At 38.6% G+C, this 72,089-nt stretch overlaps 4 protein-coding genes across 4 annotated transcripts; 2 read left to right on the top strand and 2 right to left on the bottom strand.

Moving 5' to 3' along the window:
* The first annotated feature begins 23,301 nt into the window (after window positions 1-23,301).
* LOC104220478 (uncharacterized) lies at window positions 23,302-23,679 on the top strand. The gene has a single exon (XM_009771358.2). The coding sequence runs from the start codon at window positions 23,302-23,304 to the stop codon at window positions 23,677-23,679; it is 378 nt and encodes a 125-aa protein (XP_009769660.1).
* An 11,397-nt stretch (window positions 23,680-35,076) lies between these two features.
* LOC138871608 (uncharacterized) lies at window positions 35,077-38,908 on the bottom strand. The gene is made up of 3 exons (XM_070149496.1): window positions 38,834-38,908; window positions 38,420-38,740; window positions 35,077-35,175 (listed from the first exon to the last, which is right to left on the bottom strand). Exons 1-3 carry the CDS (start codon window positions 38,906-38,908, stop codon window positions 35,077-35,079), a joined length of 495 nt encoding a protein of 164 aa, XP_070005597.1.
* Window positions 38,909-51,249: 12,341 nt separating this feature from the next.
* On the top strand, window positions 51,250-52,815 carry LOC104220480 (uncharacterized). The gene is made up of 3 exons (XM_009771360.1): window positions 51,250-51,960; window positions 52,138-52,287; window positions 52,398-52,815. The coding sequence occupies exons 1-3, from the start codon at window positions 51,334-51,336 to the stop codon at window positions 52,680-52,682; spliced, it is 1,062 nt and encodes a 353-aa protein (XP_009769662.1). The 5' UTR covers window positions 51,250-51,333; the 3' UTR covers window positions 52,683-52,815.
* Window positions 52,816-52,903: 88 nt separating this feature from the next.
* On the bottom strand, window positions 52,904-62,249 carry LOC104220482 (pentatricopeptide repeat-containing protein At4g14820). The gene is made up of 3 exons (XM_009771361.2): window positions 62,130-62,249; window positions 54,937-55,352; window positions 52,904-54,541 (listed from the first exon to the last, which is right to left on the bottom strand). The coding sequence occupies exons 1-3, from the start codon at window positions 62,247-62,249 to the stop codon at window positions 52,948-52,950; spliced, it is 2,130 nt and encodes a 709-aa protein (XP_009769663.2). The 3' UTR covers window positions 52,904-52,947.
* Window positions 62,250-72,089: the final 9,840 nt, after the last annotated feature.

Here is a 72,089-nt window from a genome sequence, read left to right as displayed (position 1 = left end):
TACCGAAGAGTTTTGCATTGTTTAACCATTTTTTGCTCAATTTCACTTCAATTAAATTCAACTCTCTTCATGGAATCACTTTCCTGAAAATCTAACAATACACACCGTAAACGCCCTCATATTATAATTAAAGGACATAAAAACTAAAGAAAAGAGACAAGAATAAGTGGTAAAATTGTCACTCATCAACACCCCCAATTTAAAGCTTTTGCTTGTCCTCCACCAAATCAAAACCAACAATTCAATGAGGATTCTACCATTTAAAGCACAAGTAGTATTGATATCATTTACAAATCGCATTCTCCAATTAAGCACCATACTTATGGATTCAGTTGGTACTAATAATTAGGCTCAATCATGTGAGTCTTAACCAAATAACTCCCTCATTGAGAAACAACTTCAAGAAATACAAAGAGTTTCAAAATAATCAAGTGACAACAATAATCCTCAGGAAGTGACTCAAAAGCACTAGTCTACTACTATATATGCTCAATTTACTCATTTTCGGATACATCAATGTCACCAATCCATCCTAATTCATGTGCCCTCACAAGAAAGAAAGTCCCAAAATCACCATAGTTACAATAATAACACAAGGGACAAATGCACAAAGACGCTCACTCTCAACAAAGAATTTCAAGTGTTACAAAATATCATGCCATAAGCTTGCCCTTATTTTAATTCGCCGCCTATTCAAGAACATTTGGTTGGAGATCCCATAAGGACTTTTTAAGCTTGTAATGTAGGTTTAGTGAAGGGTCGGATAAGCATTTGGGATACAAGTGACTACTCCCTCCTTGAACACGACTCACATTTATCTTTCTTTTTGCACTTTGCTTCTTTGTAAACCACATATCCCTTATTGGCATCTAGTTACCAACATAAAACCACCTTAAAGTACCTCTCTAATTTTCTCAAGACTCCATATTTATATATACATATTTTTTTCTTTTACTCTTTTTTTTATATAACTATTTTCTTTTAGAGCTTGAGTAATTTCATATGAACATCTTTGAGGTATATGTTTTTACCCTCAATGTACAACCTTACCAATTTTCAACTTGACACCAACACCCACAACTTAGGTTTTTAGCCTCATTCTCAATATTCAAAGAGGGACGGGTTCAGAAAGAATTATTTCACAAAAGGGTAAAGGTTTGTAATGAGGTGGCCAAAGAAAAGGTTAAAGGCTCAAATGGGGTAAAGTAGTGATAATATTTATGCATTAGTAGGCTTGAAAGGCTAAAGAGGCTTTTTCAAAGATCATAAAGAATGCCTAAGGTCATCCCTCCAACCAAACATAACTAACATTAGCATTGAAAGACCAATCAGGCAAGTTCTAGATGATAGAAGTAAACACAAGAATTATTTATAACAAAAACTAAAACTAGTGGCACATGAACTAATCAAGACGGATCAATTTTACTACTTAATAAGAGCATCTAGAGCAATATCATGCTAACTAGTGGGCAAAGTGTCACCAAAAGAGCCAAAAAGTAATCAAAAAATTTTTTCTTCCCCATACAACTTGCTTTTTCGATTTAAAATCAAAATTCGGAGGGGTCTTCTTAATTCACATTTCACATAAAAGAGATTAATTCTATTAGTACCAAATAATCCAAAAGTTTCCACATAACAAGACTAATTCCCTAAAGAAAATTATCACGACATCGATCAAGGGAAAAGTCACCCGGTTCAACACAAAAATGTTCCTCGGAAAAGAACCGTAGCACAAAGAAAATCTAAGGAAACACTACTAAAGAAAAAAAATGAAATAAAGAAGACTACTAAAGGGAATAAATAACAAAAGCAACTAACACTAAAGGAGCAAAAATAACAAAAACTAAAAACTACTGAAGAATAAATAAAGGAAGAAAGAAATAAATAAAATAGAACAATAAAAGTGACCAATCTGCACATATATAACTACTCACAACTACGCTCGGCAAGAGCACATGATAAGCAATAACAAAACAAGCCCGGCAAGGGCACACAATATCTATACAATAGAATAAGCCTGCATGGGCACAAGTCAAGTATCAATGTATCAACAAAGTGTACTCCCTAAAGTCACCCTCAACTAACAACATTGCAGTATCCTCACTGCACAATATCAAAATAAAAATATAAGTAGTTTGAGGGTCTCCCTAAGGTCTGCATCAGACTAGAAGACTACGGGAGGAAGGTTAACCACTACCGTGAAGAACTCGCAGCCTCATCATCATCAGTATCATCCGCATCATCACCAACAGCATTTGACATGAAAGAATACTCTTCGTTATCATCGTCATCCTCAACTGGTATTTTCCTGTTCGGCTGCCCCCATTTGAAGATGGCATTGATGCCTCTCCACATCTTGATCATAAACTTGCCCTTCTTCTTATTCTTCACTTTCTCCTTTTGGAAGTCTGACTGAAGAGATGAGTGTGCCTTGGCCAAGTTGCCAAAGGCTGTCTCGAGTATGCCAATAGATGCTACTATTTTCTCCTAAGACTCTGCCTGCTTTTTTAGTGCATATAAGTAGGTTTTCATGTCTTCCCTAGGGAAGTACTCGGTCCTAGGCTGGGAGGATGAGGGCCCACTGGGGAGCTGTGACACTAAGTCACAGATGGCACCAAGCTGGGAGTTTAGCATCCCAAATGGTCTCTCAGGCATAACTTCCTGTGAGGATGACTCTGGTTCGGTAACAGTAGTGGTGACTTTCCTCTTCTTGCTCTTTACTACACTACCCTCGCTCATTACTCTCAATGGACGGAAGGGTTTGTCGTCCGACAACCAATGATCGGTGCTACGCACCTCAACTTCTGCCGGCCTACACAACTCTGTGATCAGTGAAGGAAAGATCAACCATGTGTTGTCGTCTAGCAAATACTCTCTCAGCTCCCGCAGGATGTAATGGACAACATTTACAGGAATGCCGTCAAGAAGGCATGCAATGATCAAGGCTCTAGTGTATGATACATCCGAGACATTTCCATAGGGTGATACCCTATTGCAGAGGATGTAGAGCCATATTTTAGTTTCAGCTGTGAAGTCGATTGACTTCAAACTCCTTCTCTCGTTGGCCTATTTTGCTCTCATGCTTGCGGGATAGAGTTTAGACATAAGCCATTCTGCATTGTTGCAATGATTTTTTTCTAGCACTAGCTCAAGTGGATGGCTAGGAATCACGAGTATGTCATTAATCTGCTCAGTCCCAAACCTCACTGTCTTACCCCTTATGGTGAATTGTGGGTCGGTGAAGTTTGTAAGCTTAAGATTCGCGTAAAATTTGCAAACCCACTCTTCATTGGCTTTGCATAGAGTAGGAATGAAGCATGACCATCCAGAGGTTTGTAGACGGCCATAGAATTCTGGGAGCAGCTCGGTCAATTTATCCTCGGCGATCCCTTTTTTAAGCACTATCTTTTTGGTGATGAGGTTGTCATAATACCGGCGGTAACAATCAGCCGACATGAAACTTTACCGGTCAAATTGTTCAACCACAGCTTCCTCCTCAATTTCATGATCAAACGAGGCATTTTCATTCATGTTTGGATCCATTTTAGCGCAAAGTACCTTCAAAAAATCAAAAAGACGTTAGTCGGGCAGTAGAATCATGTTAGGCAATTTAAAACAAAGCAATTAGGACAAAGAATCGAGTCGAACGGGCCGGGAAGCCCCAGATGCAAAGTTACTGGAATTGGGAATTTTGCCCAGTTTTCGCGTTGTCACGACCCAAACCTATGGGCTGCAATGAGCACTTGGTACTCAACTGAGTACCAATATAACATATCTTTCTTATTGTACTTTCATTGGCAAATGGGCCGTCATGGGCTAACCAAAATAAACATAGGGGAATACTTAATATAGGACGACCTAGCCTGATATAAAAACTTATACATATGATATACAGGCCTATAAGGCCAACAAGATCATTTGTAAACTCAAAACATAGGCCGGCAAGGCCATAAGAGCATTCGTATACATAACATCTGTCTACAAGCCTCTAAGAGTACACACTTAACATAAAGGTCAGGACAGGGCCCCGCCATACCAAACAATATGCGTCTAAATCATACTGACCAAACAAGCAACTCCGGAGCAAATGGAGCACACCAACATCTTCCGCTGAGCTGATAGCCTACTTGGAGGACTCTCGACCTGTCTATCGGGACTTGCGGTCATGAAACGCAACGTCCCAGTCAAAAGGGACATCAGTACGAATAATGTACCGAGCATGTAAGGCACATAAATAAGTACATAACAGACATGGAAGAAATATTGAGTAAATGACTCAACATGTAAGTCTGCATAACTCTGTAAATCATGAAATAATTATAGTGTCATGCATATGCGTATGAATCTCATGTCGTGCATAGGTACATGTTTCATAACATCATCAGACCTCTGAGGGCATCCCATCATATCATCTCGGCCACATGGGCAAGATCATCAATATATACCAGCTGATCAGGTGGTGGTGCGTATAAAACGCCATAACCTTTCCCATATACATATATTACATATATATACATATATATATATATACGCGAATGTAATGCCACCTAGTCATGGGTCAATGTGCATGTATAAATGCATAAAATGCATCTGAAATATGTTAATAAAATCTCTCGGTATGTCATAAGATCATTATGCCTCTAATTAATATAATGAAATAAACTTTACCAACTTACGTATTTTCAAGACTCATGAATAGATGATAGAATAATATGATACATGCGGAATCAAGAACATAATCATCTCTAGTATTTCTATGAATAGAGTCATTTATGGAAGTTGTGCATTTGCTGGTTTCGTTCCTATCATATATATCATGCCAAAAAGAATGAAGGGATAGCCTTAACATACATGAACCGATTCTCTTGACAATCCCTTTAACACACGTTGATTGCAACAATATGTAACGGCGGATCGAAGTAGGGGAAAATCTGTATGATATTCTTGAGAAAGATTGCACTGTACTCCCTTAGAATCGCAAAATCTCGTTGTTATTACATAGTATAATTTTGTATGAATTTCTTCACAATTTTAAGAACTGTCGTTGCTATTTTAACATAAAGTCTCATATGAACTCCAAAATCTCCTCCAAAAATGGATTTTTGATATCAATTGAACACAATTGTAAAGATGACTAACATAGTCATTCTTTCCGCGTTTTTGAGGGCTAAGTGCATAGTCCATGTGTCTTTCTAATCTAGTAGCCTAAATCAAGAGTCATTAGACCCTTCTTTACTTGCTGCCACGTGGGGGGCTTTGTCCCCACCTACAATTATCCACAAATCCTTAATTATATGGTTAATCCCCATTAAACCAATAATTTATCAATTACCCACATAATTAAGAATTGTCTCAAATTACTTAAAATACTACTCCTTTTTAATATACTTTATACATTGTTTTATCATGGTCATATGGTACCTTGTATTGAACTAGTCCATAAATACCGGGTATTATAGCTCAGACCATATTTTATCCCAAATTTTCAAACTTCGACGAAATTCATTTTCTTTGATTTACTTACCCTCTCACCTTCACTAATTTACTTATCACTTGTTTGAAATAACATAATACTTATAATCCCAGAATAATCTCATTCCCAAACTTATGTTTCTTAACTTACGATGAAACTTTAACATACGAAAAATGCGGGATGTAACATCTCATTTCTGAGCTTATATCAATTTACTTATGGCATACTTCCATACAAAAACATGGGGTGTAACATTATTCCCCCCTTTGGAACATTCGTCCTCGAATGTTGACTGATGCATTTATCATTCTCATAACACATAGCTCTTGCGAATACATTAATACTCTTCTTGCAATTTAGGCAACTGCTCTTTGAATAAATTCAAAGGTCAGGGCATTCCCCCCTTTAGGCCTCTTTCTCACACTGTTTACCTTGAAAATGGTAACTACAATTATATTTAATTTGTGGTTCTAAAAATATGTAATTTATTTTAATACTAGTTGTAGGACAATAGATGCTAAGTGTAAGTAAAGAGAATAAGAAATGCAAACCAATAGAGTCACACGGCTAGGCCGCGAGGTGGCTGGAGCAGGTCCTCGAGGTCTAGATGGGGCTAATAACAATGAACAATTGATGAATAATCAATGATAATGAGGTCCTCAGAGATGACCTTTTGAGGTTAATAATGAGCAATAAATGAAGAACAATAAATGAATAAAGAATGAGCAATGAAAGAATAAGCAATAAATGTATAGAGCAATTGTTTAAGCAAAGAGCAGAGAATGTTGTATTGTATTCAATGTGAGTGTATTCAATGATTGTTCGAGAGCTTGACAAGATGACAAAGGTCCCATTTATATAGGAGGGGTGAATCCCAACACAGTACATGTCTAATAAATGACGAAGAAATGCTACTAATACAGTTGTATAACAGCTCGGTACGGATTTGTACTATTCTTGCAGACTCTGTCAGTCCTCATCGCGTGCCCTTGGGGGTTTCCTGCCCTTCCATGATGGTCGTCGATTTTCATACTGCCTCGAGGTACACCATGCTGAATCTTCGACGTACCCTGCCGATGGGAATGCTTTGGGGATGGGCCTTGGACTATGCTTTAATCCCATCGAGGCCGGTCTTGGACTGCCACGGGAGCCTGAAAACGATCTTCCCTGATTTTGACCGTATACAGATAGTCCCCGCATTTCTTAGAGTGAAAAGATAAGAAACGATGTTGACCCCTATTTTCTCGAACTTCTCGTGATGACGTCATGCTCGTGACGTAAGCGTTCGTAGTGACTGAAGCATTCCATCGTTCTAAGAAAATAACTATCATGTGTAGCTAAAAAAAATCTTCTATAAGAATATTTTAATAGATCATATGTTTGTCAAAATTTTCAATTCTTACTAAGCATATATTTATTTATCAAAATTTTATTTATAATTTTGACAAAGTAAAATCGAAATAATATTCATGTAGTAAAAAAAAATCGAAAACCCGAAAAATCCGACAAAACCAACCCAATCCAAACCGATATAGTTGGTTTAATTTAGTTTGATTTTAATAAAAACGGAACCAACCCCATCTACACTCCTAGTAGACACTATGTTTCTGTGACAATGAGTGCGAATTAGCATAAACGTATCATATTCTTTTAAAAAATTCAAGTCCGTATATAGAGTTGGAGATTGAATCAGTGGATGCGCTGCATCCATTGCGCATAAGTTCATAAACAATATAATAATATTAATAATAACTCACTTTGTTTCTCATAGTCTCTTGGTTCGTTTTCATTCCAGATAATATGATAGAGGTGTGTGGTGAGAGTCATAACCTGAAATTGAAGTAGTTGGTTAGTAGAATCCATGGTTGGGAGGGAATTGCTCAAAGATAATTAAAAGCATGTGGGAAGCCATGTGAAATGCACTAAATATAGACGCAACCATTAATGATATATAGAATTTTATAATAAGATTCCATGTGACAAATGATTAAAATTCTGAACAATGGATCTAGAGCTAAAACCCATATTAGGCATATTGTTTTACATATAATTAAACCTAGCTCATTATGTCTTCTTTTAGAAAACAAGCCAAATGCCATCATAAAAACACAAATATAACTAATTATCAAAATGGCAATATCAAAGTAAGTACTAATATTTTAAAATACCCTTGTTTATAGCCGATTTGGCCAAGCTTTCAAAATCTTTATATTTTGGAAAAAAACTTTTGGAAATTAACAAATTGTATTTGCCTAATTAATTTGAATAGCACTTTTGTCAATCAACAATTTGTGTTTGGCTAAGGTTACAAAAGTATGTTTAGAAAAACAAAAAGAAAAACTATTTTTTCGTGTATTCTTTAAATTCATTCGTGTCTTTTTCTTTCAGAATAATTGGCTAATCTATAAAAAAGTTTCTTGGCCATATAGGTAATTAAGTAAGCTTACACAAATTACTAGTGTTAGAACTAGAATTTCAAGACTTAATTAAATTAGGTAACCGTTCATGTTTTAGTTGTCGTTTAGTTATTCAGAAGATCCAAATTATATTCCTAACCAATTAGGAAAACAAATATCCATAATTCATAGCAACATAAATTTATAATCTTCAGATAGAAGACGCCAACACCATAGTCCATAGTCTTGAAAGTGCTAGAGTTCTAGATGTTACAAATTTTATATATATAGGAAACTGTTGGCCGCTGGAAAATGCTGGTTTCCTACTAGACAAGAGTTCACATGTTTTCAAGCCTAGACAATAACTGCACTCTTTTATGTGGCTATAATGTTTTTCTCTTATAGAAATAGGAATTTATACTAGTAATGTATGTGATGTCTCTCAACCTGAACAACCCCACATGTTTGGCAATTCATTGTCTGTGCTGAACCAAATAAGATACTTCAATCTAATTTCTCAATGAAGAACCTTTAATTTTTTTCCCAGGATAACAAACTTTAGCCATACTCTTGATTTTACCTAATTTGACTACTATTTACCTAATAAGATATTCATTTTCCCGAAGAGACGGATAAAATATCTCGATATATAGACATTTAATATTGTTGTACTCCCTCCGTTCACTTTTACTTGTTCACTATTCACTTTGCACATTCTTTAAAAATAATAAATAAAGTGCACAATTTACCATGATACACATATTAATTGATGTATTGTCTTAATGTATTTGAAAAATGATTTGGAATGAGTAATTAATGCTAAGGGCAAAATATGAAAAATAATTTATTTTTCTCTTGATATGCGAAAGTGGACAAGTAAAATTGAAAATCTATTTTTAGAATAATGGACAAGTAAAAGTCAAGGGAAAGAGTATTTCCAAAAAGAAAAGAAGGCAAACGATTGTAGGAGTATTGCATTTTCTAGGGACAAAAGTGGAAAGGCCATGGTGCAATTGATTAATTAATGATATTGATCCAGTAACAATAATTATCCCAAACTAGAACGTGTATGTATTTCTTCCTTTTCGTTGATTCAATTAACAATCCCATATATATACATTTTCTACTTTTCCGTATGCTCTAGGGAACTAAGAAGTCAAATGGATGATTTTATAGATAGCAATAATCGCAAAAAGAATGTAAAAGAAAACACTTCTTTTTATGATGGCTATACATTGCTTATCTATAAGGTTATAGGCAATTACTCTCGCCTAAATTGCCATAGAAAGTCCTACTTAATTAGACATAATGATGGATTATCAACATTACGTCCATTTGATGGAAGCTTGTAATGGCAGTCATTTTCACTTAATTATTTTATTAACTTCTTTTGGTAGAGGTATTCAATTATGTGGACCTTAATCCTCACTTAATTTCTCCACTAATTCATATTAATTACAACTTAATGACTATAAAAAATCACGAGTGCATATTATTAAGTGTGGAAAGAAATCTTAACAACAGTTTGCTTCTGTTGTAGGATGTGGAATGAAAGATTTTCTTCCCTTATTTTATGGTTTAGAGACAGCAACAATAGAGGCAGCTACTTGACATCTCTATTGCTAATTGACATGACTCCTTCAAGCTAGACAGTATTTTTTTTTTCATTTTGTTGGAAATTCAAAACAGGGAGAAGCAATAATTGCCTTAGTATTGCCAAAACACATAATTTTATTAACTAGAAATTTTCATCGTCTGAGATCATAGGCCAGAACTCCATCTTCAACCATATCGAGTGTGAGTTGAGGAGGTGGAGCCAGGATTTGAAATTTATAGATTCGGGATTCTAGATCTTTTAAAGTTAGTGGGTTCTAAATTAATAATTTGTACATCTTAAGAAAATACATGATTCCGACTGAACCCATATGTTCTACATTCCCTCCTCCCCTGGATTGAGTTGCAAGGTCATTATTTGGTTACTTTAAATACATTGCCAAAACACATAAATTTATTATCTTGAACAATTTCTCAATTTGTGCATATCATTATTACACACGAATCATATTGACCTTTTTTGTATTATTCTGATTTTATCGATGTTCACGAAGGTATAAAAAAGGTCAAACTTGAAACTTCAATCTCAAATAAGCACATATATATATATATATATAAACGTGCGATTGAATCTTAGAATAAAACTGCTTAGAACGGCCAATAATTGCCCACTACAAGAAATATCAAGGCTAATCAAGTCAAGATGATGAAAAACGGGTGTTTAAATGAAAGCAACCTTGTATATAATGGTGAACTTAAAAAAGGCAAGAAAAAAAAGGATAAAAGTCATAATGTGGCAAATCTAGGAAAATCGTACTTCTATAATAATTTTGTCTCTGTCGTCGCTATGTTAAAACAGAAATTAAAAAACTATTAGAAGAAATTGAAAAAACTTTAACGATAAGAAATATTCCGGGTTCACAATTTCCTTGTGCGTCCTTAAAGAATTTTAACCCCCTCACAAGTTGCCAAGGTAATGGATCAAATCCTCCCAGGTTGAAACGGAATAAACCTTCCTGCAACAGTGGCAATACAAACTGCAGGATACCAACGAACTCAAAGAACGGAGCAAAATCACACTTACGAATTTAAAAGAGAAACTGCGAAGTAGAATGCTGGATTTTCAGAAGGAAGTTCTATATTTTTCTCAGTATGTGAAAAAGGAAGCCATGCCTCGGAATTTATAGGTAATTGTCGGAAGAGGTGTGATGTCTGTTCATAATGTGAACAGAAGGGAAAGCAGCGTTTAGCGTTTTGGATTATACATTCCAGTTAATTCCGTTAATGAGCTGACTGGCACTTAATTAATTCTTAAATAATTAATTAAATAAACTTTGTCCAAAAAATTAATCTCATCGATCGATCATTTGACAAATCCGAAGCCGAAGCGAGCGACGAAGACGGCGCGAGGCTTCATTCTTTTCAACTCCTTTAAGAGCTCTGAGAAGTGATCCTATATTTATACACACAAGTGTAGTTGTCCATTACCAATGAGGGACAAAGTTCATTTGTCATAAATAAAAAAGCTCATTTGATTCAAATTTTTCATTTCCCTCTATTTTATTTACCACCATTTTTCAATTCACACTTCTAGTCTTTTAAAGCCCAATGGCTTAAAGTCCAACAATTTCAATATCAATGATGCTAAGATCTGATCCACATTACGTAAGAGAAGGGAAATAAAAGGAAAAAGTTAAAGAATACGCAAGCAAAAGGATTTTTTCTTTTCTTTTTCAAGTGAAGAGTTCAATTGTGATGGTGATATGCACAGTTACTTCAACTTGAAAATTGTGTTGCTATATTATAATCCAATTAATCAATGATAATGACACTTAGGGGCCTGGAATGTAGACTATAGTTTTAGGGATTATAATCAAATTAATCAAAAATATTGAAATTAGGCCCGCATAGCCTTAAGTCTAAAGTATGAATAATGAGGGTAGATGTTAAATTCATAAAGCACCACTGAGGCGTTTAACAAAAACAAAATATAAAATTTATTTAACTAGGATTGCATATATTTTCATTAGCGTTTGGGGAAAACTATGAAACTCGGTCTACATTTTACATTATGCTTAAAGTGGTAATTCTTATTGATAAAAATACTTGACTCGCCTACTTTTTACATTAAGTTACTCAATTTAATCATTATAGTCACAAAATAAAGTGAGGATGCATTCATTTGACTAAGGCTAAGTGAAAACTATTTTATGCATAATATATGTCACGCACTTATTTGTTTAAGTGCTGTTTAGTGTAAACATTAAATATGAAAAAGTCACTATCTCTGTTTTTCCTCGCGGTAAGTTTTAAAATTGCGCTAAATCTTCATATCACTTCATGGTCATCAAATGAAATGTGAATAACACCTTATCTTACTTTGAGTGAAGAGATTGTCGATCTTACTTTGAGTGAAGAGATTGTCGATCTTTTTCTGTTGATCTTTTGAAATAATATTTGGAAATTGGAATGTGCAAGCGAAACCTTCCTTCATTCAATGACAAACCAGAACTTCTTATTAAGAAACTATATATATGAAGCTTTCTTGATATTTATGTACGTATATAATGGTTTAAACAGAAAATATCTCTAATTTTAAGGGTTTTATTGTGATAAACCCAAAAGGTCATCACTTATTTTAAAAGAAAATTCTGTGTTCCGAGGCCTCAAAAAAAACTTCTTTCGGCATCACCTCGATTTGCATGCGCAGTCCGGACGCGTAGCCGAAAAGCCATTATGTGAAAATCTGTGAAAAATGATGAATTTTGACTTTAAAATAGATTTAAGTTGACCTCGGTCAATATTTTAGGTAAACAGACCCGGACCCGTGATTTGACGGTCTCGGAGGGTCCGTAGGAAAATATGGGACTTGGGCGTATGCCCGGAATCGAATTCCAAGATCTCAAGCCCGAGATATGAATTTTTAAAGAAAATTATTTTCTGGAATTATTTAAGAGTTTTGAAAATGAAATGTGTTTAAAACTTGATGGTATTGGGCCCGTATTTTGGTTCCGGCGCCCGGTACAGGTCTTATACGTGATTTAAGATAAGTTTGTGAAATTTGGTAATAAACGAACTTGAGATGACGTGAATCGGATCGTATTTGAGAAAATTGGAAAATTTGAAATTCTTAAGAAATTTCATGATTTTGATGCTAAATTCACAGTTGTTGGTGTTATTTAAGTGATTTCAATGCACAAGCAAGTCCGTATGATATTTTTAGGTTGGTGTGCATGTTCGGTGTGGAGCCCCGAGGGTTCGGGTGAGTTTTGGATAGGCCACAGAGTGAAAATTTCACTTAGGGATTTGCTGGTATGTTGCAGGCCTGCAGGCTTAGCATGGCTCGCTAATACGAGCATTGTATCGCAAATGCGAGAAGTGGCCTGGGCTGCCTTATTCGCAAATGCGAAGAAATGGTTGCAAATTCGACATCGCAAATGCGAAGGCGCAGTCGCAAATGCGAAGAGACCTGGTTTTTCTCAGGGTTCGCAAATGAGAAGGTAACAGACTTCTGGGTTCGCAATTGCGAACCCTGGTCGCAATTGCGACATCTGCAACCTGCAATTTTATAACTTAGCCGGAAATCTTTCATTTTTCACACTCTTTCAAAACCAAAACACTCTCGGGCGATTTTTCAAAGACAACTCTTCTTCCAAATCGATTGTAAGTCAATTTTAACTCGTTTTCTTCAATCATTAACATCTTTTCACATGATTTCAACTCAAAATCAATGATTTTCATGGGGAAATTGGGTGTTTTGGGTAGAACCTAGGTTTTTCAAAAATTGGGGATTTGGACCTCGATTTGAGGTCCGATTTCAAAACAAATTATATATTTGAGTTCGTGGGGGAATGGGTAATCGGATTTTGGTTCGAACCTTGGGTTTTGGCCATGTGGGCCCGGGGGCGATTTTTGACTTTTTAGGTAAAACTTTAGAAAACTCATTTTCCTGCATTAGAATTGATTCATTTAGCGTTTATGGATGTAATTAAGTAACTTGTGGCTAGATACGAACGAATTGGTGGTGGAATCAAGGGGTAAAGCGATAGTTGAGGCTTGAATTGTGTTCGTGGCATCGAGATAAGTGTTTGGTCTAACATTAGCTTGAGGGATTAGGAGTCGAGTCTTATTTGCTACGTGTTAATTGTGGAGTACGACGTACAGGCATGTGACAAGTATCTATACGTCAGTGTCAAACATGCCCGTGAGTCTTGTATTGTAATTGTTATGACTCTGTTGTGGTTTACTACGCTTCACATGTTATTATCATTATTGTTCCCTTGCCGGGATGTTATTGTCATATTATTGTTCCCTTGCCGGGATGTTGTTTTGATATTATTGTTCCCGTGCCGGGATGTTGTTGAAATATTATTGTTCCCTTACAGGGATATTGTTATATTACTCTTGTTCCTTTGCCGGGATATTGTTATATTGCTCTTGTTCCCTTGCCGGGATTCTTTTGTGATTGTTGTTGATTTGTAACTAGGATTGAGTGGCACGCCGCCACGGAAATATATGAAATAGGAGCGAATTGCACGCTTGCAACAAGATATAATAAATGGGAGCGGGTTGCACGATACAACAAGATATATGAAATGGGAGAGGGTTGCACGCCTGCAACAAGATATATAAAATGGGAGCGAGTTGTACGCCTGCAACGAGATATATGAAATGGGAACAGGATATATGAAATAGGATCGGGTTGCACACCTGCAATGAGATATATGAAATGGGATCGGGTTGCACGCCTACAACGAAATACATGAAATGGGATCAGGTTGCACGCCTGCAACAAGATGTGAAATGAAAGTGAATTCTGCATTTGTTTTCCTTATCCTTGTTAGTAATTGGATTTTGGTTTCTTTATATCTCTCTTGATATTTTGTTGTTATCTGCTATTCCCCGAAGCATGTTTTCCCCCTCCCATCTTTAACTGTAATTATCTACTTTTATTTTTCCGTTGTATATGATTTAACTGCACAGGTTTATTTGGTAGTCTGGTCCTAGCCTCGTCACTACTTCGCCGAGGTTAGGCTAGGCACTTACCAGCACATGGGGTCGGTTGTGCTGATACTACACTCTGCACTGTGTGCAGATCCCGGAGCAGCAACTTTTGGACCGTAAATTGGGTGGCTGCCTTCAGTCCACGCGGAGATCCAAGGTAGTCCTGCAGGCGTCCGCAGGCCCTGGCATCTCCCTCTACCCCTTTATCCCTATTTCATTTACTTAATTCAGAAACAGTGTGTCTTTCATCTTTCAGACTTTGTATGTAGTATTCTTAGATCGTCTGTGAAACTATGACACTAGTTGGGTGGTCGAGGCTCAAACAGTTGTATTAGATACATATTTCAGATAGTTTACTGCATTTCTTCCGCTTATTGTAATTTTTGATGTCTACACGTTATTGCTTTATAATTGTTAAAGAATATAAAATGGGTAAAAAGGTAATTTGTTCAAATAGTCGGCTTGCCTAGCTCACATTAGTAGGCGCCATCACGACTCTCGGGGGTGGATAATCCAGGTCGTGACATTCATATACTTGAAATAATTTTGTATTGTAAAACCTTCGTGCAGTTGATGACAATCACGAACTTCTTGTTCGAACAGTTTACCAGCTACTCTTTTTTTCCACTCACAAAATGATACGAGCTGGGCTAAGTAGCAGAAATTAAAAGGGAAATGAAAGAAAAAGTAATGAAATAGTAAATGCACGAAGGAAAGAGCAAGAAATGAATGCTAAAATTAGGGCAACAAAATAAGAGTTCTGTATATTCATCCTAAAGAAAGAGGAAGCCATTACAATATATAGGATTGCAGCCCTAGATTCCTTAGCTGGCAATGTACTATCTCTGCCAATTCTAACTAACAGGGCTAGACCTAATGTGTATAGAACACCCAAATGTGTGGGGTCAATTTGTGAATACTATAGCTATAACTTAAAAGTAAAAAGGGCTGAACTGACTAACTTGTAAACTTGTCCCTAACCTTCTTCTCAACTAATTTAATGGCTATGTTCACTTGTGCAAACACAAGGTACCATGGTCTGAAGCTCTTCTCTCTTAAATTGGTATCAGATCCCTCTCGTTAAAAAAATCCTTGTCCTCAAGGAAGAAATGTAGAACCTGATTTTGAGAGATTGGTAATCCTCCCAAGTTGCTTGATCTGGAGCTGCCTTATCCCATTGAACCAACACCTGTGCAATAGACTTGTTCCCTTTTTGTCATTCTTCTATCGAGAATTTGTTGAAGTTGAAGACAGTATGGTCTGGATATATTGGTGTGTGGGAAATAGTGTTAGGTAGTTTATAGCAAGGCTTGAGCTGAGATACATGGAATGTATGATGGAGTAGGAGTTGAGGAGGCATGGATAGCTTATATGCTACATTACCAATCTTTTGCAAGATTTGGTAAGGCCCATAGTATTTTGCTGAGAGTTAGGAAAAGTGAGTACCTGAAAGTGTCACATGCCGATAAGGCTGTATCTTGAGGTAAATCCAATCCCCCTCTTCGAATTGCCTATCACTTATATGTTTATTAGCTTGGTCGGTCATTCTCTGTTGTGCCTTTTGCAAGTGATATTGCAATAGCTGGTATTTGAATTCCCTTGTCAACAAGCTTCTGTCCACCTCCTCCATAGATGAATCACCTACCATGTAAGGTAAGTGAAGTAGTGGAGGCTGGCCATAAAGGGCCTCATAAGGGGTGGTTTGAATTGAGGAGTGAAAAGTAGTGTTATACCACCACTCAGCTGCTGCTAAGTAAGATGACCGGTTCTTTTGAGAGTCAGAGCAAAAACACCTAAGGTAGGTCTCCAGGCACCTGTTAACAACTTCTATCTGTCCATCAGACTGTGGGTGGTATGTTGTAGAAGTGCTAAGCGTGACACCACTCATAGAGAACAACTCCTGCCATAGTTTACTAGTGAATACAGGATCCCTATCAGTCACTATGTCCTCTGGCATGCCATGTAGCTTGAACACATGTTTCATAAATAACTTTGCAATATCAGTGGCAGTATAAGGATGAGCCACTCTTATGAAGTGAGCATACTTGGTTAATCTATCTTCCACCACCCATATCATTGTCTTTCCCTTAGCTTTGGGCAACCCTTTAATAAAATATATGCTGATACTGCTCCAAGCCAGTGAGGAAAGCTTGAGTGGTTGCAGCTACCCTGGATAGGGTACTGTCTCATACTTGTGCCTTTGACATGTGTCACATTTCTTGACATATGTCTGAACATCTTCCTTCATTCCTCTCCAATAGAAGAGAAAAGCTATTTTTCTGTAGGTGTGATCTATGCCAAAATGCCCTCCAGTAGGTGAGTCATGCCATAGTTTTATGATATCATTTCTCAATTGTTCATCAGGCCCTACCAGTAATTTTCTATTCTTCTTAACTGCTTGTGCACAAAGGTGTACCTTTTTTATTCTACCCCTTCTTTCTTAAGATCCTCAATAATGGCCACAAGCTCAGCATGTAACTCCTAGGTCCTCATTATCTGGCTTAACAAGCCAGTCTTAATGGTAGAGAATGTTAAAGCTGCCAACTCTACCAATGGCAATTTAGATAGGGCATCTGCCACTTTATTCTCCTTTCCCTTTTTGTACTCAATGATAAAATCATATTGCATGAGCTTGGTTATCCATTTTAGCTGAGACCCTATGTGCAACTTTTGTTCAAGAAGGAATTTCAATGCTTTTTTATCTGTCTTCACTATAAAAGGCATTCCCGTTAAGTATTGTGACCATTTATTCACTGCTATGACTAAGGCTAATAGCTCCTTGTCATACACTGACAAGGTCCTTTGATCAAATAGGCTATTGGTTGACCCTTCTGCATCAGTACAACCCATATTCCCATGCTGCAAGCGTCTGTCTCCACAACAAATAGTATAGAGAAATCAGGCAGAGTTAGGATTGGTGCAGAAGTTAAAGCCTTTTTCAAGTTACTAAAGGCTTCAGTAGCTTTAGGAGATCATGTAAAATTATCCTTCCTCAATAGATCAGTAAGAGGTTTGCTAAGAACTTCATATCCTTTAATGAATCTTCTATAATACCCTACTAGCCCCAGAAATCCTCTTAGTTGGTTGAGATTAGTAAGTTTTGGCCACATCTGGACAACTTCTATCTTCTTATGGTCAGTAGCTACTCCTTCTGCTGAGATATAGTGTCCTAGGTATTCAACTCTAGTGGCTGAAAATACACACTTGCTTTCCTTGGCAAATAGTTGGTGTTGTATTAATAGCTCAAAAATGATTCTGAGGTGTTGCACATGGTCCTGCAAATCCTTGTTGAATACTAAAATGTCATTAAAAACACCTATATAAACTTCCTGAGGTGTGCTTGGAATATGTGGTTCATCAAACTTTGAAAGTTGGAGGGTGCATTAGTGAGGCCAAAGGGCATTACCAAGTACTCATAATGCCCAGAATGAGTCTTAAAAGCTGTTTTTTGGACATCTGAGGGTGCCATTCTAATTTGGTGGTAACTTCCTCTCAAATCTATCTTGGAGTAGATTCTTGAGCCACCTAGCTCATCTAATAGCTCCTCAATAATTGGTATACGGAACTTGTCTTTTATAGTGAGCTTGTTCAAGGCTCTATAGCCCACACATAGTCTCCAAGAACTATCCTTCTTCACCTCCAAAACTACAGGAGAAGAATAAGAGTTGGCACTGTACTGAATTATGCCTTGTTGCAGCATTTCTGACACCATCTTCTCTATCACATCCTTCTAGAGGGGAGAGTATCTATAAGGCCTTGAATTCACTGGAAGACTATCATCTTTAAGGGAATATGATGGTCAAACACCCCCTTGAAGGTGGTAGTTGTTTTGGTTTCTTAAATAACTATTGATATTCTTCCAATAATGCTTGCACTTCAGCTGGTTTTTCCTCCGAGCTAATGTCATGTTCCTATTTAGTAAGTGATGTTGGGCACACCTTGATCATAAAGATCGGGGTATCATTGGCAGTAATATTATTGATAGCCTTGGCATCTACAGTTTTGAAGGAAGGTTGGATGCCTTGTAGAGCAACTTGCTTTCTTAACCTCATGTACATATTTTCAAAATTGATTTGAATGTCCCCAAGCTTGCTCAACCACTAAATGCCCAGTACCACATCACAGCTCCCTATAGGAAGCACCAAGAAGTCATCTTGAAATATGACTCCTTGCATCAACCATTTAAATCCTTGGCTTCCTTTTACAGATTGGATAACCCCCCCCCCTCATCAACACTGATACATCTTGAGGATTCATTTGATAAATCTTGCATCCAATACTCTGAGCTGCCTTTTCATTGATGAAATTATGTGTAGAGCAACTATCAATGAGAATACTGATTGGTTTGTGCTCAGTGAACCCCTGGACCTTTAAGGTTTTGTATCCTCTAGAACCATGCAAGGCTTCTAAGGAGATCTCACAGCTTTTTATAGCTTCTTCTTCTCGCCCTTGATCTGCAATGACATCTTCAAGTTCTATTTCTTCAGTGATAACTGCATCTTCCTCTTCAATTTCCAAAGAATAGATCTGGCTTTTGGCTTTGCATTTATGCCCTGGTACAATCTTTTCATCACAGAAGAAACACATGCCTGAGCTCTTTTCTCATCCATCTCAGCTGGAGTGAGTCTCCTTCTCCTACTATTATCAAAGCTGGTAGTAACTGGCCCTTTGCTTCCTATTGTGATCCCCTTAGAAACTCCACTAAATCCTTGTCTTGAAGCTGTCTTAAAAGCAGAATGTGCTGTAGTTTGCCCCTTAATGGTCTTACTCTAGGCAGCAAAGCTTGCCCCTTGCAATCTGGCCAGATAATAAGCTTGAGGTAAGCTGCATGGATTTCCTACTCTAATAGCATCTCTGAGCTTCGGTTTTAAGTTGTTCAAGAAAATGCTGATTGCATACTCAGTAGCTAAGTTGATCCTGGTGATAACACTAACAAAGGACCTCTGATAATCCTTTATTGAACCTGTGTGTTTGACATTCATAAGCTCAGTCATGGGGTCAGAATACTCAGCTCCAATCAAAATACTCAGCCCCAAATCTGTCACAGAGTGCCCACAAGTACTCTTCCCAAGCAGGAAGAGGCATTTGTCCCCTACTTCTTATGTAACCTAAATGCCACTGCAAAATATCCCCTTCAAAATGCATGGACACTAACTTCATTCTATGTTGAATAGTAACCTCCTCGTCAGCAAAAAACTGCTCCACCTTATACAACCAAGTCCTCAAGTCCTCACCGTTAAACTTAGGAAATTCTACCTTGTGATATTTAGCAAAAGGGGTGTTAGGTAAGGGACAGTAGGGGTGTAAGGAGGATTCTGTGGAAGATCATTAGTGGGAGTAGGCTGATATGGTGTGGTGTAGGAAGATAAGGTATCTGGTGGTACAGGGGAGGGGATATGTGGGTGGTTTGGGTGTAGTAGATAGATGAAAACTGAGTATGTTGAGCATACTAATTATATGGTAGGGGTATAGCCATAGGTGAGCCTTGGGTCTGAAACTGGGCTTGTTGATAGCTCCTACTTAAGCTATTTTGGTTGTAAGGAGGCTGAAGTTGTATTAGGGTTGTTCTAGGAAGCGGGGTAGGGTATGGCTGAAAACTGTGTGTTTGAAAAGGGGCAGGTTGTATAGGGGAGGTTCGTGCAGGGAAATTGTGTAATGAGGAGCTAGGGTTTAAGGGGTATTTGTGAAGCCTGCGCCATAGGAACAGAGGTGGCTCTAATTGGAGCAACAGAGATGGGGTTACTGCTAGTACTGGAAACAACAGCAGGAGGGCTATTAACCCCTTGCGAGCTAGGTGAAGCCACATCTCCAAATTCAAAAGGTTTATCATTAGGAGAGTAAAGCTCACCTCCGCTGTAGGCAACTGATTTGTCTCTCTTGGGTCTCTTACATCGTGTATAACCTCATTGAGTACCTCCTAAACTTGCTCAGAGCTTCTTCTTGATTCCTACAGGTTTGCTCTTGAATAGCCTCCAGTTGTTCTTGCCTAGTTGTGAAGGTAGATACTTCTGTAGAAAATTTCTTGAGTGTCTCCATAACATCATTCATATTAACGGTCATCGTACCCACAGAGCCAAGATTTTCTCTGATACCACTGATACGAGCTGGGCTAGGTAGCAGAAATTAAAAGGGAAATGAAAGAAAAAGCGATGCAAGAAGGAAAGAGCAAGAAATGAAAGCTAAATTAGGGCAACAAAATAAGAGTTTTGTATATTCATCCTAAAGAAAGAGGAAGCCATTACAATATATATGATTGCAGCCCTAGATTTCTTAGCTGGCAATATACTATCTCTGTCAATTTTAACTAACAGGGCTGGACCTAATGTGTATAGAACACCCAAATGTATGGGGTCAATGTGTAAATACTATAACTATAACTTAAAAGTAAAAAGGGCTGAACTGACTAACTTGTAAACTTGCCCCTAACCTCCTTCTCAACTAATATAACAGCTACGTATACTTGCGCAAACACAAGGTACTACGGCATGAAGCTTTTCTCTGTTAAATTCGTATAACAAAACCATAGGTGACAGGTAATGCAGATTTAGAGGATTGTTCACAAGTTCACGTGAATCTACTAATTTTTTTCGGATTATATATATATATATATATATATATATATATATATATATATATATATATATATAATAATAATAATAAAATCACTAAATACCTATAAATATTTGACTATAAACTCAATTATTATTATTGTATCAAATTGAGACAGCTGTAAGAATACATAAACTCCTAATCCTTGATCCGCTTCTGAAGAGGAGAGGCAGAAGATTTTGTTGGCCCCAACCTAGTGAAAATAATTCGTATCATACATACAGAACCTTGACAAAAATCACTGTTATATAGATGTTATACATATGGAGTTGTATATTTTACTCGATACGTTATGCACCAATTTGATACAGTTACTTTAATTTTGAATTTTCAGTTATTTGTTGTAAATTGATACTTTGTGGTGTAGCGATCGGTACACGTGGTCAAATAGCACGATAATTAGCTTGGCAACTAACACACCAATTACAATTTTCCTTACTTTGGCATTTGCTTCTTTCATTACTTTTTTCTTCTCCTATAATATGATTTTTGCTCCTATAGAACATAGAACGAGTAATTTTTGTATGTTTTATATACAGCATTATTGATCTCTCGAACAGCACAAGGCAAGAAAAAATGGTTAAAGTGTGCTAGTGATGTGGACATAATATTAATTTAATCGAATTATGACAATGGAAGTCTAAGTGGTCAACACATGCATAGAAATAGGATAACTCAACTGATATCAGGCTATTGAAAAACGGAAAAAGAAAATTGATACCAGGCTACAAGACTCCAAATTAAAGACAAAGGAGGAAAAATGGCTACCGTTTTTAGTGAAACAGTTCAATAATAAAAAAAAAAACTACATTTATATATCAGTGTTGCGAGTTCAAATAAAAAAAAGGTCACTACTATGCTCTTATATCTTCTCTATTTTCATGTGAACTATGAAAAACAAATATATATATATATATATATATATATATATATATAGCCGGTTGAATTCATTGATTTTACTTTTTTTAGCTGGTATATATATATTATACATCGATTATACATGGTTATACATATATTATACATAGATTAAATAAATATTATATATTTGCCGGCTATTTAAGTTTAAGTGGTGAGCAAATAGATAGCTATTTAGGTTAATTCTTAAATAAAAAATACAACCATGTGAACCAAAAGTAGGGATATTCATCAGGGTGGTTCGAATTTTTACTATCCAATATTGCGATGGAATAATAAGTACGCGTTCATCCTTAACCAGAAATTTCAAATTCGAGCTTTAGGAATGGAGTTACCTTTAGTAGCGAGTGTTTTACCCCTAAAATGGAACTTTTCCGCCCGATCAGGATTAGTCGGGCCCCTAAGCTGGTACTGAACTTTGGATGAAAAATAAATAAAAAATTTAATTTGGTTTGGACTTAATTGGACCTTCTAAAATTGGCCTCAGAAATAATATAGTTATGTAAAATTGTATTATTATATGTATACATGCTAAAATAATATAATAAATATATCCGGTATTTCAGTTTGATCCGTCAAATATTTTGTAAAAATTGAAGACCGAACGTAACTACCCTAGCATTAAAAAAATCAGGAATTTTGTTGTTCTATTTGGAAATCGATGAACAGTCCTAACCGAAAGTAACCGTCATTCAAGGCAAAGGCAAAAACTACCACCTAAAGTAACAATTAACAAAACAATAACAATAAGCGACATGCTAATAGAACAAAAGAATATGACTATAGTATTAAAATCCCATTCATTCTTGTTTCTTTTAAAATGCAACACCGAGCCACTGCTAAAAAAATAATACTTCTCTCCCTCTATTTCAAATTAGATGAGATATTTTTCTTTTTTGTCTGTTCCAAAATAAATGATACATCTTTAAATTCGAAATAATTCAACTTTAAACTTTTCATTTTACTTATTTTACCTTTAATGGGAAGTTTTTATTACCACACAAATGTTATGACCCCACAAAGCTTTTACCCCTTAAGTTTTTAAGACCACAAGTTTCAAAAATCTTCTTCTTTTTACTTAAACTTCGTGCCGAGTCAAACTACCTCATCTAAATTGAAATGAAGGGAGTAATAATAATAATAATAAGGGACCCCCTCCTAGACCAAGTTGTCTCATTTTCCATTGCCCATGGTCCCTCATAACATGGAGCAAATTAAGCCACTTTTCCCCACTATAAGTTCTCACTTCCTCCTCTCCCAAATTCCCACCCTTTTCTTCCTCTCATTTCCCAAAAGTCCATATGTCATAAATTCCAAAAGTGAAAAAAAGATTTGTGATTGATTGAAGAAATGGAAATAGAGTTGGCAAAGTGTGAGTGTTGTGGTCTAAAAGAAGATTGCACACAAGAGTACATTAGTCAAGTGAAGGAAAATTTTGATGGGAAATGGCTATGTGGACTGTGTTCAGAAGCAGTTAGAGATGAAGTAAACAGAGGAAAAAAGCAGCAATTTCTTTGCATGGAAGAGGCAGTGAAGGCACATATGTCATTTTGTAGAAAATATAAGTCAAATCCAGCAATTAAAGTAGCTGATGGGATGAGGCAGATGCTAAGGAGAAGGTCTGATTTGACATCATCATCATCATCATCACCTAATTCCAACAAGTATTCAAGATCAGCAACTTCATCTCAAGTAGGAGATGATCAATTCTCTTTCTCCTATTATTAGTTAGACAAAAGAGAGAAAGCATAGTTTCTTCAACTTTTGATGGAAAAATAAAAAGGTCTAACAACAAACAAGTCTTTTTCATTGGAGAAATCTTTCTTGATCTTGTACAGAGGATGTTGTTTTAATAGTGCAAATAGTTTAATTATTTTTCTCTCTTTTATTTTATATATATGGCCATGTTCTACTTATTATTTTTTCACTACAATCAACAGAAGAAATCTTCAAAAATTTCTCCATTATTTCCCTACAATAATGGAGTTTTTTCAAAATTTTCTCCTCTTTTTGACAAAAGTGGGAAAGAAAGTTGATTTAGTTTGTTCTTTGAGTTGATCAAACATTGAACTTTTTCTTGTGTTAGGACTTTTTTCCTTTGAATCTTTTGATGTTATGAATTGGCTTTTTTATAATTCAGTCTAATATAGTAACCATATATGTTCCTAATTTTATACTCCCTCCGTTCCAATTTATGTGAACATGTTTGACTGGGCACGAAGTTAAAAAAAAAATGAAAGACTTTTGAAATTTGTGGTCTTTAACAAGTCAAAAAGGGGTCTAGAGTATTTATGTGGTTATAAAAGTTTTTCATTAAGGATAGAATTGAAAGATTAAGCTAAATTGATTTTAAATTTAAAAATGGACCATTTTTTTTGGAACGGACCAAATAGAAAATAGTTTCACGTAACCTAGAATGAATGGAGTAAAAATATCAAATGAAGTTCAAAAGGAAACCTCCTCAATGCTGAAAGGTCAAAAAGATTATTAATTTTATCTTTACGACAGAGGCTCATTCCTAAATTTCCTTCTTTACCCTAAATTGATTAATGTTGACAAATCAAATTACTAGGAAGATCCAAATTATTGCTCATTAAACCAAGAAGATCTTTTTAGGAATCATGTCATATGCCACAATAACTTTATGTTTAAGATGCCTTTAATAACACAAATATTTCATGTATTTTGATTGAACATTTTATTGTCTGATCAAGCAGACTAAACTAAGGTTCTTGTTATCATATGCTAAATGACAACCTAGGATGATCATCTACTAGTTGACCTATTCAGGTTTTAATTTAACTACTACAGGATGATTCATCACAATATTCTCTGCTGTAAAGTAGAATTAGTTCACCAACTATACTAACAATTAAAGGAATTGTTTACACAACCCAACTAACACGACTTGAGATCATACGTTTTTCCCTTTAAAAAATCTATAACATTGAGAGATCAGGGAAGGAGAAGGGAAATACTTCCGTTGTCAAGTATTCTAAAAATAAATTTTTATTTTTACTTGTCATTTTTTGCATATCAACAGAAAAATAATTTATTTTTCTTATTTTGCCCTAGCATTAATTACTCATTTCAAATCATTTTTCAAATTCATTAAGACTATACACCAATTAATATGGAGATCATGGTAAATTATATATTTTATTTATTATATTTCTTAAGGGGTGTGCAAAGTCCATGGCGTGCAAAGTTGATCCCTATTGTATCGAATATTTCAATCGATATCATGACTAGACTGTAAAGATTGGTGGTTAACTAACACGACTTGATTTTTGATGATTTACTGAGTAGATTTTATATGACTTTGCTTGCTTTAAATAATGACATAGTATACATTTTAAATTGCCCCACGATCATGGAGCTAAGTCGTGAAAGTGTTCCAAAGCAAATCTTTGATTACAATCAAGTCAACTAGAAAACTCAGCCACTTTTTATCTACTTCTTCAGGTGGTCAAAATGTTATACCTTAAAGTGCAGACTATTGACAACTTAAGTTCTAAGTAATCTCACTCCAGTCACGCCAAGATTGGAGTTGAATAATACTCTACAAATTTTCATTTTATTTAACGTTTTTGTACTTATATCTAGTGGCATTTATCCTCTAGTAAGGCGTGTCACTCAACACTGCTAAAAAATATTTCTTATGTATGTATTTAAATAATGTTTTTTTCCAAAAAGCAGTACGTGTACATATAATAGACCCACAATGCATGCATAAGACGATATAAAATAAATATCAATTTCAAACAGGAAGTAAAACCTTAAAATCACTATATATGATCCTAGATCTACTGTTTTCACTTACAAGTCAAATAGTCGCGATATTGTCTATTGCTTAGAATTTTTTTTTTTCGGTTCAAGGAATAACTATTATATTAAGTTAAACCAAAGTAGTACAGGAAGCGTTTAAGTATAGAAACTATAACCTAAAGGGGCGACCCAGTGATGGGTCGTTACAAAGGAGGAACCTAAGGGAATTAGTACTACTACTATTAATATCCATACTTCTTGGGATACAAAAAGGTTGGTTAAGAGGATTTTGTGAACATGTTGCGTGCTGAAGAACTGGTGGTGTAACAAAGTATGCTTGAGCGATCATCCTCCAAAGCCGGTTGTACAAAAAGCGGGGGTTGTGCAAAAACAGTAATGCCGGTAGTGTTATCCATAGGGAAACCATACTTTGCTAGCATATCAGCTACTTGGTTTTGCTCCATGTATGTGTAACATATGATAGGATCATCCAGCTACTCGTGCAAGAACCTGCAATCATGTATAAGGTTAGTATAAAGAGGGTGCGAGGTCTATAATATATTAATTACTATTTGAGCGTCTAGGTTCACTTTGAGAGGCTTGTATCCATGGTTACAAGTCAATTTCAATCTGTGATAAAGCGTACGTAGTTTAGTTTCAACACACCCATGAGAGATGCGACGTCGTGAAAAGCCGATGAGCCAGTTACCCGTGGAGTCACGTATAATACCACCAATCCCACTCTGGCCTGTATCGAAGTGGGCTGAACCATCAGTGTTAAGTGTGAAAGGAGTAGTGCGAGGTGGAATTGAAGTTGTATGGGTATACAGCTATGTGAGGACGGTGGTAAAACATCAATATGGAAAAATTCGGTTGCCATGTTGAGGATATGACAAGAAGAAAGCAAATTTAACGGTGAGCGAGAAATTATGACAATTCGAGCTAACTAAATATGCCAGAGACAGAAAGGTATAAGTATGGAATTTGGGATGTTCAGGGTATTTGGAACATCAATGTGTAAGATAAGTTGTTGTAGCAATTGAAAAGGGGAGTCGTCAAGCCCCTAAAGTCCAGCAAGGTTCGAGAGCATGTGTAGATTAGTCCAAATTGGTGTTTTCCTGGACATTCTAGGAGTAGATGTCTAATAGTTTCTGGACTAGTGTGGCATTGGGCACAAACATATGTGTTTAGTATGCCGAGATGTTGATAATATGCAGCAGTGGGTAGTCGATGATGACTGAGAGCCAAAGGAAATGTTTAATTTTGGGAGGTAACTGAAGTTTCATGATCCATGTGAAGGAGTGACGAGAGGGGGACGAGAGTAAATGGTGGTAGAGTGATTTGGTGGTGAAGGTCCTATGCTTCGTGAGGGCCTAAGCATGGGGGGGGGGGGAAGTGTATAGGAAGGGATATATATACTAAGAATATTCTGTAGTAGTAGAGGCGGTAGTTCAAAGGGGATGGATGTAAAACCCCATTGACCATGGGATAAATAGGTAGAGACCGTATTAGTATGTGTATTACGGGGAATGTGCCCAATTAAGTAATTGCACATGGCCGTATTGGAGGTAATCAAGAGTCTGTCCAAAAGTTAATAAGAGTGTCATTACCGAGGATCCATTGTGTTTCGTATGGACACAGGCGCCAGCCAGTAATATGGTTATTCCAAATGAAAGAGTCACCAGTGATTCCATTACATCTGTGATAGAAATATTTGTGTAGGAGTGTGGCAGCTTATAATGAAGTTGGTTGACTGAGTAATCGTCAAGCTTGACTGGTGAGTAAGATCTGATTTTTTAGTTGGAGTTGTTGATGCCCAGGCCATCATCTTTCTTCGGGTAGTAACTTTTTGTGGGGGACAACTTCCAACAAGAAAAATTCATCTTACTTAGAAAAATCTTGGGTATGTGTATATCAAAAATATGGTACACTTCATGTAAAACATGAAAATCACCACGGAATTGATTGAGGCATCCAAAAACCAAGTCCAAAAGGGTGTATTGTGCCTTGAATCTTAGGTTAAAACAATCTCATGTAATGCCAATGTAAGCTACATGTATCAAAGCACAAATTTAAATAATGAATATCAGCAGTATGTACATATTGAACATATCGGGCATGCACTATCACATTTACTATACGAAGAAATTTGAATTCTTGACAAATTTTGAATACTCAATCAATCTTGAAGAGAAAATTATCACATTTTCACAATTGGACTTGAAAGTAGCAATCCAAAGTATTTTTTTTTCCTCTTCTAAACAGGGTTTTTTCTGCAAATAGCCGGCCAAATTCACTGTTTATTTTTCCTAGTTATTATATATAGATTTTATATTGATTATACATGGTTACACACATATTATACTTGACTTGTACATATATTATACATATATCGGATATTTTTAGTTTAAGCAGTTAGGTATTTAAGTTAATTCTCCACAAAAGAAGTAAATTTAGATGGTCTGTGAAGAGGCAACATTTCAGTCCAAATTCGACGATACATTCTGTACCTTGCTAAAAAACCGATCCTTGTTTACCAACCATACATTGTCTAACCAAATCCAATTCTCTCTCGATACGTTCCTCAAAAAATCCGATTCGGACGGATTCTTCCCCCAACTAACGAAGAGATCTTGGCGGAATTGCCACATATGAAATTTAGCACAATTTTGGAATGATCCTTAACTTCACACTAAAAAATTGTTCGACAAGTAGAATCTATTGCAACTTGATATTCAGATTTCGTGGCCCCTAATGATTAGCTCTTCTTCGAGGAAGAGTTGATGGATGGTCCCAAGTGTGAAAATTTTGGTTCCTTAGGTACAAAGCATAATAAATGGCCATTTCCTAAAATGACTAGTTAAAGTCAACCAGAAAATGAGGCATAGTGTCATGACCCGTCACATCATCATGCTACATAGGTGCCACTTGGCATATATTTTTGCTATATGGAAGGGTTAAATAAGTTAGGGAAAAGATCTTGGTGGAATATTCTAGAACTATGGAGAATTTCTCTAGAAAAGTTCTAGATATTTATGCATTTGTAGGAAGGTTCTAGAGAAATATAGAAGTTTCCTTAGGAAGACCCTAGAACCCTATAGAATTGTTAGGAAAGTCCTTAGAAGAATCTAGTTGTGTAGAATATTCTAGAGAAGGGACTTAGTTATAAATATGGAAGGACTTGTAGAACAATTATTATTTACATACTAGCCCCTAGGTGATTAGTATAAATAGGGGGCATTCATTTGTAATTCATCAACCAAGCAAAACAATCAAGTTCTCTCTAATACAAAGCTTCCTTTAACAATTCTCTTGTGTTCTTTCTTCCATTCTCTTAGCGATCTTGAGTGTAGTAAGGCTGACTTGATATAGCAAGAACGTGAGCAAGTTGTGAAAGATCGTGAGCGAGTTATCAAGTGTTGCACGTGCACTTAGTTTAAGACTAAGGACGTGACAACGTGGTATTAGAGCAAAGGTTATGACTAAGGAATGTTAGAAAGAATACAAGAGATTGCTAGAAGGAAATTTTGTAGGGAACCATGGCCAGAATTACCAAGGGCTTGGTACTTGCAGAAGGGATCAACGCGAAGGTCCCTAAGCGAAAGCAGTATTGTGGTGCACGGGCTGCACGCGAAGTGGCAGACTGGCGGAAGGTAAGGGAGCTCCGACATAGGCCACAATTCGGGAGTATGTACGGGAGTTCACTACCTTAATGCTGCAAATCTCGTCATTTTCCGAGGAAGATTTCCTCTTCTACTTCATGGATGGGTTGCAAAATTAGGCAAAGCATAAGTTAAGAAGACATCAAATAGCCAACGTGAATGGGGCCATCGGAGTAGCCTAGTCACTTGTTGACTTCAAGATGGAGCCTGCCAAGTCCAAAGAAGGCAACGCCGAGAGGGATGAGGGAGATCATGATGAGGACAACGAGAAATGCATAGCCGAGGTATACAAGGGTAATGGCAAGGGGCCATCCCATAACGAACAAGGGTCCAAGAAAAACAGCAAGGGGCCGGAAAATGGTAGGGAGTACGTGCCTAAGGGAGGGTGCTACTTCTGTGAAGGATCACATTGGGTAAGTGAATGCTCAGAGCTGAGGAAGTTTGCAGCAATGATAGGAAACTTTGCTCAAGCTCATAAGGATGACACAGGGGGAACCGCCTGTATTGGAGGGATGCGCTTGGAATCTAAGCCGAAAGTAGAGGATTCCAAAGCCTATCTTGGAACCATGCAAATGGAGCATGGTGACAGCAAGAAAAGTTGGACGGACATAGTTGAAGAGGATGGCGAGTTACAAAATGATGGCATGTTATCGGACTCAGACGATGCACCAAGCAGAGGGTTCAAGTTTGCCAGTAAGGCTAGACCACGGAGGGCAGCCAAATAGGGAGTGGAAGCATGGACTTGATGCTTGAGAAGCTGCTAGACTTGGTTGAGTCATGGGAAGATTCAGGCCAAGAGCAAGGAGGGGCATCCAATGGGCGGAGGATGGAGTCCATCATTGCTAGCCATCCAAAGTACAAATGCGTAAGAAGAAAGGTAGCTACTAGCCAGTACCTTGTGAAATGGGAAGGAGAACCGCTTCATAGGGCATCATGGCTAATGGACAAAGATCTCTAGCGACGCCAAGGCGAGGTGTGCGCATATGTGTCGATGCTTTGTGCCGAGGGCGACACAAAATTGGGTGGGGGAGAGTGTCATGACCGCCACACCATCATGCCACATAGGTGCCACTTGGCATATATTTTTGCCATATGGAAGGGTTACATAAGTTAGGAAAAAGATCTTGGTGGAATATTTTAGAACTATGAAGAATTTCTTTAAAAAAGTTCTAGATATTTATGCATTTGTAGGAAGGTTCTAGAGAAATATAGAGGTTTCCTTAGGAAGACCCTAGAACCCTATAGAATTGTTAGGAAAGTCCTTAGAAGAATCTAGTTGTGTAGAATATTCTAGAGAAGGGACTTAGTTGTAAATATGGAAGGACTTGTAGAACAATTATTATTTATATACTAGCGCCTAGGTGATTAGTATAAATAGGGGGCATTCATTTGTAATTCATCAACCAAACAAAACAATCAAGTTCTCTCTAATACAAAACTTCCTTTAACAATTCTCTTGTGTTCTTTCTTCCATTCTCTTAGCGATCTTGAGTGTAGTAAGGCTGACTTGACATAGCAAAAACGTGAGCAAGTTGTGCAAGATCGTGAGCGAGTTGTCAAGTGCCGTACGTACACTTAGTTTAAGACTAAGGACGTGACAATAGGTACTGATAATCTTTTTTGAAATTTTATCATAAGACATCATTTAAGTTTAATAATATGTACCAAGGCTTTCACTTCAACACGTCTAAGACATCCACTATACGCTATTGCATAGTTTTCTCCCACGAAAGTTCACAATAATTAAATCCAATCTTAATTAAACTTGACACAAGAAAAATAGTACCACATGAAATCATAGTGAAGAGTGGTCTACAATTAATTTTAAACGGATACGTTAGTCCATTAATTGAGCTGCTTTTGTACTGTCCACTAGCTTAAAGTGGAGACATTCTTGATAGGGTGTATGCTAGGTTTGATCTAACTAAGTGATTTGGGTTCCTAATATAGAGGTGGGGGCCTATTTTCCAAATGGTAGTTGTATGAGTATGTTTATATTACCTGCATTAGACTGATCAATTTGGTAAAAGTCATTGTTTCAAACAAAGAATGTTTATAAATTATTACAATTTGGGAAAAATCACAAACCAAAGTGATTCATGCAATCCAAGTTTTGGACATTGCGACGAACTTCTCAAGCTAAGATTTTTTTTTTAGATATTAATAACAAACAGATATATAAACCCAAGGGAAGAGGGAATTTCAGTACCAAATGCATTCGAACACATAAGTTCAGTACGTACCCTAAGTATTATTCAATTAGTTAGGTTAAAATATTTAAAAATGGATAGAACTTGATCTGGGTTTGATTCTGTGCCTAGACAGCTTGAATTGTTTTTTTTAAATGTCGAATACCGCTACTTTTGATTTATGCTGCATCATTCCCGTAAGATGAGTTAATCAATCGTGAGAAGAAATTCATTTTAGTATTTATACATGGTAAACATTTTCTCAATCTGATAACTGTAACTGAATTATGACATCTTCATTCTCGATTATTCAACTTTTCATAATATAATTATAACAAAATCTGAGTAGAGAGCTAGACTAAATCATAATTGCATGCAACGAAGAAGAAGAACATAGCTGAAAGAAGAAGAGAAATGAAGAAGGTGAATTCTGTTGTTCTCCAAAACTAACTCAGTTAGTGCAGAATATCTACTTTTATACAAATCCTCTCACACGAGTCACGTGTGAGATAAGGGTAAAAAGACTAAAATACCCCTGTTAACCAACATAACTACCAAGTCTTTAACACTCTTCCTCAAGTTGGAGGGTGGAAGACATCCAACATTCCAAGCTTGGAGACTAATGAGTGATGTTGAGATGCAGACAGACCTTTGGTGAGCAAGTCTGCAAGTTGCAATACAGAACTGACATGGTGTGGTGTGAGGAGCCTTGATTTTATTTTATGTCTAATAAAGTGATAATCTATTTCTATGTTCTTTGTCCGTTCATGGAAGATAGGATTCTCAGCAATTTGAATGGCTTCCATGTTGTCACAGAACAGTTGGACAGGTTTAGAAATTGGTATCTCCAATTCCTCTAAAAGTCCTGATAACCAACCAACTTCTGTTGTCATAGCTGCCATACTTCTATAATCTGCTCCTGCTGAGCTCCTACTAACTGTTTGTTGCTTTTTTGATTTTCATGAGATTAAGGAGCTCCCTAACTTGACAATATAACTTGTCACTGACCTCCTAGTATCAGGACAAGAGCTCAGTCTGCATCACAGTAGGCAGTTAATTTGTCAACTGGCCTTGCATGTAGAAGAACTCCTAGCTTGGTGCTCCTTTGATGTACTTAACCACTCTCAAATATGCATCCATGTGAGATTGTTTTGGACTTTGCATGAACTAGCTCAATGTTTGTACTGCAAAGCTGATGTCAGGTCGTGTGATTGTCATATTTAAGAGCTTCCCAATTAGCTTCTGGTATGCAGTAATGTCCTTCAAATCTGGATCTCCCAACTTTCCCACATGAACATCATATTCTACTATGGTGAGCTTTTGATTCATCTCCAGAGGTGTTGAAACAGGTTTAGACCCACTCAAACCAACACTTGAAATCAATTCAAGTGCATATTTTCTTTTATTCAATAGAATGCCCTTTTGTGATCTAAGGACCTCAATACCAAGGAAGTATCTTAGTTCACCAAAATCCTTCGCTCTGAACTGACTTTGTAATGTCTTCTTAGCATCATCAACCAGTTTAGGACTGCTGCCAGTGATCAGTAGGTCATCTACATAAACAAGTATGATGACCAAATCTGAACCCTGCCTTTTACTGAACAAGGAATGATCATAATTACTCTGTAGATAACCATGTGTAGCCAATGCATCTGTCAACTTAATGTTCCATTATCTTGATGCATGTTTCAACCCATAGAGTGACTTTAGTAACCTGCCAACTTTTTTCTCCCCCCTGTTTGTGAAAGCCTTGTGGTAATCCCATGTACACTTCTTCATACAAGTCCCCTTGTAGAAAGGCATTATTCACATCCATTTGATGCAAATTTCATCCTTTTGTTGTAGCAATGCTAATGATAGTTCTAACAATTACCATCTTTGCTGTCGGGAAGAATGTCTCATGGTAGTCTAATTCCTCCTTCTGATTGTAGCCTTTAGCCACTAATTTGGCCTTGAATCTTTTCACCTCTCCATTTACTTTATGTTTTATCTTATAAACCCATTTTGATCCAATAGCCTGCTTTCCTGGTGGTAGATCAACCAGCTCTCATGTGTTATTTTCTTCTAATGCATTTATCTCTTGTTGCATTGCCTTAATCCACCTACTATCTTGGGAAGCTTCCTTAAAAGAACTAGGCTCAATGTGTGCTGAGAAAGCCTTCAAATATAACTAATATCGTGCAGTAATGTTAGCATATGAGAGTCCTTGAGAAATGGGGTATAAGCTATTTACTGTGAATTTCCCTGGTGTCACATAGTCCTTCAGCCATATAGGTGGTCTAGAGATCCTTCATGTCTTTCTAACATCCACTGCATCTTCTTCTGGTGAAATGCCTTCAGCTTCCTCAACTGTATCTGCAGCTAAAGGATCTGAATTCATGATGATGTCTGCCTCTTCCTAATTCAGTGGTGGTAATTGATCAATACTATCTGCACCTAATTCTTTATGTAAATGCCCTTGTGGTTCTGTGTGTGTGATATTTGGAGATATATCTTCAGCTTGTACAGGGATATCAGGAGAATGAGATTGAGAAGTATTGGGATTAGAGGATATTTCAATAGGTGTTAGCTCAGGAGGATCTTATGGGAATATGTCATCCAAGTCTAAAGCCATTCCTTTGAAAGGAAATACTTGTTCTCTGAAAAGAACATCTCTGCTCACTAGAAATGTTCTGTTCTCCAAATCATATAATCTGTAACTCTTTTGAGTTTCTGAATATCCTATAAATACAGCTCTCCTAGCTCTTGGAGCAAATTTGTCTCCTCTAGGTAGTGTGCTTCCAAAACATAAACATCCAAAAACCTTTAGATGCTCAATACTTGCTGGCTTCTTATAGAGGACCTCATAAGGTGATTTCCCTGATAGAACAGAGGTTGGCCATTTGTTTATCAAGTAAATTGTTGTCTTAACACAGTCACCTCAAAATCTATTTGGTAAAGAGCTTTGAAATTTTAATGCTCTAGCTACTTCCAGTATATGCCTGTGTTTTCTCTCCACCACCCTATTTTGTTGGGGTGTGTATGGCTAGCTACTTTGATGCACTATGCCTAATAAACTCAGTAACTCATTACACTTTGAATTGAAGAATTCAGTACCATTGTCTGATCTTAATCTTTTTACAATCAAGCCAAATTGATTTTGCACCATAGTAAAGAAGTCCTTCAACACAACAAATACTTCACACTTTGACTGCAACAAACATATCCAAGTATATCTGCTAAAATCATCAACCAGTGTTACAAAGTAATGTTTTTTTGTCATATGTTAGTATCCTGTGAGGACCCCAAACATCTACATGCACTAGTTGAAAAATCTGTTCTGTTTTACTGCTACTAAGTTGGAAAGGAAGTCTATTCTGCTCAGCCAAAGGACATACTTCACAACTGTGTTGTGTCTTGGCATCTATCTTATTCTTCGGTAGAGGAATATGTTGCATTGCAACAGTTGAATGATGACCTAATCCAAGGTGCCATAGTGTTGAATTTTCCTGCACTTTCATAATACCTCAAGCTATAGCTGGGAATTCCTTATTGATCTCTTTCTTCAACAGATACAAACCATTGTATTCTTTACCAAATCCCAGAACCTTCCCACTGTAGAGACCCTGAAACACACAAAAATGAGGGAAAAATGCAGCACAACATGACAACTCCTTAGTCAGTTTAGACACTGACATCAAATTGAATTTAAAGTCGGGAACATGTAGTACATCTATCAGTGTCAATTCTTCTAATATCTTCATATTTCCTGTATATGCTACATGACATTTCCCTCATGTAGGAACTTCCACAGCACTACTATTCTGGTTTTCAATCTTTCTTACATTGTCTAGTACTTCCTTATAAGGTGTAACATGATGTGAGGCAACAGTTGTCACAACCCAAGTTCGCTCTCCGTGAACTGTTGACGGCACCTAATCTCTACGACTAGGTAAGCCTAACAATTGCAAAAAAAGAAACAAAATACGGAAAAACTAATAAAAACTGAAGATAAGCAAATATAGAAACGTTTAAGATGTTATTCGGCATATACTAATATAAGATCTCAAAACTGAACAACTTCCCAAAACCCAGAATCTCATGAAATCACAAGCTATTGAATAACTATCAGTGTCTAACTCCAGAATGTCTAAACAAAAGTAAATAGAGAAGGGCTAATACTGTAAAAGAGAATAGAAAGGGACTCATCGGTCTGTGGACGCGGCAGATATACCTTGAAGTCTTTAGAGAATCGCCTCGCCTCAAGGGTAGTAGGGTTGAGTCAAAGTACCTGGATCTGCACATGAAAAAAATGCGCAAAAAGGGCATGAGTACACCACAACGGTACTCAGTAAGTGTCAAGCTTAACCTCGGTCGAGTAGTGACGAGGAAGGTCAGGGCCCTACTGATTATAGCTGAAAAATGAGGTAAACCATTATAGAATACGATAATATAATTAAATGCTAACAGTATAAAGTAACACAGGATAATAAGAGTAACAACAACTATAATAGAGACAGAATAATCACAGAAGAAATACAGCTCAACATAGAGATAACAACCGGGGATCTTCCAGGATACCATCCTGTAGTCCCCAAATGTAAATATTCAGTGGATCTCCCGGGTGTCTTCCCGTAGTCCAATTCATAGTGCACGGGGATTTACCGGAATTCCGATTCGTAATCCCAAATGTAAATACCCAGTACTAAGGGAATCTATCGGGTGCAGTCCCGTAGTTCTAATATAATATGCAGGGGGATCTACCGGAATACAAATCCGTAGTCCCAAAATAAACATGCAGGGGGATCTCTCGGGATACCGTCCTGTAGTCCCAAAGTAAACACATAGAAGCAACACTGAGAATATTCAGTTCAATCCAAATTTCATACCAAGGTAAACAGGTATTTCTAACCTAGCATGCTGCACATAATTCAAATAAAGCAGTTTGAGCAAGTAAAGCAATTAAGTCAATTAGATATGCTTCCCTAAGCTAATAGTAGGCTTAAATTGCAAGTAGTATAAACAGGAAAAGAAACACAGTTATAGTTACTTAATGAAAACAGGATTATCAGCAATTAGCACAAGTACGCACTCGTCACCTCACGTACAAGGCATCTCAAATATCAACAATACCAAATCCTAAGGGGAGTTTCCCTCACACAAGGTTAAGCAAGCCAATTACCTCTAACCGGCTCAAAAATCAACCTGAAACCATACTCTTGCCACGAGTACTTGACTCCAAATGGACCAAATCTATTCAAATTCAATTTCATAATGTAAATATAACTTCAAGTAACTAATTCCACTAATTAATTTGAAGCTAACACGCGAAATTAAGAAAATTGCCCACAAAGCCCCCCGGCCCCACGTCTCGGAATCGGGTAAAAGTTACGGATTATGAACCTTCATTCACGAGTCTAAACATACCAAAATTATCCAAATTCGATGTCAAATCCCCAACCAAAACTCGAAAATTAGGTCTAAGAACTTTTCCAAATTTTTCTCCAATTTCTTACCCCAATTCCGAATTAGATGATGAATTCATGATTAGATTAATGGGTTATAAGCAAAAAGGAGTTAAGAATCATTACCCGCAAACTCCCTCCGAAAATCTCTCCAAAATTCGTCTCCTACCGAGCTCCCAATTCAATTTTGTGATATGAACTCAAAACCCTCGATTTTGAACTTTATGTTCTGCCCAGACGCGTCCTTAATCGCGATCGCGGAAATTCTCACGAAATCGCGAAGAGCAACTTTGTTGACCCCCAAAATAACCTTTCGTGAATGCGATAAACCCTACGCGATCGCGATGTTGCACTGCTCAGCTCTACGCGATCGCGAAGAGAAAATCTTCCACTCCTCAGCTGCCTCACTTCTTCCTCTTCGTGAACGTGGCGTAGCCCATGCGTTTGCGATTCAACTCCTGCCAATACTACGTGTCCGCACTCCCTTTCCCGCGATCACGTAGAACAAAATCCCCTCTGCCTCATCTAAGCCTTCGCGATCGCGAGCCTCCTCACGTGATCGCAATGAAGAAAAGTCTTCAACAAAAACCAGCAAAAATCTGATCCTTCTCCAAGTCCAAAAATTGTCCGTTGAGCATCCGAAACACACCCGAGGCCTCCGGGACCTCAACCAAACCTGGCAACCAACTCTAAAACATCATTCAAATTTTTTCCAACCTTCGGAACGCTCAAAACAATATCAAAACACCAATTTAACATCGGATTCAAGCCTAAGAACTCCAAAAACTCTCAAATTATGCTTTCGATCAAAAAGTTTATCAAACCTCGTCCGAATGACCTGAAATTTTGCAAGACGTCACATTCAACACTACGAAGCTACTCCAATTTCTGGAATTCCATTCTGACCTCGATATCAAAATCTCACTATTGAACCGGAAACTTTAAAAGTTCAACTTTCGGCATTTGAAGCCTAAATAAGCTACAGACCTCCAAAACACAATTCAAACATGACCCCAAGCTCGAAATTCCCTAACGGAGCTAACGGTACCGACGGAATTCCATTCCGAGGCCGTCTTCATACTGCTCCGACTATGGTCCAAATTCTAAAGTTTAAGCTCTCTTTTAGGGACTAAGTGTCCCAAAACACTCCGAAACTCAAAACCAAACATCCCGGCAAATCATAATAGTAGGAAAAAATACGGGGAAAGCAGTTAATAGAGGATCGGGGCGTTAATTCTCAAAATGACCGGCCGGGTCGTTACATCCTCCTACACTTAAACATTCGTTCGTCCTCGAACGATCATAGAGACATATCTGAAGTAGTGAAAAGATGAGGGTAACAGCTGCGCATATCCTGCTCGGTCTCCCAGGTCACCTCTTCGACCAGCTGACCCCGCCACTGAACCTTCACTGATGCAATATTCTTTGACCTCAGCTTCCGAACCTGCCTGTCCAATATTACCACCGATTCCTCAACATAAGATATATCCTTGTCCAACTGGACTGAACTGAAATCCAACACGTACGACGGATCACCGTGATACTTCCGGAGCATCGAAACATGAAACACCGAATGAACTCCAGCCAAGCTGGGAGGTAAAGCAAGCTCATAAGAAACCTCCCCAACACGCTGCAATATCTCAAAATGGCCAATAAACTTCGGACTCAACTTCCCTTTCTTCCCAAATCTCATAACGTCCTTCATAGGCGAAACTCGAAGCAGAACCTGCTATCCAACCATATAGGAAACATCACAAACCTTGCGGTCGGCATAACTCTTCTGTCTAGACTAGGTTGTACGGAGTCTATCCTGAATCACCTTAACCTTCTCCAAAGCATCCTGAACCAAGTTTGTTCCCAATAATCTAGCCTCACCCAACTCAAACAAACCCATCGGGGATCTACACCACCTATCATATAAAGCCTCGTACGGTGCCATCTAAATGCTGGACTGATAGCTGTTGTTGTAGGCAAACTCCGCCAGTGGAAAGAACTGATCCCAAGAACCTCCAAACATCATCACACACGTACGAAGCATATCCTCAAAAATCTGAATAGTGCGATCGGACTATCCGTCCGTCTGGGGGTGAAATGATGTACTCAACTCCACTCGAGTACCCAACTCATGTTGTACGGCCCTCTAGAACCGTGATGTGAACTGAGTACCTCTATCTGAAATGATGGAAACTGGAATATCAGCAGACGAACAATCTCCTGGATATAAATCTCCGCCAATTGCTCCGAAGAATAGTAGTACTCACAAGAATGAAGTGTGCAGACTTGGTCAGCCGATCCACAATCACCCAAATGGCATCGAACTTTCTCAAAGTCCGTGGGAGTCTAACTACGAAGTCCATTGTAATCCTCTCCCACTTCCACTCCGAAATCTCTATCTGCTGAAGCAACCTACCCGGAGTGTGCGGACTTGGTCAGCCGATCCACAATCACCCAAATGGCATCGAACTTTCTCAAAGTCCGTGGGAGTCTAACTACGAAGTCCATTGTAATCCTCTCCCACTTCCACTCCGAAATATCTATCTGCTGAAGCAACCTACCCGGTCTCTAGTTCTCGTACTTCACCTGCTGACAATTGAGGCACTAAGCTACAAACCCAACTATATCTTTCTTCATCTGCCTCCACCAATAGTGCTGCCTCAAATCCTGGTACATCTTCGCGGCACCCGGATGAATGGAATACCGCGAACTATGGGCCTCCTCTAGAATCAACTCCCAAAGCCCATCAACATTAGGTACACAAATCTGACCCTGCATCCTCAATACCCCGTCATTACCAATAATCACATCTCTGGCATCAGCATGCAGAACCTTGTCCTTGAGGACAAGCAAATGAGGGTCATCAAATTAACGCTCTCTAATACGATCGAATAAGGAAGACCGAGAGACCACGCAAGCTAGAACCCGTCCGGGCTCCGAAAGATCCAATCTCACAAATTGGCTGGCTAAGGCCTGAACATCCATCACCATGGGCCTTTCTGCTACTGGTAAATAAGCAAACTCCCCAAACTCTCCGCCCGGTGACTCAAAGTATCGGCCACTACATTGGCCTTATCTGGGTGATACAAAATAGAGATATCATAGTACTTCAGCAACTCTAACCCCCTCCTCTGATGCAAATTAAGGTCCTTCTGCTTGAACAGATGCTGCAAACTCCGGTGATCAGTATAAATCTCACAAGGCACACCGTACAAATAATGACGCCAGATGTTCAAGGCATCAACAATAGTAGCTAACTCGAGATCATGGACAGGATAATTCTTCTCATGCACCTTAAATTGTCTAGACGCGTAGGCAATCACCCTACCGTCCTGCATCAATACCGCTCCAAAGACAATCCTCCAAGCATCAAAATAGATGGTATAAGACCCCGAACCTGTAGGAAATATCAAAACTGGGGATGTAGTCAAAATTGTTTTGAGATTCTGAAAGCTCGCCTCACACTCTTCCGTCCACTGGAACTGAGCACCCTTCTGGGTTAGCCTGGTCATAGGTGCTGCAATAGATGAAAACCCCTCAACAAATCAATGGTAATAACCTGCCAAGCCAAGAAAACTGCGGATCTCTATAGCTGAGGATGGTCTGGGCCAACTCTGCACTGCTTCCACTTTCTTTGGATCCACCTTTATCCCATCACTCGACACCACGTGACCCAAGAATTTCACGGAATCCAACCAAAACTTACATTTCGAGAACTTTGCATATAACTTCTTTTTCCTCAAAGTCTAAAGCACTGTCCTCAGGTGCTGCTCATGATATTCCCGACTTAGGGGGTATACCAAAATATCATCAATAAAGACAATGACGAATGAGTCAAGATATGGCCGGAACACACTGTGCATCAAATGCATGAAGGCTACTGGGGCATTGGTCAGCCTAAATGACATAACAAGGAATTCATAATGACCATACCGAGTCCTGAAAGCAGTCTTCGGGATATCTGGCTCCTGAATATTCAACCGATGGTAACCTAAACGTAAGTCAATCTTAGAAAACACTCGTGCACCCTGTAGCTGGTCAAACAAATCATCAATACGGGGCAAAGGATAACGATTCTTCACTGTAACTTTGTTCAACTGGCGATAATCAATGCACATACGCATAGAACCATACTTTTTCTTTACAAACAAGACAGGAGCACCCCAAGGTGATACATTGGCCAAATAAAACCCTTATCAAGCAATTCTTGTAGTTGATCCTTCAACTCATGAGGGGCTATACGATACGGAGGAATAGAAATGGGCTAAGTGTCTGGCAACATATTAATGCCAAAATTAATATCTCTATCGGGCGGCATGCCTGGAAGATCATTTGGAAACACATCAGAAAAATCCCGTACTACTGGGACCGAATCAACTATAGGGGTATCAATATTGATATCACCCACATAAGCTATATACGCGTCACACCCCTTCTCAACCATACTCTGAGCCTTAAGGAATGAAATAACTCTACTGGAAGTATGATATAAGGTACCCCTCCACTCTACTCGTGGTACACCTAGCATAGCTAGCATCACGGTTTTGGCGTGACAATCAAGAATAGCATAATGGGGCAACAACCAGTCCATGCCCAAGATAACATCAAAATCTATCATGCTGAACAATAATAAATTGGCTCTGGTCTCAAAATCACTAAGAGCAACCACACACGACCGATAAATGCGGTCCACAACAAGAGAATCTCCCACAGGAGTAAAAACATAAACAAGGGAACTCAAAGAATCATGAGATACACCCAAATGTGGGGCAAAATAAGAGGACACATAAGAATAGGTGGATCCTAGATCAAATAAAACTGATGCATCTCTACGACAAACTAGGACAATACTCGTGATGATAGAATCGGAGGCGACAGCCTCGGTACGGGCAGGAAGGGCATAATATCTGGCCTGGCCTCCACCTCTAGGGCGACCTCTACCTCCCCGACCTCCACCTCTAGCTGGCTGAGCAGGTGGGGTAGCAACTGGAGTTGTAACCATAGCTTGAGAACTCTGCGGGGCACGTTGTGGCTGAGAAGTCTGTAGAGGTGCACCCCTCCTAAGTCTGGGGCAATCCCTCACCATATGGCGGGTTTCACCACACTCAAAACAAGCTTTGGGAGGATATGTCGGCTGTGACTGGCTCGGGCCAGGTCTGCTGGAATGACCATTGAAAGCACCCCGCGCATGAGGCATACTAGATACTGGAGGTACGTAATAAGGCTCCTGAGGCCTGGGAGGAGTTGGAATATCACTGGCTGTTGGAAGAGTTGAATGAATGGGGCGACTCATATAACCCCTACCACGACGAACTGTTGCTGGAGCACGGGCACCAGAATAATGGCCCGACTCTCGAGACCTCTTGTCCTCCCTCTCCTCTCTATCCCTAGCATGCATACCCTCCGCTCTCTTAGAAATGCTCACCACCTACTGATAAGAAATATCCATCTCCAACTCATGATCCATGCTAGAACTGATGCTGGGAATGAGCCCCTCAATAAACCGGTGAACCCTCTTGCGTACAGTAGAAACCAAAGTTGGTGCATCACTACAACAAAAAGGGTGTTTAGCGGCAATACAAAACGGTTTTAGCGGCAATAATAATATCTGTTATATCTTTTACTGGTCATTGGCATTTATCCGCTGATGTTGGGGTCGGCAAAGCCTTTAGAGACCTTTATAACAAAAGCTGGTAAAATATATGATCTATTGCCGCTAAAAACAAGAAACTTTAACGCCAATTGTTTGCGGCAATTATGATGGCTGCTAAACTCAATTTAAAAATGGCTAACTATGCTCATTTAGCTTCCATTTATATAGCCGCTAAATTTAAAATAATTGCCACTAAAAGTTGTATCTTTAATGGCAATTATTTTTTGGTAATTAGAACTGCAATAGTATCCCTTCTGAAAATGTCTTAGTTTGCCCTTTTAGCATCCATTTCAATGACTGATATATTCAATTAAATTGTTGCTAAAAGTAAATATCTTTAACAATAATTATTTTTAGTGCTAAAATTCACAAGCTGTAACTGAAATAATTTAGGCACCATTAATAATAGTTACTACATTCATCCAGAATATGTTCCAAACAACAAAAATTATTAATACTAATTCAAAAATATGATATATCTTACTAAATCTTAATAAACAAAAGGAAGTACTAATAAAAAAAATCAATGTCACATTAACTTTAAAAAAAAACTTATATTGTTCGAATTGAATAGCTAATGCTATTATATAACTAATCCTGACGAATGATAATCTTCAAATAATTTCCGTAACTTTTCATCATATTAAAATCTTCCACCCGCTAAATTATTGAACATCAGAGTGTGACCTGAAATTATAAAAAAAACTATGTCAAAAGATAAAATATAATGTGAAAAAATATATTGAAGAATCTATCATTGTCAGTCTGTCATATTCTTTTTTAGCCAACTCCCTCACCTAACATTTTTAACAATTTTCTTGTATAGCTCCAGTTTTTTCTCTTATAAAAGGTTAAACAACATAATAATAATTAAATTGCAAGCTCGCCAATTTCACATTATTTTTACAAAAGAAGCATACCTAGAAGAATGGCAAAGAACGATGTGCACTAAGTCTACTTCAAGTCAATTATGGATAATTTGATATCAAGATCAAGATATATAAAAAACACTCATAGTAGTTAAAAAGATAGTTGTTGAAGAGCTACCATAGAGAATGAAAGCAAACTCTCCATGGAAATCTCTACTAACTTGATCTGCATGATAAGGACCTTTACCCATCACAGTTATATATGCCTCTACAACAACGATTACTTTATTCGTTATATTTTTTAAACATATTGTTACTTTAGATATTATACATTCTCAATGTGGCATTAAACAAGCAGAATATACCATCCACAACTGCAAATAACCTAGCACAAACAAAATATTGATAATAAAATGGCCTATCATACAATTACTTATTTATAAGGAAAGATATTCAAACAATTATTTATATATGGAATGCAAGAACAGAGAATAAATAACGAGTTATCAATGTGTGCTAATCCACAGAAAGTTCTAATTTTTTTGCCTCTCCCTCTCCCTAAGAAATTAACAATAAGGAAGAATGTTCATTGACTAGGAACGTTCACCATTTGGGATCAAGTTAACAAGATAATGTTAACTAGAAGGAGCTTCCATTCAAATCCTCACCCGCAGTATATAACTAATCTCTGCTTGGACTTTCACATTATATCTTTAAAATTCAATCCTACGCCCACAAATAATGAATTAACATCAATAACTTAAATTGTCAATTGATTACTAAGTTAAACAACATATAATTGGAGATATGGTTTCCTAGGTTTAGAAAAGTTTTTACTCTCTTTAGTAAGCAGCAGTTCGTTGAGTGATCTCATTTACTCTATAGTTGCATAGGCTTATGTATAGAATCTAGTAAAAGAAACAACTGACACAGGCAAATGTATTTCTCCTTATTTAGTCTATTATTGCATCTGTTTACGCTTTATTTATCCTCTGTTGGAGCTCTTATGTTTAAACTTTTCAATTGATATTGATCTAACCAAGGGTTACATAAATAAAAAATTCACAACATATGAATGTCTAAAAAATAATGTCTTGATTTTCAAAGATTCATAATAATACTAGTAAAACATCATACACATTAGTCATTGTTATTCAAGCAAACATACTTCTGTGTAACATTTTATCAAATACTGAATAGGTTTCTTAAATTTGTCCTCTAGAAGCAACAACTAAAGTAATATAGAATACTCAAATAAATCATAATCAAATCCCATCACAAGCAATATAGTAAAAGGCAAATAAAGTAGAATAAACCCAGTTTCAATTATTACAAAATAGAAATCCAACAAACGCAAAGCTAAAAACAAAAAAAAATGAGAACAGTTAATTCCTATCAAAATGGAATACGTAGAATATTCTATCTATATAAGGATGTAGATGGAAAATGATAAATACAAGTAAAAAAATATGCAAAAGTATCAAATAGGTAACTGGCAGTGATGGAGATGCCGGCGATAGTAAAAAGGCAGAGATTTTCGATCAATAACTGGTTAATCGGGCTTTGACAATGGTGTAATATCTGTGTTCATGCTTTTTCTTCCTTTTTGGTTGCTGGATTGTAGCTATTATCTTCAATATTCATTGAAGGCATAAAAACTCTTAGATGATCTAAATGGAAAAAAAAATAAGAGAAACACTATAGAAGAAAAGCCAGAGGCGGGAGGAGTAATAGAGAGGGAAATGAAAAATATAGGGTTTGCTTTTGGAGATTAAAAAGTTAAAGTTTGTTATTTTACTAGCCATTTCATTTAATTGCCGGTAAATATGTAGCTTTTTCCGTCTAATTTATATTAACCACTAACAGTTTGACATAAGGAATTAATTACCGGCGATTATCTTATTGCCACTAAATAATTGCCGCAAAAAATACATTTTGTTGTAGTGCATGTCTAGCCAAGCTAGTGAAACGGACAGCATACTCCGAGACAGTCATAGCACCCTGGCGCAAATGCTCAAACTCTGCGCGCCATGCGTCCCTGAGGCTCTGAGGAACATACTCTCTCAGGAACATATCTAAAAACTGAGTCCAAGTTAGGGAAGCTGCCTCATCCGGACTGTCTAACTCATAGGTATGCCACCACTCATAAGCGGATCCTCGAAGCTAGAAGGTAGTGAAGGAAACCTCGTTCGATCCTGATATACCCATGGTACGGAGGATACGGTAGCACTCATCTAGAAATCCCAGAGCATCATCTGATGCTAGACCACTGAATACAGGAGGCTTGTACTTCTTGAACCTCTCAAGCCTCAGCTACTCATCCTCAGAAGTTGCTGCCCTATCCTCGGGCTGATCTAGGATTGCAGGCTGTACAAGAATAATCTCTAGGACCTGATCAACATGCACTTGGTGCTCAGGAGTGCGGGCGCCGAGAGTTTGTGCTCCTCCATCGGCCTTAGATGTAGCTGCAGCAAGGGAAGCAACCCTGCCTGAGCCAGACTGGTGTACATACTCATGAACTGTGCAAGAGTCTTCTGGAGAGCTGGAGTGGTAGTAGTAGTAGGCGTATCAGGTGCCTGGACTCTGGCTGGAACTACTGGTGGCACCTCGGTGGCAGCTCACGCGGGTGCTCTGGCTGCACCACGTGCGCGTCCTCAGCCTCTACCCTGGCCCTGACCTCTGACAGCTCCAGTAGGGGGCGCGGGTGCCTGATCATCTCTGTTAGCACGTGTCCTCACCATCTGTGAGAGAATAGAAGACAGAAGTTTAGAATTGTGATATCAAAAATCTCGCACGACAAGGAAATCAAATAAAGTAGAATTTTCCTAACAGTTACATAGCCTCTCGTAGATAAGTACAGACGTCTCCATACCGATCCGCGAGACTCGAATAAACCGGATTGTGATTCATGACTCCTATGAACCTAGAGCTCTGATACCAACTTGTCACGACCCAAGTTCTCCCTCCGTGAACTATCGTGACGGTACCTAGTCTCTACGACTAGGTAAGCCTAACAATTACGGGAAAAAAACAAAATGCGGAAAAACTAATAAAAACTGAAGATAAGCAAATATAGAAACGTTTAAGATGTCGCTCGGCATATACTAATACAAGATCTCAAAAACTGAACAACTTCCGAAAACCTGGAATCTCATGAAATCACAAGCTATTGAATAACTACCAGTGTCTAACTCCAGAATGTCTAAACAAAAGTAAATACAAAAGGGCTAATACTATAAGAGATAATGGAAAGGGACTCCTCAGTCTGCGGACGCGGCAGATATACCTCGAAGTCTTTGTAAAATCGCCTCGTCTCAAGGGTAGTAGGGTTGAGTCGAAGTACCTGGATCTGCACATAAAAAACATGCACAGAAAGGGCATGAGTACACCACAGTGGTACTCAGTAAGTGCCAAGCCTAACCTCGGTCGAGTAGTGACGAAGAAGGTCAGGGCCCTACTGATTATAGCTGAAAACGAGGTAAAACAGTATAGAATACGACAATATAATTAAATGCTAACAGTATGAAGTAACACAGGATCATAAGAGTAACAACAACTATAACAGAGACAGAATAATTACAGAAGGAATACAACTCAACATAGAAATAACAACCGGGGATCTCCCGGGATATTGTCTTGTAGTCTACAAATATAAATATTCAGTGGATCTCCCGGGTATCGTCCCGTAGTCCAACTTATAGTGCGCGGGGATCTAGCGGAATCCCAATCCGTAGTCCTAAATGTAAATACCCAGTACTGGAGGAATCTACGGGGTGCAGTCCCGTAGTTCCAATATAATGTACAGGGGGATCTACCAGAATACAAATCTATAGTCCCAAAGTAAACATGTAAGGGGATCTCCCGGGATACAGTCCCGTAGTCCTAAAGTAAACACATAGCAGCAACACGGAGAATATTCAGTTCAATCCAAATTTCATACCAAGGTAAACAGGTATTTCTAACCTAGCATGCTGCACATAATTCAAATAAAGCAGTTTGAGCAAGTAAAGCAATTAAGTCAATTAGATATGTTTCCCTAAGCTAATAGTAGGCTTAAATTGCAAGTAGTATAAACAGGAAAGGAAACACAGTTATAGTTACTTAATGAAAACAGGATTATCAGCAATTAGCACAAGTACGCACTCGTCACCTCACGTACAAGGCATCTCAAATATCAACAATACCAAATCCTAAGGGGAGTTTCCCTCACACAAGGTTAAGCAAGCCAATTACCTCGAACCGGCTCAAAAATCAATCCGAAACCATACTCTTGCCACGAGTACTCGACTCTAAATGGCCCAAATCTATTCAAATTCAATTGCACAATATAAATATAACTTCAAGTAACTAATTTCACTAATTAATTTGAAGCTAACACGCGAAATTAAGAAAATTGCCCACAAAGCCCCCCAGGCCCACGTCTCAGAATCGGGTAAAAGTTACGGATTATGAACCTTCATTCACTCACGAGTCTAACCATACCAAAATTATCCAAATTCGATGTCAAATCCCCAATCAAAACTCGAAAATTAGGTCTAAGAACTTTTCCAATTTTTTCTCCAATTTCTCACCCCAAATCCGAATTAGATGATGAATTCATGATTAGATTAATGAGTTATAAGCAAAACGGAGTTAAGAATCATTACCCGCAAACTTCCTCCGAAAATCTCTCTAAAATTCGTCTCCTACCGAGCTCCCAATTCACTTTTGTGATATGAACTCAAAACCCTCGATTTTGAACTTTATGTATTGCCCAGACGCGTCCTTAATCGTAATCGCGGAAACTCCCATGCGATCGCGAAGAGAAACTTTGCTGACCCCCAAAATAACCCAACACGAATGCAATAAACCCTATGCGATCTCGATGTTGCACTGCTCAGCTCTACGCGATTGCGGTTGACCTCACGCGATCTCGAAGAGAAAATCTTCCACTCCTCAGTTGCCTCACTTTTTCCTCTTCGCGAACACGACGTAGCCCACGCGTTCGCGATTCAACTCCTGCCAATACTATGCATTCGCACTCCCTTTCCCGCGATCGCGTAGAACAAAATCCCCTCTGCCTCATTTAAGCCTTCGCGATCGCGAGCTTCCTCACGCGATTGCGATGAAGAAAATTCTGCAACAAAAACCAGCAAAAATCTGATCCTTCTCCAAGTCAAAAAATGGTCCGTTTAGCATTCGAAACACACTCGAGGCCCCCGAGATCTCAACCAAACATGCCAACTAATTCTAAAACATCATTCAAACTTATTCCAACCTTCGTAACGCTCAAAACAACATCAAAACACCAATTTAACATCGGATTCAAGCCTAAGAACTCCAAAAACTCTCAAATTACGCTTTCGATCAAAAAGTCTATCAAACCTCGTCCGAATGACCTGAAATTTTGCAAGCACGTCACATTCAACACTAAGAAGCTACTCCAACTTCCAAAATTCCATTCTAACCCCGATATCAAAATCTCACTATCGAACCGAAAACTTCAAAAATTCAACATTCAGCATTTCAAGCCTAAATAAGCTACAGACCTCCAAAACACAATCCGAATATGCTCCTACGCCCGAAATCCCCCAACGGAGCTAACGAAATCGACGGAATTCCATTCCGAGGTCATCTTCACACTGCTCCGACTATAGTCCAAATTCTAAAGCTTAAGCTCTCTTTTAGGGATTAAGTGTCCCAAAACACTCCGAAACTCAAAACCAAATATCCCGGCAAATCAAAATAGAAAAAATAAATACGGGAAAAGTAGTTAATAGGGGATCGAGGTGTTTATTCTTAAAACGACCGGCTGGGTCGTTACATCAGTGTCTATTATCCAATCATAGTTAAATGCCTTGGACAAAAAAGAAGTTATACCTGCCATCAAGGTATGACATTCACCTGGATCAGGATGTGCAGTTGTTTGTATTGATCTTCTGTGAAGAAATGCCCCTGCATCTGAGAAATAGTATCAGAACTTCCTCCTTCTCCTACTGATATATTAGCATATCCTTTCACTCTAGTGTTCTGAGGCTTCTTCTTGCTTTTAAAATCTGATGGATAACCTATGATCTTATAGAAGTTCTCCTTCAAATGACCTTTGTAACAACAATAATCACATTGAGACCTGGTTTTCTTGTAGCCTTGAAACTCTGTCCCCTTCCAGCTAGCATATTAAAGGTTCCTTGTCTGAGTTAGCTATACTAAGTGTACGTTGACTCTCTTCCTGAACCGACAGTGCATACGCTTGATTCACAATCAATACAGGTGTTTTCAGAAGAATCTGACTTCTCACATGATTGTAACTTTCATTCAAGCCAACAAGGAATTGTAACAAGCGTAAATTTTTGAACTGATCTAAAAAGGTCTAGTTTCCTCACAATCACACCCAGCTCCTGGTACCATTAGATCCATTTCATCCCACAAATCCTTCATTTTAGTGTAATAGGTTGTTATAGAGTCTGTACCTTGCCTTAGAGTTCCTATTGTTGTCCACAAGTGATAAAACCTAGTAAAGTTTGATTTGTTAAAGCGTTCCTTAAATTCATTCCATACCTTCCTCGCATCCGATTCGTAGATGATGCTAGGCTATAATTCAGCAGATACAGTGAGACCAATCCATGAGAGCACCACAGAATTACTTCGTTCCCATTGATGCCCTAATTCACCTCTGTAAGAGCTTTACAAACAGGCTCCGTCGATGAACCCTAACTTATTTTTTACCAACAATGCCATTCTCATCGATCTGCTCCACAATGCATAATTTTCAGGTCCTGTAAGCTTGATATTAATCAATGCTATTCCAGGAATGTCTGTTTGTTGTAAAAATAGTGGATGATTGTGATCAATTTGCAGATTTCGAGTTTCCGCCATGACAGACCAGATCAAGCTTCAACAATGGCTGTCAATTGAAATTTTGAAATCCTTGATATAATCTCAAATCGCCCGCTATGATACCATGACAAAATCTGAGTAGAGATCTAGACTAAATCACAATTGCATGCAATGAAGAAGAACATAGCTGAAGGAAGAAGAGAAATGAAGAAGAAGATGAATTATGTTATTCTCCAAAACTAACTCAGTTAGTACAGAATATTTGCTTTTATACAAATCCTCTCACACGAATCACGTGTGTGATAAGAGTAAAAAGACTAAAATACCCCTGTTAATTAACATAACTACCAAGTCTTTAACAAATTATATTTTAACTCATAAGATTTCAGTCTGAACTATAGTCTTTTGACCACCAAAAATAATCTGGTAGGGGGATATAGTAAACATTGATCACAGGACTGCTGGAATTAGGGACAAATTGACCAAGCAATATACCTCCCCAAAAGATACATTTATAATTATTTAATTTAAATTATTTTCTCCGTCTATCGTAATATTTTTGAAAACATTGACTTATCTATTGGGTTCCAAACTTTTTCATCTCGTCATTACCTATATGGTAATAGTAGTACTAACAGCATCACATTATCAATTAGCATAATTCTGTAACCATTAAAATACAGCTCTATAAGCATTTCTCAAAAAAAAAAAAATCCCCTTATATTTAGGTTTAATTCCATGAAAAGAAAGTTAGATTCTCTCCATAAATTTTGTTTATAAAATATGTTCAAAGTGAGAAAATGGATCTGTAAGGGGGGTAAATGTGTCATTACTTATACCCCATATATTTTCCGGACGATATGACCGTTATATTCAAATTTCAAACACCCATATATCTTTTCTTCAACTTCAACCAACTCCCCTTCCGAACAAACCAAGAAACCCACAAAAGATCAGATTTTGGGTATTTTCATAGCTAAAAACACGATGAAATCAACTCCAGTTTCAACTCCAAAGTCTTGCGTGAAATCGTCTTTCACCGGCATCATCATGGAATCTGAAACCAAAGACAGCTATTATTTCCCTGGATGTCGAAAAGATACCAACTGCAACTGCGAAATTTGCATAGCCAGTTTCAATGCGACCCTTGATCTAATGCCTAACAGCATGCACAAGAGCTCTAAGCCCCTTAAATTTCCAAGAAGCCCCATTTCTTTTGACTCGTCAACTCTTTCGACTCCCAAATCGAGCAACACTACTTGTGCTTCTTCTTCCTCCTCCATGTCCCCTACGCTTGATTCCACAGCAAGAATGAACTTTCATGAGAAGGTGAAGAGGAAGAAGAGAGAATTCAGTTTTGGGGTTTTGTTGGCGAGGTTGGTTTTTGTGCTGAGCGTTGTTTTCGGGTTGGAAGTTTGGCTATCTTGGGTGGTTTCTGGGTTCTTGCAGCCTGAATTGTCACCTGAAATTGTTAGGAATTTGAGTGAAAAATCATGGGGTTTCAGTGATTGTAATGAAAGATTGGTATTCTTGAAGAAGGAGCTTGAAGGTCTAATTGATGATGAAGAAGTGTCAAGTTGCAGCCCTCTTAATTCTACTTGGAAAATCAACCAGGTATATACACACACTTGGTGCTGTTTCATAAATACTAGTAGATTGTTTGTCTTCGTTGATTCTATGTAAATATTCACTTAGTGATGTTTCTTAAATGCTGGATTATTGCTTTTATGGTTATATGTTATATTCTTGCTTCATTTCAAAAAGTAAGTCTGACTTGTAACTTAATTATAGGATGGTTTGCTTTTGACTTCGCGATGTACATTGTACAAGTCCATTTCAGAAGAGTTGAGCATTTGGGGATGGCCTTTGCAAACAGCTGGTTTGCTAACAGCCGGATTTTCTGTGCGTTCGTATGCCATATTATCAGGAAGACTCACTGAGGTACCCGAAGTTCGACTATGTTTTTGATTCTGTCTTCTTTTAGTTGACATTTGAGTTTGCTTCATCAACTTAAGATTTTGTTGCTCTTTTCCTCTTCGTTTTGTGAACAGTGGTCAAATGGGGAGATTGGTTATTTGATTAGAGAGTCTAATACTTCATGGACCCAACAAAAATGGAGTGCTTCTGCTGTGCAATTGGACCCAAATACATGGATCCTAGAGTATAGTCAAAGCCCTTTAACTGAAAATGGAAAATTGGTTTCAGCTGCATTGGAGTTTTTGAAGTTCAGGCTGACAAGAGAAGTTCAAAAGTTGAAACAGCAGTTCTGGCTTTTGTCTGCTTTCACGAGCCAGCACAGTGATTTCACAATAGAGAGGTTCCAGATTCCAACCTAAACAGAGCTTGGGGTTTCTGATGTTCTTATGGGAAAGCATTCTCATCCCTTATGAGATCTTCTGGTTTTTGCTTTATATTTTTGGTGTTCTTGAACCTTGAGAATATTCAATGTTTGCATCATTTCGATTTCAACTGTAAATATTATATCCCATGTAGCCAGAAATGCTCTGCCTGCACTTAGATGATGAATTTTAAATGCTAAAGAGAAATGAGGAAAATATGATACAATGTAGTTTACGGCTAATTCTATTTCACAACTTGCTGTCACCAGTAGTCTTTACAAGAGCATGAGCCATCTCTGTAATGGTGAAATCTAGTCCTATCTCTTACAACAATTTCTCTCTCAAACGCCTTAGACGCCAACTTCATAAAGTTATGGCAATCCTCACAGATCCGTAAGTTCTTAATTATATGTATTGGCGATCCCCTATTACTTTTCAGTAGCCCATAACAAAGAGCCAACTTCTCGCTGTGCAAAAGAACCGCATCCTTCTTCGCATCTTCATCTACATCAAGTAAAACAACACTGGTATTTGGAGCATAACCAACCTGCTTCAACTTGCAAACTATCTCATCTAGCTTTTCATAGATGTCATCTGCTTGCTTATGACTCTTATCAGCTGTTAAAAATTCGTGTATCTCATGGTCCATTTCAATCTTACTGTGTCCCCGTTCCTTCAATATGCCTTTGTCTTTCATAAGTCTCCTCACGTCCCCGACATTTTCCCATCTTTTCTCTTTAGCATAAATGTTTGATAAGAAGACATGAGCCCCGTCATGTTCAGGATCTAACTCGAGAAGCCTTTTAGCTGCAAATTCCCCTAGTTCAAACTCAGCATGGATCCGACAGGCAGCCATTAATGAACCCCAAATGATAACATTTGGAGCCATAGGCATAGACTCTACCATCTCTAGGGCTTCCCTGAGTCGATTCGCTCGGCCGTAAAGATCCACCATGCAACCATAGTGTTCAAGTTTAGGTGTGATTTTGTAGTCATTCACCATTGACGAGAAGATCTGCAGTCCCTCGTCAACTAGTCCAGCGTGGCTACAAGCATATAGAACAGCCACAAATGTAACCCAATTGGGCTTCACTTGTTCACAGTTCATTTGATGAAAGTGCATTAAGGCCTGCTCAGCTTCTCCATGAACAGCAAATGCGCTAATCATACTAGTCCATGTAATGACATTTTTCCTTCGCATTCGACCAAAGACTCCTCTTGCGCCTTCTAGAGACCCACATTTGGCATACATATCAATAAGGGCATTATTTACAGGCAAAGCTTCTCGAAATCTATACTTATCAACAATCAAATGGATTCTCTTAGCTTGATCCAATGCCCCGAGATTCGCAGAGGCTGAGATAACACTTAGCATAGTTACTTGGTCAGGCTTCACTCCAGATGCCTGCATTTCGCCAAGTAACTTGAGAGCTTCTTGAGGTTGATCACTCTTTGCATAGCCAGATATCATAGCACTCCAACAAACCAAGTCCTTATTTGTCGTTTGGTCAAAAATAGAGCGTGCAGCTTCAACTTGCCCAACCTTTGAGTAGCCTGAAATCATGGCAGTTGATACCACCAAATTCTTCTGTGACAGTTTGTCATACAAATTCTGAGCCAAATCCATGCAGCCACAACCTGAATACATGCTGATTAGAGAAGTTTGCAGACGAGAATCAGCAATGATATTATTCTCGGATATTAACCCATGAATCACTTTCCCAATGGATAAATTTCCAGCTCGACCACAAGCAGATAGAACGGTGGTGAAAACTCTTGCATCTGGTTCCAAATTAGAGCTTCTCAACTCTTCCAATAGCACCAATACATCATCAAAAAGGCCATTCTGACAGTAACTGTAAACACACAGCACAAAATGTCAGCAAGCTATAACTAATAAGCTTAAAAGACATCATTTGCTTTTTAATTAACAATTCTGAAACCATAGCATGAGACATACGTGCTACTCGACAAATTTGAAAATGCATAAACTTGAAGTGATTCAACAACAACTACGAGTATGCCTGAATTCACCAGTGGCGTTCAGCATATCAAGCATATGAATCCTCAATATCTATTCCACTCCATCTAGGTCCGTTATATTCCATTACTTAATAAGTATTTTTTTGGAACAATTAGAGGTCCTAAAACTAAAGTATTCCTAGTAAACATTTCAACTTCAACTCAATTTACCCTTAAGTATTTTCCAAAGAATTAACCATCTTGGAGAATTAAATTAAGAACAGCATACCCATCAATCATTATATCCCAAGTGACAATATCTCTGTGAGACATTTTATCAAACACCAACCGCGCATCTTGAATTTGTCCACAGGATGCATACATCCCTAGCAAAGCAGTCTGAACAAACGGGTCAGAATCAAACCCAAGCTTACAAACCAACCCGTGAAGATCCACCCCTACACGCAACGCAGAACCTCTCGCCGCAGCTTTCAGCAATGGCGGGAAGCTAAACCTGTCAACTTCCAACCCATTCCTCCTACCATTCTCCAAAAACAAGAACGCATTTTGAGATTCCTTAGAACGCGAAAGCTCGCGAAAGAGCTTGTTGATGAGATGAGTTTTTGGAGGGCTTTGCAAAGTGGATGAGAAAATGGAAAGGGAGTAGTGAAGGGTTGAAGGTAAAGGATTGGAAGAAAGAATGAGCTGGAAAAGGAGGGAATTGGAACTGGAATGGGACAAATTCTGGCGGAGTATTTGGGTGTGGACTTGTTTGAGTTGAGTGAGGGAGGTGGCTTTGGAGATGGAGGTGGATAGGTGGTGCGTGGTGATGGGTGGGTGGGGGTGGGGTGGGGTGGTGAGGGGGTGATTGGGTGGGTCATTAAGGCCATGGCATGTGAAGGTAACGTAAGAGAAGGGGACTATGCGGGGAAGAGTAGTAGAGCTTCGGAAGCTCTACAACTGATAATGTTCTTTGGAAGAAGTCTTCGCAATTTGCATAAAAAATATTTCTATATGAAGTTATATTTTCAATTTTTGATTTAAATTATTAAAGTATTTCTCAAGAAGAACGATGAAAATACTACTCCCTCCCTTTCTCCGTTTATGCAATAATATTTTCTTATTACCTTTTTTATGGAAAAAATAATATATTTATGACCTTAATAAAATGATTTTACAAAATATATAACTTTAAAATTACCATTGTACCTTAATAAAATGATTTTAAAATTATAGAAATGTTATGACATATTTATGGCCACAACTTTCAAAAGTTTTATAGTCACAAATATATTATAATTAGTTTAATATTTTAAGTATCAAAAATCTTCTTTGTTTAACTGCACTTATCAATAAATACCAGTGAGGTAAGAAAAAGGGGACAGAGACATTGTGCTAAGGGACTCGGGGCACTCCGGGAGTCATCAAGACTTTAGGTATTGTGGGCGTATTAAGGCTGAGGAGGTCGTGGAAGCTATGCGCAAGATGAGTAGGGGCCAGTGACCGGGTCGGGCGAAATTCTAGTGAAATTGTGGAGGCGTGTGGGTAGAGCAGACTTGGAATGGTTAACTGTGGCGCTATTTGATGTTATCTTTAGGACGAAGAGGATGCCAGATGAATGGAGGTGGAGTACGATGATACCGTTGTACAAGAACAAATGTGATATTCATAATTGTAACAACTATAGGGGCATCAAGTTACTAAGTCATACTATGAAAGTTTGGGAGAGGGGTGGTGGAAGGAAGGGTGAGGAGGGCAGTGTTTATATCCGACAATCAATTCGAGTTCATGTCGGGTCGTTCTACGGAAGCTCCATCTTATCAGGAGGTTGATGGAACATTACAAGGATAGGAAGAAGGATTTGTACATGGTGTTTATTGACCTAGAGAAATCATATAACAAGGTTCCTAGGGAGGTTCTTTGGAGATGCCTGGAGGCCCTATAGTTGTTACAATTCTAAATATCACCTTCCTTCCACCACCCTCTACCAAACTTTTACGGTATGACTTAGTAACTTGATGCCCTTGTAGTTGTTACAATTCTGCATATCACATTTGTTCTTGTACAACACCTCCATTCATCTGGCATCCTCATCGTCCTAAGATAACATTAAATAGTGCAGTCAACCATTCCAAGCCTGCTCTACCTACACACCTCCACAATTTCACCGGAATTTCGTCTGGCCCGGTCGCTGGCCCCTACTCATCTTGCACATAGCTCTCACGACCTCCTTAGCCTTAATACGCCTACAAAACCTAAAGTCTTGGTGACTTCCAGAGTGCCCCAATTCCCCGAGCACAATGTCTCTGTCCCCTTCTTTATTCAAAAGTCTATGGAAGTGAGAGATAACTGTAGACAATAAATTGCGTCGAGAAAATAAAATCAAGACCGAAAAATATTGCAGCAATCGTAGTATTTTATTTTAAATAATATGAGTGTACAATCTCTATGATTCCTCTGATTCGACTTTTCCAGTATAAATTCAAGAGCCTTTGAGCTTGATCTTGAATTTTAATTTGATTTATCCGTCGCGAACACTTTGATTATTGCCACGAATTTTATCACGGACAAGTAGCCTTAATCTTGAAGGCCTTGTATTTGATTTGACTTCGTTCTTGATCTTGAACTTGAATTGTTCTTTGTTCTTGAGCTTGAACTTGATTTGTTCTTCGTTCTTGAACTTGAACTTCGTTGCTTGAAGCCTGAAACTTGTAGAGAAATTTGCGGTGTTTGATCCACGAGCTCTCTTTTGCTTCTTGTTATAACTTCTGGTGCCTTTTCTGGGTTATAAAAACCCCTATTTATAGTTATGGGAGGGAAAAGTTATGATAAGAACAAACTCTTTTCGACCAATCAAATTAAAGTGTGACAAGGCCGTATTTGATTGGCTAGAATATGTCACTTACACGCGTGGCACATTTTCATTGGCCTTTTAATTTGGCTTGACATGCCTTGTCATTTTGACACCTGACACGACCCTATTGGCTCTTTCGTTTGACTTGGCGTGCCACATCATTTAACACGTGACACCAAACTGGGCCTCTAGGAAGATGACATATTGGGCCTAATAAAGTGGGCTCATCATTCGCAGCCCAATTATATAGGCTAACCCAATAGATTTGGACTTATTTATTTAATCCATGTATATTGGACATATATAACTAATCTAATTATATTAGCCCAATAAATTTATTTGAACTAACATATCTTTAATTCAAAAATATAGTCCAAATAATTTTATGGATTTAAATCTAATAAAATATAAATGCATACAAATGCCCCCTACTTCAACATTTGTCGGAGTATGAGATCATCAAATATCCGAGACTAGGCTTGAAGTATCTGGGGACAATAGCATACACATAGAACACATATAAATCCTTTATATGGATTTAAAATGTGCTGTGAATGATTTAAAGAAAGTCTGCACATGCGTTTTGCTTTTAACTTCGTCATAGTCACATATTCACTTTTACAACATTTAATTGACGAAGAGGCTCATATATAGCTGCCACGTAGGATTTGTCCTTTCTTTATACTTGATATTTACCTTTAACTTAGGCAAAATATTGCCTTTGGACAGAAGCTCCACACGCATACTAAACCAAATCCCACTAGAAAACCAATTGTGCCAATCAAAAGGCGGTAGAAGTCTTCCCACATTGAAATCGATTTCCGTCCAGCTGCTTTGAGAAATCTATACAAGGTACGTACTCTCCAACTTGTGAGCATCAGTTTGCAGTATTTGCAAACCACTTAGAGTCTATTTTTTTGCGGACTCGAAGCAATAACGCGAAGGTAATTTTTTCTTCTTCTTTTCTTGTGCCTTTCTTCTTTTGTCGTTTTTTTTGTAGGTTAAACAAGAGGATATGTTCTTGTTTAACGAGATGATCCATGCATGAAGAACACAATCTTAGGGTGTGAAAGGATGGATACTCATTCTCGCCCGAATATCGGAGAGATTACTCTCATGGCCCAATTATCGGAGAGATTACTCTCAAGGTAACCCGACAATCGAAGAGATTGCTCTCAATGTGGCTCGACTATCGGAGAGATTACACTTAATGTTGCTCGACTATCTGAGAGATTACTCTCAATGTGGCTCGACTATTGGAGAGATTACTCTCAATGTGGCTCGACTATCGGAGAGATTACTCTCAAAATGACCCGACTATCGGAGATATTACTCTCAAAATGACCCGACTATCTGAGAGATTACTCTCAATGTGGCTAAGCTATTAGAGAGATTACTCTCAAAATGACCCGACTATCGGAGAGATTACTCTCAAGGTGGCCCGACTATCGGAGAGATTACTCTCAGTGTGGCCTGACTATCAGAGCGATTACTCTCAATAAAAATTATAGTTCCTTTTAAGGACAAACCCACGAAGAGGCCAACTTAAGGTACAAAGGGATTTATATGTTCACCGTAAGATTAGAAAGTTATAAAGCTTCAACTCGAAGTCGACATCGACTTGAACACTTCGAAAACTTTGATGATTTGGCGGACTTTGTAGACTTCAACCTGAAGAGTGGTTGACTTTTAAAATTCAACTTGAAAAATTAGCAGACTTGAAGACTTCAACTTGAAGATTTGGAGGGCTTAAACAATTCAACTTTAAGACCAGCGAATTTGAAGACTGAAACTTGAAGACCGACGGACTTGAAGATTTCAACTTTGAGACTTCAACTTGAAGACCGACAGACTTGAAGACCGACGGACTTGAAGACTTCAACTTGGAAACTTCGAGGGCTTAAATATTTTAGCTTCTCTTTTGCTTTACATTGTCCAACTTTTATCTTAGTCACATAATTTTTCAGCTTTACGCGCTTGTAACAAAAGATTCATATCTTGTCGTGCGAGAGTCCAAATAACGAACCGTTTGATTTCTCGAAAATTACACTTTAATATCTAAACTATATACAAAACTTAGAATCAAACACCTTCAGAATTGCCCCAGATAATATTTTTTGAAACCAACTTTAGATTCCACAACGTTGAAAATTTTAGATTTGCGCAGTCTTACCAAAAAAATCATATCTTGGTATAGAAAAGTCAAAATCACGAACTGTTTGATCTATTGGAAACTTAACTTTCACAAATCTATAACATATCCAAAATGCAGGATTTAATGCCTTAGGGATAGTTTCAGATAATAGTTCGAATTCAATATTAAATTCTGATGCGGCGACAGTTTCATATTTGCATGACTTTACCAAAAGTTTTGTATCCTGATGTAGGAATGTCGAAATCATGAAACATTTGATCTATTGAAAACTTAACTTCCAAATATATAACATATCAAAATTGCAAAATTTAATGCCTTAAGGATAGTTTCAGATAATATTTCGAAGTCAATACTAAATTCTGACATACCGACAATATCAGATTTGCACGGCTTCGCCAAAAGTTTTGTATCTTGAAGTAGGCACGTTGAAATCCAAAACTACTTGATTTCTTGGAAACTAAACTTCAAAATCTAAAACATATCCAAAATGTAAAATTTAATGCCTTAAGGATAGTTTCAGATGATAGTTTGAAGCTGACTTGGGTTTCTGATATGCCGACATATCCAAATTAGCGCGACTTCACCAAAACTTTTGTATCTTGGTGTGGAAGCCTTGATATTGTAAGACCCTTTAAATTGTCAGAAATTGAAATTCAATAGCTTCACTCTCACCAAATGTCTTGGGTTCAAGTTTTACTGAATTTGAAACGTCGCGAAGGCTTACTGATAGTGGCTATATAGACACTATTTACACTCTAAATGAACCATACTTTATTGTTGTTTTAAATGCAAAATGATAACAAAATACTCTAATTAGTATTATTTTGCTTTGTAGGAACTAATCCAAGTTAGAAGAGACTATGGAGTATTTTGGAGTCAGGATATAAGGCCAATCAAGAAGAACCCAAATGAAAATAAGCAAGAAAAAAGGCAAAAGATGGATGGACAAGAGGCTACTGCGACCGTGGTCGACCGCAGCTGGAATGAGGTAGGCCAAACGAGTGAGGCAGAACTGATGCATTTCATTGCGGTCGTGCTGCGTTCTGCCGCGGTCGCGGTCGACTTTGGAATTGCCCAGAAATTTGGGGACTTAAGTGTAAATCGTGGAAAACTTATCCTAACCCTATATAAGCTCAACAAACTCGCTCAAGCTAAGGTTAAGCTTGTTTTTAGACTGAATTGGAGGCAAGAACAAGTGTGAGAAGATCAAGACACCATTAGAGTTTTTCAATCTTCTTCTTGTTATCATTACTTGCGAATTATGAATAATTCTATATTTTTATCTTGCTTTGCTATAAGTAGCTAATTATTTAGTCTAGGATTTTGATGGAACCTGTTAAGGGATGAACTTCTTGTTGTGTTAATATAGTTTGCCCGGTTTAATCTCTATTTGTTCAATTACGTTCTTGTTGTAGTTAATTGATAGGATCCTCAATTAGCTGTGCCTATTTAATATGTATTATTCAGGAGAGAGTACATATTTAGGTAGTTGTTGAACAACACCACTCCCAGAGTAAATGAAGAATCAATAACTGAGAGTTTAAAGGTGGGACTAGGGATAACGAAACCTTGGGTGCGATCTAAGTGAGCTGTAAGAAAAGCTAGCTAGCGTAACTCGGGAGAGTGCGTCTAGTAAATTGTCGTAATTACTCGGGAGAGATTTACGGTAGTAAGAGTGCTCATGATTGATAGAGACAATTAGGCAAATCTATGTAAAACATAACAGGAAGGGATTCCATCAATAGGGAAAATCATAACCTTAGATCCTTCTCTTATTTGTTTACAACTCAGTCATAGTTAGCGTTTAGTTTACTTAATTTATTCAGTTATAGTTAGTAGAAATATCACCAAGTGTTACTCAAAATATCTGGGAAGTTGATTATGGAGAATTTAGTGAGTCTGACAAGAGTAATTGGTAGGTTAATTCCCTGTGGGATTTGACTCTGGGCTAAATACCCGGATTATATTTGCAATGACCGCTTGTCCTTTTATAAGGCATAGTTGGGCGTGATCAAATTTTGGTGTCGTTGCCGGGGAATTAACGGTGTTATCAATTATAGTTGAAAGAAATACAAAAATTCTTAGTGTAGTCAGTCTTCTTTATTTTCAATCCATACATTAAAATTTTAACGTTTGTTAACTTGGTTGTACAGGTGCATGCCTAGAAACTCATCGAGAACTGGTGAAGTATTTGAAGCATTATCAGATCCTGAGAAAGTTTTCAAGGCCTTGAATCGGTCCAACCGGAAAAACAAACAACAACAATCAACTGAACAACTTGAACTAGACATGGGGGATAACGTAGTAGACCCAGATACGCAGGTAGTGGCGCCTCTTGTGCCAGAGGCTCCTCTATATGACTAGGCGTAACCCACAGTAGAGAATTTGGCCACAGCGATATTAGTCCCGCAGATACAGGCCGAATCTTTTCATATCACAAACAACATGTTGCACTTGTTGCAAAACAAGGTACTATTTTAGGGGTTATACAATAAAGATCTTCAATAGCACTTGAAGAATTTCCTATCAATCTGCAAAACTCAAAGGTAGCCCAACGTAACGCAGGAAGCAATAAAGTTGTTGCTGATTCCATTTTCAGTGATAGGTGCTACCTAGACTTGGCTAAATTCACTCCCTATTAATTCCATCATGACTTGGAAAGAATTAGTCAAGCAATTTGTGAATAAGTTTCATCCACCTAATAAGACTGCTCAGCAAATTGATGAAACTTTGAGCTTCAGACAGAAACCAATGGAAACATTGCAAGAAACATCGGAACAAGTCAAAGGGATGTTGGTTATATGTCCACACCACGGTATTCCAGACCAGATGTTGGGGCAGTTTTACATGGGTCTGATAGATAGAGTGAAGGCTAATGTTGATACTTCAGCTGGTAGAGCATTCTTGAGCAAATCATGGAGAGAAAGCCAGATCCTACTTAACAAGATGGCACAAAATTTGGGGTGGACAACCAGGAATGCACCTATCACTCCAGTAGTTCACTCAGTGCCCTTAGATCCAGTCAACACTCTTGCTAAAAATATGGCCACCTTAATGACACAAATGAGCATACTCACCAAAAAGGTGGAAGAGTCAGGGTTGAAGCAGCAGGTGCACATTGTAGATACAACCAATGGGGGCTTATGCACATCTTGCATTAATCATCCAATTGGTAGCCAGTGGAATGCAGAAAGTGATCATCATCATTACCCTGAAGACATGAATTATTTGTCTTATTATGGGGGTCTGAGACAGGGTGGTCAGAATTTGGGCCAATAGAATCAGCCATACAGGCCAGTCCAGCCATAGCACAACAATGGAAATATGGGAGCCATGTGACCTCACAATAATGTGGCGCCCTACCAAAGGCCACAGGGATACAACAACCAAAATCAGTAGCAGGATTATCATCCTCCTCAACAGCAACATGGTGGGAGACAAGAAGATGGGTTTGCTAGACTCGAGGCAATGATGCAGCAGGTTATTGGGTCAAATGTGAAAATGAGTGAACGAGTAGATGCACATGAGTCAGCCATAAAGAATATTGAAGTACAAATGGGCCAGATTTCGATGTCTTTAAATAATTATGGGATATTTCCTGCAGACACTCAGGTAAATCCAAAAGATCAAGGCCCGAAGCAGCTGATGGCAGTGAGTCTACGTTATGGTCGAGACTTAGACTTGGAGCAAGAGAGGTCCTGAGGAAGCAGACAGGCTGAGACACTTGTACCAATGCCCATTGAGCTAGATGATTCAGCAAAACTGACAAAGGTGACAATATAGCATGCCTAGGAAGAAACCAACCCACAGATTGAGGCTGAGAAAGAAGCTGAGACAGCCCAAGAGCTGGTAGTTGAGGTGGTTTCTGACATATAGAAAACCCAAATCATTGAGAAGAAGATACCTCCAGCACCATTCCCACAGAGGCTGGCCAAATACCAGAAAGAGGAACAATACAAGAAATTCTTAGAGATGTTAAAACAAATCCAGGTAAATATTCCATTGATTGATGCTTTGAAGGAGATGCCTGGTTATGCAAAAATGATAAAGGACTTGATGTCCCGAAAATTCGACTTCCAAGATTTGGCCACAGTGACTCTAACTCAAACCTGCAGTGTTGTAATGACTAGACCAGTTGCTGAGAAGTTGTCTGATCCAGGGAGTTTCACAATTCCCTGCACCATTGGAACTTTGCCTTTGCCAAGGCACTCTGTGATTTGGGGGCTAGCATAAATCTTATGCCCCTGGCGATCTATAAGAGGTTGGGGATTGGAAAAGCTCGACGTCTATGTTATTGCAGCTGGCTGACAGAACTGTGAAAAGACCCTTAGGTATTTTGGATGACGTGTTAGTACAGGTAGGGAAATTTGTGTTCCCTGCAGATTTTGTGATTCTGGGTTGTATAGTGGATGAAGAAATTCCTATAATTTGGGAAGGTCATTCTTGGCCACAGGGCGAGCCCTCATTGATTGTGAAAATGGGGAGCTCAAGATGAGGTTGAACGATGAGGAGATAACATTCAATGTGTAGAAATTTATGAGGCGACCAAGTGAATTCGCCAATTGTTCTCTTATTGATGTCGTGGATGTAATCGTGGAAGAGGATGATGAGACATTGACTATTGAGGATCCTCTTGCTGCATGTCTTGTGAATTTAGATGAGGTGAATGGGGAAAAATTGGCAGAATGGGTGCTAGCTCTAGAGGGCAGAATGTTTTGGGAGAGAACACTTGAATTCAAGCCCCTGCACTTAGAAAATAGTGAAACTCCTCCAGCCAAGCCATCAATAGAAGAACCACCAAAGCTGGAGTTGAAGCCACTACCAGCCCATCTCAGGTATGCATTCCTAGGACCTAACTCCACATTACCTGTTATTATCTCATCCAATTTATTAGATGTGCAGGCACAACAGCTTTTGCAGGTACTCACGGAGTGCAAGACTGCCATCGGGTGGACTATGGCAGACATCAAGGGGATTAGCCCCTCATACTGTATGCATAAAATTCTGCTGGAAGAGGGGCACAAACCTTCTAGGGAGCACCAATGAAGGTTGAACCCAACATGAAGGAAGTGGTGAAGAAGGAGGTTATTAAGTGGTTGGATGCGGGAATCATTTCCCCATCTCTAACAGCAACTGGGTTAGCCCGGTGCAATGTGTTCCTAAAAAGGGTGGTATGACAGTAGTAAAATATGATAACAATGAGTTGATCTCTATAAGAACCGTCACCGGGTGGAGAATTTGTATGGACTATAGGAAATTAAATCTGGCCACCTAGAAAGACCACTTCCCACTTCCCTTCATTGATCAGATGCTTGACAGACTGGTAGGGAGGTCCCACTTCTATTTTCTAGATGGGTACTCAGGGTACAACCAAATCTCCATTGCACCAGAGGACAGAGAGAAGACCTCCGTCATATGTCCATATGGAATTTATGCCTTCCAGTGGATGCCTTTTGGCCTATGCAATGCACCCGCCACATTCCAAAGGCGCATGATGGCCATATTCACTGACATGGTTGAAGATATAATGGAGGTGTTCATGGACGATTTCTCAGTGGTAGGAAACTCATTCGACAAGTGACTTACAAACCTGACTCGAGTGTTGAAAAGGTGTATGGAGACTAACCTTGTACTTAATTGGGAAAAGTGTCATTTCATGGTACAAGAGGGTATAGTCTTGGGACACCGGGTATCAAGCAAGGGAATCAGGGTGGATCATGCTAAAGTTGATGTGATAGCAAAACTGCCACCCCCATATCAGTCAAGGTAATCAGGAGCTTCCTCGGATATGGCGGTTTCTACCGGAGATTCATTAAAGACTTCTCAAAAATTTCCAACCCTCTATGTAAGTTGTTAGAAAAAGATCACCCTTTCATACTTTCTGATGATTGTAGGTTAGCATTCGAGGATTTGAAAAAGAGGCTAGTCACAGCACCTATCATTGTTGCCCCTGATTGGGAAAAATCATTCGAACTCATGTGTGACGCCAGTGACTATGCAATGGGGGCAGTGCTAGGATAGCGGAAAGACAAGATAATGCACCCAATTTACTACACCAATAGAACGTTGAGTGGAGCCCAACTGAACTACACTGTGACTAAAAAGGAGATGCTGCTTGTGGTGTTCGCATTCGACAAGTTCAGATCATACCTGATTGGCTCTAAGGTAATTGTATATACTGATCATACTGCTCTCAGGTAGTTGATTGAAAAGAAGGAGTCCAAACCGTGCCTGATTCGTTGGGTGCTCCTACTGCAAGAGTTCGACCTGGAGATTCGTGACCGTAAGGGCACAAAAACTAGGTTGCTAATCATCTATCGCGACTTGGAGGAGCTGAACACTCAATTGAGACAGAGAATATTTTGGAAACCTTTCCAGATGAGCAGCTACTCGCCACAAGCCTTGAGAAAGTGTCATGGTATGCAAACTTTGCAAATTACCTGGCAAGTGGTATAGTTCCCTATGACTTTTCCTCTGTGCAAAAGAAAAGGTTTTACTGCGACTGCCGCATGTATTACTAGGATGAACCTTATCTATTTAGAATTTGTGTTGAAAATATGATCTGGAGGTGTGTCCCTGAGATAGAACAATCTTCTGTTTTGCAGGCATGTCACACATTGGCATATAGCGGACATTTTGGAGGAGTCAGGATGGCAGCAAAAGTTCTAGAAGCCGGGTTTTACTGGACAACATTGTTTAAGGATGCACATCAATGGGTGAAGGGTTGTGATGAATGTCAGCGAACCGGGAACATTTCCCGTCGCCATGAGATGCCCATGAACTCAATTCAAGAGGTTGAAGTGTTCGATGTATGGGGGATAGACTTCATGGGCTTCTTTGTCAGCTCCTTTGGCAATTAGTACATACTTGTTGCGGTAGATTACATGTCCAAATGGGTGGAATCTGCAACACTCCCCACTAATGATGCAAGAGTGGAGGTGGGGTTTTTGAAGAAGAATATAGTCACCCGTTTCGGGACCCTGAGAGCTATTATCAATGACGGAGGCACTCACTTCTGCAATCGAGCCTTCGAGAAATTGCTAGCAAAGTATGATGTGTGCCACAAGGTAGCAACCCCATATCATCCTCAGACCAGTGGACAGGTCGAAGTGTCAAATAGATAAATAAATAGTGTGCTGACAAAGACGGTGAATGCCACAAGATTTGTTGGGCGAAAAAGCTAGATGATGCACTCTGGGCCTACAAAATCGCTTTCAAAACACCAATTGGTATGTCACCATACAAATTGGTGTTCGGGAAGGCCTGTCACTTGCCAGTAGAACTAGAACATAGAGCTTGGATGGTAATGAAATAGCTAAATCTGGACATTGAGGTTGTAGGAACTAATAGAGTCATAGAATTGCATGAGCTAGACGAGTTCCGATTTCTTGCTTTTGAGAGCACGAGGCTATACAAGGAGAGAATGAAGAATTTGCATGACAAGAACATTTTTGAGCAAAATTTTAATCCCGGAGACATTGTGTTTCTTTATAACTCACGACAAAGGCTATTTCCGGGTAAATTCAAGTCACAATGGTCTGGACCATTTCGGATGGTCGAAGTGTTCCCTTCAGGTGCTATAGAGATTGCCTCAGAAAAAGATTCCCACACATTTAGAGTCAATGGGCAAAGATTGAAACCATATATGGGCATGGATGAACCCAAGGAAATGTCAGTGATCCATCTGACTGAACCTCAGAGGTCGAGCGAGCCTTAAATGCGCTCATCTGAGTCGTGTCGCGACGTTAAATCAGGCGTTGTGTGGGAGGCAACCCATGATTTCTTTTGTTTCTTTTTCTTTTGTTTGATGTTGTACCAGATGTGTAGGAAACTAACATTCTTATATAAAAAAAAAAACTCGTGACCGCGACCACGGTAAATGAATAGTATTCTATTTTGGATTTCTCGATCCACCGTGACCGCGGTGAAACGCGAACATTTTTCTTCGCCACCCCCGCCCGTCATTTACTGCGGTTGCGGTAGGACCGCGGTCGACCGCGGTGAAATGCGACCAGTCTGTCACCCAGGTAAGTTGTACTTAATTTTTTTATTATTCCTTATTTTCTTTTCTTTTCTCTTCTACACCCCTAATAAAATTAAAAAAAAACTGCCCCACCCTCACTTTCCCCATTCTTCTCTCACTCTACAAACCCTAACCCAACATCTCTCTCTCTCTCTCTTTCTTCTTCTTCTTCTTCTTCTCTCCATCTATCCCCAACCCACCTCTCTCCCACACTCACACACACTCCCTCCTCCCCATCTTCCATTACTCTCAACTTCTACAAGACCCAAGTATGTCAAATTTTTCATCTCTCTTCTTGTAATTCTCTATTTTGCAATTTTCATGTTTGCATTGTTGTAGTGTTTATAATTAGATTTTTGGTTTTTATTTTCTTCTTTCTAGTGGGTAATATGTAAAAAGTTGTAGAGAAGATCTTGGTATTGTGGTGTAAAGTTAATTGTGGTGGGGTGGATTTGTGAAGTGAGAATGGTTGATTTGGGGGGAGAGTTTATGCTTCCATAGGGCTAGGTGTGTTAGATTAGAGACCATGCTCACAAGGTGTTTATGAAATTGCCCCAATAGAGCTGTAATGGCTAATGTGACCATGGTGGTGGTGAAGTCTAAGTAACTACCCAGGGTTCACACAACTCAAACCCTCACTAATAGTAGCCTCTATTTTGTTAGGTACAATGCATCAGTCCAGGAAGAGACGTACCACAAGTTCCTTCGCTAGTGGGCCTGGAAGTTCATCTAGAGCTCGGGGTCAGGCTAGTGCGGATCAGTTTGACCACACTAGGTTTGTTTCCAAAGCAGTTCAAGATAGGTTCAACGCCAAGGCATCCAAGAAGTTGACCTGAAGTACACATTGACAGGCATGCCCTGCAAGCTGAATGCCCAAGTATTTTTGAAGAGTTGAGGGGGTGTTAGTTGGACATCTTCTTTGATGAACTGGAAGAGGCAAATGTACTGATGGTAAAGGAGTTTTACGCAAATTGCCTGGAGCATGTTGATAGGGTGGTCACAGTACAAAATACACGGGTGAATGCGTCTCTTGAGGCCATCCGTCGAGTGTACAAGCTACCGGTATTCACTGGAGAGATGGATTATTACTATTCTTATCACCGCCCAAATGTCTAGTGGGCACCAATTCTTGAAACAATCTGTGTGGCTAACCGTGAGCCAATATGGATAAAGTACAGAATTACACTAAACTCCCAATCTCTTACTTGGGAAGCTAAGTGTTGGCTCACAATCATCAACAGGTGTTTGCTGCCCTCCAACAACATTACCGATGTAAATGGGCCAAGAGCAGCGGCTATTTATTGTTTTATGACCCACCATGATTTTGATGTGGCCAAGCTCCTTCATGATGAAATGTTCATTCGCTCCCCGGAAGTACTCAAAGGGTTTTACTTCCCCTCTCTGGTCACCAAGTTGTGTAGTGCTGCACGAGTTCCTAAAAATCCCACAGTAGATGGGAAGTTGCAATTGAAAGCCCCATTCAAGGCTAGCAAAATCACAGTTGGGAGAGAGCCGGTAGTAGTGGTTGATGATGATAATGATGCCGATGAGGATGCTGAGGACGCTACCGCCCCACCACAGCCGAGTGCTGATGAGGCGGGCCCATCACAGGCCTGCCGAAGTACCGCATGACAGTCATGGAGCAAGAAATGGCTGGCCTATACACTTCGGTCACTGACCTGGGTATTAGAGTTGACAATTTTACTACTCAACATGCTAGGTCGGAGAAAAAGATCATGGGCTGGCTCCGGGCACTAGGACGAGCGTGTCACCTCGATCCTAGCACCGTCTCTGATCAGGACTAAGCACCAAGGAAGTCCTCTTACCTTACTCTGCTTTAAATTCTTTGACATGGGGACATGCCAAATCTTTAAGTGTGGGGTGAGGGATGGTTATTGTTGTATAATTGTATAAGTTTGTTTGGTGTTGTTGTTGTTGGGTGTTTTTGGTTGATGTTAATTAAATGTGACTTGGCCCGAATACGGACACCTTTCGATGGGTCTCTTGAGGGACTTAAGTCAAACAAAAAAAAACAAAAACAAAAGATTTTCGTTTATTAGGTAGTGTATCAACTCCCTGTTGGTTTTTCTTTAAACCACGGTTCTTTTCCAGGGGTTTCCATTTGAACCGGGTGTAGTTAGTTTTTTCTTTTTAGTTTAGGAAGTCTTGGGCGAGAAACAAAAAATAGAAATAGGGACCCTTAACTCTATAATACCTTGAATAAAGACTGCTTTAGTGTGACACTTAGGCTCTTTAGTTGACTCAAATAAGGTCTTAAATTGTGTGTTCCTGAATGGTTCAAGTACTTAGAGTAGAGTGTCTGATGATCCTAACTGAATTGAGTCATGTGCCATGTGTGAGTGAGGCTTTGTGTATTTTGTGTTAACATTCAATGCCTATAACTTGCCCTGTGTGTGTACAAAGCGAAATGGTAGTCTCATTTGGTCTGGAAAGTGATATAGGCGCTTCTTTGCTTAACCTTTCTATGTATGCTTGTTCCCACCTAATTGTATATACCTTAATCAACCCCATTGATCTTGTAAGCCTGTTTTCCTTGGCAACCACATTACAAGCCTAATCCAAGTTTAAATAGCCTATCTTGTTGAACCCTATCACCTCTTAGAAGCACTGAAAGTGTAATGGATATAGAAAAATATAAGTGTGGGGTAGTTGGGTGGGCTGTTAAGTGGAATTAAGGGGACATGAAAAGAAAAAGTGCACTGGTGGATAAACAATATTAGAGGCCACCAGAAAAAGAAAAAAAAAGAGAGAAGTCTCAAATTGGTGGTAGCTATTAAAAGAAAAAGTGTGCTTGATAAGGGGTTAACACAATAATGTAATGGTGGAATGAAGGTATGACAAAGTTAAGAGCTTAAAAATACACAATATAGTGGAGTGCTTAGGGAGGTGTAGTCACTATACCCATATGTATCCTACCCGTCCCGCAACCAACATTACAACCAAATAAAGTCCTATTTGATTCTAGACTGAATGAGCTCGATTAGTCGCGTATTACACTACGGGAAAGCCTATGGTGCGTTGTTTGTGGCATAAGATTTGTTTCTGAGGGTGAGTGAAATGTTGTATTCAAGTTCCTCAGTATGTGGTTTGTAAATAATATAAGTCTCTTTTGTAGTGAGTAGGCACATGATTCATGAAGGGAAGGTAAGTTTGGACCTCTGACTAAGAGTAGGAGAGTTGTTTAGGGGTATTGTGTGGCTAGAAAGGAGTCCACTCTTGAGGCGAGGAGGTCGCGCTGAAGTAGTCTACCCATGTGAAGTATTCTTGGTATAAATAGTAGAGGAGGTATCCTGTGATGATTAGACCTATAGAGTGTGGTTTGTTGCTAGAGGACTAGCAACGGTTTAAGTGTGGGGTGTTGATATTTTGCTATATAGACGCTATTTACACTCTAAATGAACCATACTTTATTGTTGCTTTAAATGCAAAATGATAACAAAATACTCTAATTAGTGTTCTTTTGCTTTACAAGAACTAATCTAAGTTAGGAAGATACTATGGAATATTTTGGAGTCAATAATGTGGATATAAAGCCAATCAAGAATAACCCAAAGAAAATAAGTAAGAAAAAGGCAAAGGATGGCAGGACAAGAGGCTATCGCGACCGCGGTCGACCGTAGCTGGAACACGGTAGGCCAAACGAGTGAGGAAGAACTGATGCATTTCACCGCGGCCGCGCCGCGTTTTGCCGCAGACGACTTTGGAATTGTCTAGAAATTTGGGGACTTAAGTGTAAATCGTGGGAAACTTATCCTAACCCTATATAAACTAAACAAACTCGCCCAAGCAAAGGTTAAGCTTGTTTTTAGACTGAATTGGAGGTAAGAACAAGTGTGAGAAGATCAAGATACTATTAGAGTTTTTCAATCTTCTTTTTGTTATCATTACTTGCGAATTATGAATAATTCTATGTTTTTATCTTGCTTTGCTATGAGTAGATAATTATTTAGTCTAGGGTTTTGATGGAACCTGTTGAGGGATGAACTTATTATTGTGTTAATATAGTTTGCCCAGTTTAATCTGTATTTGCTCAACTACGTTCTTGTTGTAGTTATTGATAGGATCCTCAATTAGTTGTGCCTATTTAATATGTATTACTCGGGAGAGAGTGCATATTTAGGTAGTTGTTGAACAACACCACTTCCAAAGTATATGAGGAATCAAAAACTGAGGGTTTAAAGGTGGGATTAGGGATAACGAAACCTTGGGTGCGATCTAAGTGAGTTGTAAGAAAAGCCAGCTAGTGTAACTCGGGAGAGTGCGTCTAGTAAATTGTCGTAATCGGGAGAGATTTATGGTAGTAAGAGTGCTCATGATTGATAGATACGATTAGGCAAATCTATGCGAAACATAACAGGAAGGGATTCCATCAATAGGGGAAATCACAAC

The sequence above is a fragment of the Nicotiana sylvestris genome, chromosome 1, assembly GCF_000393655.2.
Source record: "Nicotiana sylvestris chromosome 1, ASM39365v2, whole genome shotgun sequence".
Classification (NCBI taxonomy): domain Eukaryota; kingdom Viridiplantae; phylum Streptophyta; class Magnoliopsida; order Solanales; family Solanaceae; genus Nicotiana; species Nicotiana sylvestris.
Note: the sequence above shows the minus strand (reverse complement) of the source record. Positions and strands in the feature narration are given on the sequence as shown.

Bases quoted from the DNA above. Each gene is read 5' to 3' on its own strand.
- LOC138871608 (XM_070149496.1), bottom strand. From the start codon at position 38,908: ATGGGTTTGTTTGAGTTGGGTGAGGCTAGATTATTGGGAACAAACTTG. The intron at 38,741-38,833 runs GTGATTCAGGAT...GTTGGATAGCAG, and splicing joins ATGCTTTGGAGAAGGTTAAG to GTTCTGCTTCGAGTTTCGCC. The intron at 35,176-38,419 runs GTTCAGTGGCGG...TGTGTGTTTCAG, and splicing joins AGAATATTGCATCAGTGAAG to GGTCTCTACAGTGGGAAGGT.
- LOC104220482 (XM_009771361.2), bottom strand. From the start codon at position 62,249: ATGGAATCAGCAACAACTTTATTGCTTCCTGCGTTACGTTGGGCTACC. The intron at 55,353-62,129 runs GTACCTTGTTTT...CTCCTTTTCCAG, and splicing joins ATTGTATAACCCCTAAAATA to CTCATTCTTTCTTCCAATCC. The intron at 54,542-54,936 runs GTATGCTGTTCT...GTGTGTTTACAG, and splicing joins TGGGATATAATGATTGATGG to TTACTGTCAGAATGGCCTTT.
- LOC104220478 (XM_009771358.2), top strand. From the start codon at position 23,302: ATGGAAATAGAGTTGGCAAAGTGTGAGTGTTGTGGTCTAAAAGAAGAT.
- LOC104220480 (XM_009771360.1), top strand. From the start codon at position 51,334: ATGAAATCAACTCCAGTTTCAACTCCAAAGTCTTGCGTGAAATCGTCT. The intron at 51,961-52,137 runs GTATATACACAC...ACTTAATTATAG, and splicing joins CTACTTGGAAAATCAACCAG to GATGGTTTGCTTTTGACTTC. The intron at 52,288-52,397 runs GTACCCGAAGTT...TTTTGTGAACAG, and splicing joins TATCAGGAAGACTCACTGAG to TGGTCAAATGGGGAGATTGG.